The following is a 72,089-nucleotide window of genomic DNA, read 5'->3' on the forward strand; positions in this document are numbered from 1 at the left end:
AGTCTCTTAGACCAGGAGAAAAAGGAATCCTCTGAATGCATCCCAATGAAACTTTTCTCAACATCACATATAAGCAATACCTGACCCAGATTATGCAGGAACAGAAAAACAAAAGTATTCTTGTACTTGAAAAGTCAGTATCCTACAGCCTGTGTTTAAAGGATGGTTGCATCAGTCAGGCTTTCACCTCTGAACTGTTGTGACCGCTGTGATATTAGTTTCTCAGTCTAAAATAGGCTTTAGGTCTTAACACGACAAAAGCAGCTTATTACTTTCTGAATCATATTAAAACCTACATTCCAAACAAAGATTTGTACTCCCACCACACTGGAGCTGGAGTATAACTTTCTATGGCTTTCCTTTTATAGCCAAGTATCAAGTTATGAGTTTCATTTGCCTTCAACATAGGGTTTGTTTACTGTCTGGCCAGATGATAATTTTGCTTTATCTTTAAATCAACGCTCTCTCACACAAGCATTACAAGTGTCATCTAAATGAGTATCATCCTGGAGGGATGAGCAGGAGGCAAGTCTGTGTTAAAGTGGGATCTAGAAGGGGACACCATGGGGACAAGCTGCTGCTCTATGCTCAGCTCAGGCTTGATTTCCAATAAGGGTAGCCTGAGGCTAGGTCTTGAATCAAAGACCACTTGGCAAACCTATGTAAGTGCTCTGGTGGCTAAGAGAAAGAATTTTCTGGCACAGAACTCCTGCACTGTACTGGTAGCTAATATAACACGGTTTATCATTTCCCTCTGCGTACCTGTCCCTAAATAGGGTAACTAGTTTTGTTGCACTTTATGCTGTAGTAAAACATCCTTATTTTCACTTCAGTGTCTTTGTTAAAGATGATTTCTGGGTGCCTGGCAAACTGGAGAGATTTCCTTCCACAGGACAATGATCTTAAACAGGGTCACTGTTCTACCCCATGCTGGCCAGCACTTCAGCGCAAGTTTAGGGCTCCCCAAAACTTAGCTTTCAAAGTTGGAAGGGCCAAGGAGAGAACTGATGAAGCAGAGTGTTGGCAGGGGAGAGGTCTTCTAATCAAGATCATCAATCAGCACATCTGTACCATGCAGTAGGGGAGGGGAGAGCCTGGCTCAAGGTCTCCCCAAACTTGTAACTCTGAAACAGTGTTAAATTGGGTTGTCCCTTAAAAAGGAGCATTGCATTTCTACCTGAGGCGCAGAGAACAGGTATGTATTTTATTTGGAGTTAAAGATATTTTGGCCACAAAAATCACAATTTCAGAGTGATAGTACAATTGGAAAATGGTATTGTAACTTGGCTTACAACTTGTTGTCTCTTAAGATTCATTTAGAATATAATTACTAGGGGAGATTGCACAATTTTTTGGCTTTGACAGAATAACACTAAGCAGGCAACCTCTACCTTACTGTGAAATCCAGGAAAGCAATGGTGAACAAGGGCAGGGAGAAAAGAACTTGATTATCTAAAAAATGTGCATGCTTCAAAATCCACACTTTGTCACAACTCCTACAATTGCTAAGATGCCAGCTTCAGAGACATATGAATATGGTTAGTGTTAAACCCAGGAAAGCTAATAATAGCAACAGTTTAAAAATTGAATTGGAGGGTATTAGGAAAACAGGCACAATAGGATAAATTGTAGAGTCAGAGATCCCTAGCATCTATCTCTTCAGTACTTGAATTGGGTGGACAAAGGCTAAATATACTCAGGTTTTTGGAAGCCTAAAACTGTGTTGTTAACTTGCAGCAATTTCTGTTTTGACTTGGTGATAAAAAGCTGCTGGCTCTCGGCCGTCACCCCACATAGATCTGACTTGCTTTATTTCTAGTAACTGAATATTCCACAGCAGCAGATCTGGTCTTCTGCTCTACTTACTGGTTAAGATGTACTTGGCCAAGATTAAAGAAAATTGGCAGAAGTATGTTTGTGGAGGAGGGACTTAAAAATGAATAAATAAAGATTTCAAAGAATAATCCCATATGCTTTAAGGGAAAGGCTTCCCTCTTGAGTGGTGTGATCAGAAATGTGCAGAGGCTTATGGATGCAATGTGATTTGATGTGTAATTTGATTGTAACATGATTTAGAAGTGCTGACAGAGACCTTGTGACCCCAAAGGATCACCTGAAGAGGTCACCCCTCTATGGACATCACTGAGTCTTGTTGGATATTTTCTCTTCTGTTTTGACAGCTCTTTATTGCAGGACCCTCAAAATAAACTGATATTGCCATTCCTGTGTATTATAGTAGTCTGGTAATTCCTGTGAAAACAATTGGATTATTTCAGTTTGAAACCATTCTCAGTTTTCTGGCTTCAGAATATTAATCTACTTGGAAGAAGAAAATATTGGTCCCCTGGAAACGAGGTGCATGGATACTTATTTTATGTAAGTGAAAGGCATGCAGGTGCTGTAATACTGCATTATTTTTTCTCTAAATACTTACACAAACAAGAAGAGACTGTCTCTGCCCAAGAAGAGTTCAATAATAAAAACCAGCTCTGACTCAGATTATCTTATTTCAGATTCAAGGCTTTTTAAATTTTTAATGAAGCAATTGTATCAGCAGCCAGAGGTACCATTTCAGATCAGATGTGCTAAGTCCTGTACAGTGGCTTGTGGAGCAATAATTTGAGCCAAATTTACTGGGATAACCTGTGCAAAACTTGAAGTTCTTTCTCAGCTGTATTAAGCAGTGTTGCAGACGGGTTACAGTGGAGCTGCTTCAGGCTAAGCTCATTTGTTTGGGTTATCTTTGTGCACTTGGGCAGCCTCCACATCTGCACTGGGGACTAAAGAATTAGTTAATAATATAACCCAGTGAAGTTGTTGCATCAACACTTCAAAGGTGTGGGGATGGGATAGAGAATCCAGTGTTGGCATAGAGGTTATCCCACAGTTTACCCCTCAAAATCCAGGAACATCTGCTGTGGGTAATATAAGGGCTGACTCAGGGCAGAAAATCTCAATTGCTGCTTGCAGGGAGGCATCTGGAAGTGGACAGAGTGCTTTTTGGGTAGGCTGAAAAATGGTCCTGCTGTTTTGTCCTGCAAGGACGCAGGGGTAGGAAATCCCAGGAGTAGCCCTGGGGCTGGGTAGGAAAGGAAGATGGCAACTGGGTAGGAAAGAGCCTAGTGTTTGCTCTTTACTAAATGTTTCTATGAGGAGTTGCTAATCTTTGGGGGAAGGAATGCTGTGCTTTTATTTCTTACGAAACACAAGTGTGATGTGTAGAGTTGAGCAGGGAGGGGAATGCTTCCAGGAAATCAAGTACCAAAAGGCTCACCAGCAGTAGTTTTTCTGTCTTCCTTTCAGATAGGACTTTGATAATCATATTTCCATTTCACTGCTAAATCAAGCACTTGTGAAAACTGAGTCAGCCCCAGAAATCACGAGCAAGTTTAAAAATACACATGCTTTCCCCTTTTTGTTTGACTTTGTTTTTTCAGACCAGAAATCATGCTCATGTGGCTTGTCCTGAATTTTCTCTTGCAAATAAGGGCAAAAAAACCAACAACAACAACAAAAAAAACACAAAACAAACAAACAAAAAAAACCACAAAAAAAAAAACACCCCACACACGAAAAAAACAACCCACAAACAGAAAGCTGGTATTTTCACAGCAAGAGCTGCAACTTTTAAGAAAATATTAAAGACTTAAAAAAGTGCTGGGAAAACATATCAATTGTCTGGCCAAGTTCATAAGTACTACTTCAAGTCTAGAACGGGAAAGCTGTCCAGGTGAGTCAGCATGGGCAGAGACTGCATGGTTCAGGGCAGGACTAGTCTTTCCTAGACTTCTGAGCCTGTGAAATTCCCCAGAAATGTAAAAATCTTGGATCTGAGACACAAAATGTTGGGCTGAAAGAAGGCAATGTATTTTTTTTTTCAGCTACCTTTGAAATGCACGATATGTAGGAGTTGCACTTGCTGGGCTTTTTAAATAGATCTTAAATCTACTTAAAGGCAAGCTGCAAGGAGGTTTAGAAGCTATTTTTAAAATGAGCTTTTTTCTTAGCATCTTAGGAGCTGTTTGCCATCTAGCTGCATATGCTTCCGGGGCATGAGAGAGGCTTTCTGAGGCTGCTGGCACTCTTTGCATCTACCTTGGCTGAGCCATGGGAAAGGCTGTGGTGTTGGATGGGGAGTTAAGCTTCAAGAAGGGAGATCACAAATGCCTCTGGGGTTTCATATACTTAAATACCTCTGCTCCTTTTCTTTTAGTTGTTCATTCGGATACTTCCAACGTTTATACTGTGTTCCAAGGGCCTGGCTTTTAGTCTTAAAGACTTCTGGCCATCATTTATGCCTGTTATACTTGCAGTTAAGAATTACTCTTAAAATTCACGTGCATGGATAATTTATAATTATCTAAATTTGCAGAATTAAATTAATTTTCAAATCGTGACAGTATTTTTGAATGTTTTGTTTGGAAATACTTTGATCTATTTTATTTAAATAGGCAATAATCCCCACTATTTTTCTGTGATCCCTTTGATATCTGGCTAAACTTTCTGGACTTCTGAATCAAAATGTACACTTCTGACTTCTAAAATGCAGCAAGCTACACAAAGTATTTCTTTCTCCCACTTCACTTTTTCCTGTTATCAACCTGGCCTCATGCTGCTAAGTAAATAGGGGTGCAGTCTGCACATTTGTTCTACATCCAGTGTTATGACAACTGGAAAGCTTTGGTCATTATTTTATAAGGTCTTTTTCAGTCTATTTGAAGCCTAATATGGTGTTTCACAGAGGAAATAAAACCCAGAGGATATAACTTTGATCTTTAATTCATATCCCTTTAAAACGGAGAAGGAACATCTTTCCTCTTGAACACAAAAGCCTTTGCTAGCCTGGTAGACTGGATGGTGAGTCAAAGTGGCGGACTGAGTTTTACTGCCTGTGCGAGGCCGGCAGATTGCCACCTCCTGTTTGTGTGTTGGGCACAAAGATGAACAGTAGGAGGTTTCCATCTTTGACTTACAGGCTTATTGTACATAGTATTGTTTTCCTCTGGCCAGGGATTCAGGACTAGCCTCAGGAATGCTCCTGGCTGGAATGGAATGTTAGATGGGCAAAGAGGTAATTTTTCTGAAGTTTCTTATCAGCCTTGCTGTTCTGATGGCAAAACCAAGTATATATTCCATGTGTGGGCAGCATATATACAGTGCACCGAACTCAAGGAAGAAAGGCTTGAAAGAACTTCATAACAGGCAAAAGGAGTAAGGAGGAACAGTTCCCTAGGGCTTCCAACAAGATCTTGTCATATTCTTTTTGTCTACCTTGGGCAAGTGGCATGCATTGTAGGAGGGGAGTCCAAAAATATGGGAGTCTATTTTAAAGCCCTGAGATGGTGTGTCTGGGCCAGGGAAGGTTGTGCTGAAAGGAGATCATGACTGCCACCATGGTGATCAGGGAGCTACTGAAAATCAATATGCACCAGTCTGGAAGTACCCAATAGGATGTGTTAAGTGCAGGGATGAGCTCTGAATCCTGTGGCTTAGATGCTTCACTTATCCTAATTGGCTGGTACCCCTGAGTAATCACAGCTGCAACTATCCTTTCTCTAAAAGCTGCTTTTTCTTCCCTTTTTATGAAAGGTAGGGCAAGGTGCTTGTGGGACAGACATGTGAGAAATCATAATTAATATCTTGGATATGACACCCACCAAGCAGGAAGCTTGTCTTCCCATCCCTGCTCCCAGAGCTGCTTATGTTGCACTAAAATATTAATCAGCTAAAGCACAACCCTAGCTGAGGCTGCAACACAGGTTTTACCCTCAAGCTCGGTGCTTTCATCGCAGTCACTTGCTGTCCTTCCAGGCCTAGTGGTTCTGTGCTTATCACTGCACAGCAATGCAGCTTTCTCTGGAGGGGTGGGGAGCATCTCCCTCTCCCTTCCTGCCCAGTGCTGCTAAACTGAAGCTTGGGGCATGGTGGCTGGAAGTCCTGTCAGGAAAAAAAAAAACCAAAAAACAAAAACAAAAAAAAAACCCACAACCCAAAAAACCAAAAGAGGACCTAGATCTCCTGTTTCCAGGATGAGTGCTGTAGCCATCTAGGTATTTTACAAAAGGCAGCAGCCTCTCTGTTGAAATACATCTGAGGCTTTCTTTACAAGGGCCCAGATCCTTCTGATGGGTGTTAGGTGCTTTTGGGGTGATTTTTTTTGGGGGGGGGGATTGGCCATTTTGTGGTGTCATAGAATAGTTTAGGCTGGAAGGGACCTTTAAGGGCCATGTAGTTCAACCCCTGGGCAATAAGCAGGGACATCTTTAGCTAGATCAGGTTGCTCAGAGCCCTGTCCAACCTGATCTTGAGTGTTTCCACGGATGGGGCTTCTACCACCTCTGTGGCAACCTGTTCCAGTGTTTCATCAGCTTCACTGTAAACAAACTTCTTCCTTATCTAGTTTAAATCTACCCTCTCTTAAAACCATTACCCTTTGTCCTATCACAACAGGTCCTGCTGAAATGTTTGTCCCTATTTTTCTTATAAACTGCCTTCAAGTACTGAAAGGCCGCTATAAGGTCTCCCTGGAGCCTTTTCCTCTCCAGGCTGAACAACCCCAGCTCTCTCAGCCTGTCTTCATCAGAGAGGTGTTCCAGCCCAATGATCATCTTCATGGCCTCCTCTGGACCTGCTTGAGCAGGTGCATGTCTTTCCTGTGCTGAGGACTCCAGAGCTGGCTTTGGCTGCTAAACTTGTGGTGTGCCTTGTTTGCACTGGGTCCTAAATGTTTTCTACTGCTAGGAAGCCTTACAGTACACAATGCCTAAAATCCAATGTTATCACTGCAGGGTTCTTGTTTCCTATTACTGCAGGTGAAGTGGTGGCATCAAAGTCAAGGCATGCAAATGTAACTGCGCTGGACTGAAGTGACTAATGTTGAGTCATAGCCAAGCAAGTTGTACTGAGATCTGGCTTTTAAATAGGTATCTATTGTGGGTGTGCATTTAAAATCCTTTTCTGACTTTCACTGGACTTCTATGATCAGCTTTAACACGCAAATAAGGTACAAATTTGAGGTAGTCCTAGGAGGCACCAGAAGGAATGTGCTGATGGAGATAGAAGTTGTAGCAGTGCTGGGCCATGTTTCCCTGTTCTCCTAAGCTGTGTTTTGGTTTACAGCCTCATGGTTTGCTTTAGTTGCCAAGACCTCTCGTTGACCTGTTGGCTCCAGCTATCCTGACTGAATTATTTAAATCATTAATGTGTGAGTTAAAAAGAAAATACCCTAATCTAAAAATCTGTCACCATTTAAATATTTAATTATATTAATTAAAAAATTATAGGTAGAATAGAAATAACTCTTGCAGTGTACCATACTGAAGTGCTTGTGGGAGGGCAGTACCAACATCTGGCAAATAGTAGACCTACAGAGAAGCTAGTACCACTTGCCAAACTGGTTGGTAATACTTGGTAATGTCCTCTCTGGAGCAATTGCTAGTAGCGTTTCTTGCCAGTGTTCATAAACAGGTTTCATGCCACAAATTGATCACATTTGAATATTTAAAAATCTCATGTTATTTGGGTAAGATTAAATGGAAGTTGTTTGTTATAAATGTGCTGGTGGGGCAAGGCACTTGTATCTCCTGGAAGACAAATCCCTGGGGCTTCTGGGTTGTATTTGCCATCTTGAAAACTATTTTGTGATAAGGAAGTAGTTAGATGACTTCCTAGGTTACTCCAGTTTGGGCAAAGGGATAAGGACTCCAATAAACAAGCTAAAATCACTTAAAATGTGCAAATATTTGTTTATTTCCATTATTTCAGAAAAAGCATTTCAACACTTTTATACTGTATGAAAGACAACTTGCCAATAACAGTTTCTTAGACCCTCAAAGTTATTTCCCACATTAAGGGAAAGACTGGATTTTACTCGCTTTGTAGTGTTTTGCAGCTATGGGCTCCTGTCCAATAGCAAGAGTTCACATTCCCTGTAAGTTAAAAGGTATTTCCTACTTCCTCATGACTCCAGGAAACAAACTTATGGAAGCACTGAAGCTCTTGAATCTTGTGAGAAATGTAGGCACTGGGAATGGGACAGTAACTACACAAAAACAACCATGATGAACCTCACCCTGAAACTTGTATTAAAATCTTTGGGACTTGGAAACAAAGCCTCTCTTCCTGCTGGGGTTTGTTTGCCTTGCAGGTGTGAGCTCTTGCTGCAGTGTTTAGCTCTAGGAGGTCCTTAATACATGCCCTTCTCCCCAGTGCTGCCTGCTCTCATGAAACCTGTGACAAATAACATCCTCAAGGACATTACAGTACTATTGTCAGACTTGCTCAAAATTGGCCAATGCTACTCATTTTTCAGTTGCTATTTTGGTTTGGGTTTACTTTTCTAATTGCTCATTCAATCTAGAAAAGTAGATAAGGCTTTCTGATAAAAACCAGCATGCTCTTTTTAACTGGATACAATCACAAGGTTTTAAATCATTTATGTTAAGAGCTACACTTGGTGAATCTCTATAGAGGGCTCTTGCAATAGCTGAGGCAATCTGCATGAGAAAATAATGGTGCCCAGAAGCAGCAGCACTTGTATGATCTAAGGTATCCTGACTGGACTCCTGGTGCTCATGATGACCCCAAGTTTACTGTAAACTGAACTTCATTTACTTTTCGTTTATTTCAGTTACTCATTCTCTTAAATAAAACAGATAGTATTTCTGAACACTTGATAAATGTACTGATTCCCAATAATATAATTCTTACAGTAATTCTGCTTGCAGGCTTAGGTCACATAGCAAGCTTAGAGCTACTGTAAGCTGGTATACTCTCTTCCCCTAACATTGAACCACCTTAGGACTCCATGTATGCCCAAGGCTAAAGTGAAGTTCATGCTGAAACATCCTAAACTTATTCAAGTGCTTCAGTATAATTTACATGGCAAATCCAGTAAAACATGAATAATATGTAGTTTTTGAAGTTTTGCAGTGTTTTGCAGGAGTCTTGCTAAACTGTAAGACTTGGATTAAAACAAATTAACAAGTTTATTCCTTTTAGTAGCACTCTTCATAAGAGTGTTCTCCTGTGGTTGATCTAACTGCTTTTTGAAGGCTGCAGAGTTGTCCTTAAAAAGGCAATTTAGCTCTTTCGCTATGTCACACCAGTGTATATATATCAATTTCTACTTATTGCTTAAAAAGTCACTTAAATGTGTAAATTAGTCTTAAAATGAGGAAAATAAACATCTTAACTTCTCTTGCTTTGTACAGTAAAAGAGCTGAAGCTTGGTCTCTTGGCCATGCAGTTCAGCACAGCTGGCAGGAGCAGGCACTGGCTCTGGCAGTCCATAAGCTAGAAGTTTTTGGAAGTGAAGAGAATATCCTAGGAAGGTATGGCTATATTCCTGCCAGGGTCTCTTACTCCTTGCTACAAATCCATTGTTGGTCATTGGATTAGATGACCCTGATCGAACCTGAGGCCATACACTCATGTTCAATCAGCTGAATGCAAACTCCAGCAGCTGTTATCACAAGAGTTTCTACAGCTCTGCTTGAAAAACAAGAGTAAAAGCAGACTTTCCAGTGAGGATATGTTATGCTGGTAAGGGTGGTTCTATCATTCAAGCATGTCAAAATATAGGATGTCCTTTCAAAGGATGCTGAGAAATTGGGAGGTGGGAGAAAAACCATGAGAGTGACAGAAGGGCTAGAAAGTAAGATTTATAGTGAGAGTCCTGGAGCTCAGTCTCTTTAGCTTAGCAAAGGTTAGCAGGAACCAAAACTAGAACTGGAAGACCCTAGCAAGCAAGACCATAAGAAATGTCAGCAGCTACAGTAAAAGCTCCATGAATTCCAATTCTGAATACTGCTGATGTGAAATCTGTTGGGCATCTTTAAAGAATGAATGCTTGTCTGCAAGATTAAACTCTAATTTGAACATGAAAAATTCAGTGAAGTCCCATGGCCTATTATGCAGGAGGTCAGATGAGATAATTAAGAAAACTGATGCTACAATGTATGTGGAGGCACAGCTCTGCATGTGTGGACTTGACTGACCATGTGAATATTCCTCGCCTGTTTCACTGGCAGGTGAATTGATTTATTTGAAGCTGCCTTCAGCACTACTGATGGGAGATGGACAAGGAATTGGTACTACTCAGAGCAGCTGAAAGCAGTCTGAGAGGCTACTAGTTTTCCTGTCTCTCAGGTGTTTGTCTGGCTTATCCACACTGCACAGTGGCACAACTCAATTTGCAGTGAAGGCTGGACCTCCCAATAACCTTTTTCTCTGAAAGTTCCTCCTATGCTCTGAGGGAACACTAAAATGACGCCAAGGTGGAGTACAGTGGTTTGAAGATAAACAGGCTGGGGCTTATGATCAGGCGTAAAAATACTGGTACTTGACAGTATTTCACTTATTGGGATAGGGAAGACAATAGGATAGGAGGAAGAAATTGCTGTAGTGTATGTATTGCAAGAAAAATGAGCTCTCAGTAATTACTGCTCAGGTATTACCCTGGAGACTTCTCTGGAAGTGTCAGAGATGGTTAAAAAAAAAAATCAAATAAAGGGTTAGAAACTGGTAGGAAAGGATCTGTGAGCAAACCCAGCAAATGTCATTGTGTCATCAGATAAACTGTGGTGTGCCTGCAGGCTGTGTACAGATCTGCAGATCTCACCATCCCTCTCTTCTGAGGAGAGAGCTGTTGGAAAATGTATGGGGAAGGCTCTTCAGGATTGCTACAGAATTGGTTCCATTTGAGGGAGGTACGAATTGAGATTCTTGGGTTTTCTCTCACAAGCTGAAGAAAGGATGTGGTACAGGCTTAGTCATGGATGGGCTGGAGAGTCAGCAGTGAATGTGTACTCATTATCTGCTCTTCTGATAGAGGGTGGCTTTGAAAAGGAAAGTACTTTCCTAGGGATGTCATAGGGAAGTGGCAGAATTCATTGGTGGAGGGTGCTGTAGAGGCCAGAAGTACAGAAAGGCTAAGGAAAAGGAATAAGAGAACAAGACCAGCTGCAGATGTTGAACATAATGATGTCAGCACAGATGCTTTTTCAGCTCCAGAAGTCCTTGGACTCTTTACTGCCCGAGAGGCACACTAGGGAAAGGGTTACTGTGTATTTGCCATGTTTCTTTAAATTTTTTCCGTAAGGAAGAATCTTAAGAGGCAAGTGATGGAAGGAACAGTTCTCTACAGCTCTTGCTAAGTCCCAGTGAAAAAAAGTCTGTTGGGAGAAGTAAAAAGTGGGGGAAGGTATCACAGTGAAGGGAGCTGGGATGTCGGGAAGCTAACATGAGTATCGGGGCACAGAGGGAGCAGTAGAAGGTAACACCTTGCTCTGAGGTCTAAAGGAAGTATCTGTAGCCCTGATTGAGCATCTGCCACTGCTGGAAAAACAGGATAAGGTGGATGTTGTTTGACCCAGTGTGATTGTCCTCAGGATCTTAACAGCACATATAAGCTCCCAGCATGCCTGGGTGATGTCAGTCATGTGGGATAGCTTCTGCCAGTGGAAGAAGCTAAAGTGAACCACTCTTCTAAAGATACAGTATGAACTATTTCAGGAAAAGGGTGAGATCCAGAAACACTTATCTTTAAATGGGGTACATCTTCCTTAAATATTTCTTCTGCCAAAAAAAAAAATCCTGAACAACTGACATTTAAATGCAATTAATTGTTCTTGAAAATTGATTTGATCTGCATTGTCTCTAATGCTGTATATGCAGCTCACATTCACAGTCTGCACCCAAACTGACATCATCTTCCTTGAGATCCTTCTATTTTAATCAAAAAGTAAAAGGACAGATCCTTGGCTAATATTGATCATTAATTCTATTAATGAACCAGTTGCAGAACTGGCCCAACATGCACAGATCATCATGCTAGTTTTCTAAGTGAATTGTCTGGATTTCTTGCTAAGATTTCTTGCCTTTCTAAATTTCTCCTCCTTTTGAAATTCTTTATTCTCCTTTGGTATTGGCGGCTCCCTGTCTTCTGCCCATGTGGCTGGGTCAGGGTAGTTAGGCCCCATCTTTGCTGCTCTCAAGATCCGTTCTTCTGTAAATTTGCATTATTTTTGTGATGTTTAGAACAAAGGAAGTAGCTGTTAGGAAAGGGAAATGCACCTTTAAATTCTGGTTATACTCCGTTCATGTTGCAGAAAAAGTAGCTGTCTGTTCCTACCCGAAAAGGGGACTTCTCTTTCTAGCAGCAATTCTGCTTTGCCTGGTGACTGAAGTCCCTTTACATACTCAGAAAGGACAAGATTTCCTGCCCAACTGAGTTCTGAACTGGCCTACCCCATCACTTAGCTCCCTCTCATGACAGCAAATGTCAGAATAAATCTCTCTTTCCTTTCACATGAAATAATTTCTGGCATATAAGTTCCAGAAACCAATTGCATAAGTGTCCATGTAAGCCCTCTCTTTTTATTAATCAACCTCTTGTACCTAAAACCTGAATTCGAGTTCTTGAGCTGCAAAACAATAATAATAATAAACCACTTGGAAGCTCACAGCTACTGTCATTGCTGTGAAAGCCACAAAAAGGTCACTGGCTTGCATAGCTGTATTGCTCTTCCAGGAAGCAATGCTTTTGGGGCTGCGTATTTTTAGACATGACCAGAAACAAAACCTTGTGCTATAGAAGAAAACAGGATTGCAGTAATGAGTGACAAAATGGTAGTCAAACTACTGTGCTGCTTTAACTTTGCATTTGTATGCTTATTAAATACAACACAAGTGCTGTGACATGGTTTTAATCAGTGGTAAGATCTAGGTGTATGAATCTGTCCCAGGTTAATTAAATGTTTCTTAAATTCACTGGGCTGGTCTAGCTGCTACAAACCTGCCACAGGTAATGTAGGACTGTGCTAGGCTAATGGAGGTGAGAATCTAATCTAATTGTCTAAACCACACTTTTTCCATCCAGGCCATGTATGTGATGCCAAGGAAGGAACTGTCTAATCCCACCTTTCCATGCAGCTAAGTAAGTGGAATGATTCTTTTACTACCAGCAGCATACTTGCAGGGATATCTGCAAGACTTGTTACAGGCAATGAAGTAGCATTGCAAAGCTATGAGTAATATACAGAAGTAAAGCTGAATGATAATAATAAAAGTTGTCTAAAGAAGGGGATCGCATATATCAGCAAGTGATTAAGGTGGTGGGTTGTTCTTTCAGATGACTTCTGTTTCCATAAGTGTGTGTTGTAGTGCTTCCGTATTTGTGTTCAACGTTGAATGTTTTCCTGTTTGGCTAAAAGGGATTCTTCAAAGTGCCTCACACAGCATTCAAAATCACTAGTGATATTTGAAAAGCTGGGTCCTAGCTTAATGTACAATGATCTGATGGGATTTTTTTTAAAAGAAAACACAAAACTCTGTAAATTGTTAGAATGACAAGATACTGCAAGCAGCCAGCTAGTGCCCCCCCCCCCCCAAACAAAAAAAAAAAAAAAAAAGCCAATTCCTTCAAATCAAAATGTGATGCCACATCCATCCAGGAGCTGGAGCAGGGTTTCTACAGAAATAGTCCAAAAGGTTAGAGCATCACATGTTGCTTTTTAGTGCCAGTTCAACAGAATACCTGCCCAGTGTGTAAGTGTAGACATATTCATGGGACGGGTAGCATCTATTTTAGTGATTGCACATCTTACTCATGTAGTTGACCATGAGGAGGTCTTCAGAGACAGAGTTTGTAAAAGAATTATCTTTCCAAAGCAGGACAGGAAACATCCTTTATTTCTGAAAGGTAGCTAGGACTGCAGAGGTGCAGGCTGCATCCTACTGCTCTGAAAACAGTATATGCTGGAGTTAATAGTGTGGCTCAAAGGTGTGATAAGAACTTGTGACTTGTTACAGCAGCTCTTGTCAAAATAGATTACTTGTCTCTTTCATATTGGTACACCTTCTGTAGGCAGTGAATGAGCAAAATTCACTTGAACTGCTGTAGGGAACAATAGACCTCAGTGTTAAAGGCTGCATCCAGATTTATTCAGGCATAAACAGAGCAGAGCTCCACCTCCAGAGCTTTAAAAGCTGTTACTCATTCAGGTTTCTACCAGTCCTTCACATAATGCGGTGATATGGAGCCCCTAATCCCATCCTCCATTTCCAAGAAGGCTGCATATGTTTTCATCATGATCCAGAGGGAGCCTTTCCACCTTGGAAAGCATGGTTTGGTTCCCACGCTCCTCGGTCCAGAGGAGGGTTTGTGCAGAAGCCTGGTGTCTAATGTGTCACTGCTGGGGATGAGCTGTGGCATTTCATGAAAAGGTTCTGAGGCTGTCAAAGACCTGAGGCTTTCTGCACTCAGAACATGATCGCAGAAAGTCTTTGTGCTTCTAGGTATTACTGATTGAAGTAACTTCTGTCCCTTTACACCCCAGGCTTTCGTTCATGCCGGTTCATTTTGAGATGGTATGGGCAAATCAATTCAAGTTTGTCACTTCTCAAGACACTTCTGATGATGGAATAAATAGATCAGAAATGAAAGGCTATGACTGTTGAAATACTTTGCTTCTCAGGAAGCCTTCCCTTAAGACTTTGAGAAGAGAGGGTCTGTCCTGGCTCACAAATAGCACTTTTCTTTCAACCCCGTATCTATAGTAGCTGACAGATATAACCTAGCTACCTTAAGTCTACGCTTGTGTGGTATCTGGGAATTGTGCATTACCTTCTTATGCATCCTGTCAGTTATGCTGATGTGAATTACTTTTAATCAAAAATGGTTTTAGCCTTTGAAACATTTCAGGATCTCCAGAAGAATGCGGAGAGACTCAAGCACCATTGTTATAATACTTTTAGTGTGTCCTGATACAGGTGGGTTTTGTGGACTATGAAAGAGGGTTTGAAGAAAGTACTATAAGCATACTAGAAACTATTGCCCAAATCTGGAATGGACTCATCTTAAGGTATGGGCAAAACTTATTGGCTGTTTTTCTATGAGCCAGCGCTGTGACTGAGTATCCTTAACCTTGTGCCCCAAATATTGGACTCTTATGCCTGAATGAAGTCTATGCTTAAACTAGATTACACTATAGGACAATCCATCTCCTTAGCCCTCTACAGACATCCTGAGATCTGCTCTACCTGCGCTCTAAACAATCTGGACATATCAAACTGATGCAAAGTCTCTATGGTCCTAAAGGCTCTTTGCAGTGCCTTGACAGAGCTTGTGTAGTTCTGGCTTGGAGCTGGGGTGGAGTGAGGATAGGTCTGGGCAGCCCTGCTCCTCTGCTGAGCACCCTGCCAGAGTTGAGGAAGGGCAAACTTGAGCAGGAGAATCCAAATCTGCGCTCCCTTTTCCACACAAATACTCTACATGCTGTGGGTTTTCAAAGCAGCTGCTGACATCCTCAGCTGTTCAGCGTGCATATGAAATGCTGGACGTGGGGGGTCTCTATCAGTGTCCCCAAACTTTCTAAAGCCAAATGTGTGGTAGACTGTACTCTCAAGTATGCTAGTCCCCTTTGAAAGGGGGAAGGACAAGAGCAAAGCAAATTCTGGGTTTGTTTCCTGAAGAGTTAAGATAAGGGCTGAAGAAGCTGAGATTAAGTCTTGGGGGATGACAGGAAGGGAGATTTGTGGAAAATAGCTTTAAAATACAGCTTGGGATTTTTTTTTCTAGCTGATAATCACAGAAGCTACTGGAAGTTTTTAAAATTGACTGTCTGTATAAATGAGCTGAGTGGTTATAGTGTAGGTTGTGACAAACGTATTAAAGTCTTATGAGCCATTATTGTTACGTGTCGGTACTGTGACTGGCAGAAACAAATTGCATTTCCATCAAATGAAGCCACAGAAGGGACAAAAATATCTTGTTATGCCTTGGATAATCTAGTAAGACAGCAAACTAACAAATATTGATGGGAGTCTAGTACACATCCTTCACTAGCAGAGTTAAAGAATTGTAATTATAAATTGATTTCCATGAACAGTAGTTAGGACATCTCGAATTCCTAAAGAGGCTTCCCTATTAATTATAACCTGAAAAACAAATGCAAACCTGAAATAGGTTTTTTTTCCCAATGTTATCCATTCCTATGTTATTTTCAAGTCCTAGCTGCTGCAGCAGTGCTGTTCTTCAGTGCATCTATATTGAGCTAAATCCCACTCACCTTAATCACATCAGCAGTACCACTGATGTCCATGAAAGATTTGCCCCACTAAACTGGTATAGGATTTGCTTTGATTTCAATAATTTTATGATCTCTTGCAATGCTATATTGCAAGCTAGAATGAACAACAAATCTCCAAATTTTGAGATGCAGAAAAAACATGCTGAAGGAAGACAAGAAGAAAAGAAGAAATGTATGTCTGGCTTTTGTCTGTCTCAAAGAATAGCAGTATTTTCAAAACTTTTCAGCTGTCTGACTTAAAATGCTATCTGAGGAAAATGAAATCTCTCTCAGGGGAATGAGAGAACTAGAACTTCTGGGCTCATGTTCCAACTTCTCTGCCAGCTTTCTGCATGACCTTGGCTACAGTATGTGCCTCAGCACAGTCACTTACAGGAAGGATACTTAAACTGTCTGAGATGCTAACCAAACTTTACATTACCATTGCCTGCCCTCACTTCACAGCTATCCGTTATCTTAAGGCTCTGTGGCTGGCTAGCACACTATTCTCAATTTCTGTTCCAGCTTATCCAGCTTGAATGAACTTGTACAAATTGGTATCTTTGTATAAAAATGCTCACTTACTCTGCCCTAAAGAGCTACTGAAATATTAAAATCCTAACAGTACACTTTTGGGGAGTTTAGTTTAGGATAGTATGTATCAAAGCAATAGGAAAGTTTTGGACACAAGATATTTGGGCCATGAATTTTGTGAGAGGAAAAGGGCTAAAGACTTAGGAGAGTGTCAGGAAGGCTGAAGTGGTTAGAAATTCTTCTGCATCAGCACAGGGCAGGCAGGATTGTCACAAAGTTACCTGGTTTGCAGGACGGCAGAGCATGATGCTGAGGGGAGACTGTTTCCTACAGTCAGACTTGTGTGGTATGCAGAGCTCAAGGCATCTGCCTACATACTATTCTAATGCCATTCTGACAGGAACACATGAGTTCTTGATGTGATTGACTGTCTTCTTAAAGTCCAACCTAAGCCCCAGTCGATTAGCTGACAGGATAATAACAGCAGGTGTCCCCTGTTCTTCTTTCACCCCCAACCCTCATCCTGAAATATCAGTCTAATGGCCAAGAGATAGGACTATTACATTCTACAATTGTGTTAGGAGGTTATTTCCCCACTTGGTTCCTATTGAGACCTACTTATCCATATTCACTGGAAGCTGACAAATTGTGACAAAGATTTTTTTCTTGAATCCCTCTAAGAGAGGTATCTCCTAATTAAAGGATAGATTGAAGAAATTGTGTAAGGACATGATTTTTTTCCTTTGTTTTTCCTTGTAATACTCCTCTTGCGCTTCCTTTTCTTTTCCTGAATCTGTGACACCTGCAGAGATAACATACTTCAAGTGACCTAACACCTCGAGGAGGGGAAGCTTGAAGCTCTTTTGTTATTCTAGCTTCATAAAGATGGAATTGTAGAAGAGACATCTGTAGAGATGTTTTGAAGTAGCCAAGGAAAGAAAATGCTGTTGCAAAAGTGGACCAGAGATGGTGCAAATGCAAAGCTAATGGGAAAGGGATTGCAGGGCTTTTCCATGTGAGGGTGTTCACTTTGAGACATTGTAGAGAGGCAATTCTTGCTAAGTATGCGCTTTAAGAAAACCAGTATTTTAAGTATTTTCAGGCAAGCCCACTGAATTGCTGGTTGCTTGTAGAAATCCTTGCATTCTGGAAGTTCTTCGATTCAAGGGTTTATTTGTGGCATATTTATACTTACCTGTGACACAAATGTAAGTATAAAGGAATTTGCGACAGGTACATAATTTCAACTGCCTTACCAGGGAGCTTGTTGTTAGCGGTGGCACTCACAGCTCCACTCTTCTGCCGTACGCTTCCATCTTACCTATGCTCCTGAAATACTCCAATGGATTTTAAAGCGTAACTAGCTATTTGCGGGATATACTGTTCCTGTCCCACCAAGATTGACCAAATAGCTGGCTGTTGTGTACCTGGCCATGCCCTTAAGTACTGCAGAGTCAGAAAACATAAGTAGAATGTACTTCGCCTGGGATTCACTGTGACGTGTAGTTGTACGGGCTCTGCTTTCTATAGCATATGTGCAGATGAGTACAATTTGTTTGGAAGTTGGTCCTGACAGAACTCAAGGCCATTTAAAATATGCTTACATCTGAGTATGGACTAATGTGTGTTTTCTGTGTTTGGTTCCTGGACTGATTTTGACCAAGATCTCAGCTTCTGCTCTTGGCTCTCCACTTCACTTGCATGCAGTATTTGAAAGGATGGTACCTTTCAGTGCTAATACACCATCCCCATTTTCCACCTGATTTTCCAGACTTTTTTGATGTTCCAGAACTCTTTCTAATCTCTTGTTTTCATGTGGTATTTTCTTCTACATTAAAACTATGAAACATCCACTTGGGACAATTGAAATGTGATGATGTTTACAGGGAATGGATCTGTGGAGGGAAAGCTTAGGAAGGAAATAGAGTAGATGCAGGACTACATCAAAGCTGTTATTTTGCTCAAATTGAGTGTCAGTGACAGTATTTCATAACAAATTCATGTAAACCACTAAGATACTAGAGGAAATTCTGTGGTGCACACAGCAGTGTGTATCACTGCTGAGTCAGAAGGCTCAATGCTGGTAACATCCATCAGGTATTTCACAGTGTACTTTTATGTTTTGATAGATTGCTTCTTGACCCTGCATAAGGTTGCTATAAAAGCACGCTGGCTTTCCAGGCAGTGAATAGGGTCACTTGAACACTTTATCATGCAGCCTGATCAGTGGCTGTTGCTGCTCTGTAGCTATGATTGTCAAAGCCTTTTCCCAAGACTATGAACACTGTATTGCTTTCTAATTAACCTTTCCTTGCTGAGGTAAATTGATTGGTTCTTGAATCAGTAATAACAAGGATTGCTTAAAAAAAAAACTATGTTCTTGTTTGGCAAAGGGTTGCTCTGAACTTTGGACAATAACATCCTCTTCTTGTTATAACACGTCTTCTATTTCCTCAGCTATCTTGCTGTCACTGACTTTGCATGACAGCCATATCTCAACGACAGATCTTTTTACAAAGAGAGCAACTGCTAGCTTGCTTCAATTTGAGCTTTCTAGAACAGATCAACTGCAAGAGTTGTATGTATATGAAAGTAGGAAATGGCAGCGGTATCCTCGACTGTGATCTAGAATTTGTCAGTAAATGAAATGTCAAGACAGACAGAGAATTCAAGCCTATTGAAATAGATCAAAATTTGAGTTGTAGCCATGATGTGAGATAATCAAGGAAATAATATAAAGAAAAGAGGATCAATAATCAGGAAAGGATCCATAATCAATAAAATATCAATGTTGTACACTTTACTTTAACAGCATATGTTTAGATCTAGTACTTCTGGCCTGGCTATTTGCCTACACTTAAAGGCTTTTTAAAATAAAAATTAAGCCATTGAACAATAAGCTTATCCAAAACTTCAGTATTTTCTTTAGGACTGAAGAAATCTTTCAAATTACTTAAATATAAAGAAATACTTCCAACTTCCCTACTGTATTACCACATCTCTTCATAATGGATTAAGAGTTGTGAAACAACTGTTGAAGTAATCGGATGGCATAGTCCAAAATATACACCATAAGCCAAAATAAGACACTTGTCAAGCCAAGACGAAGTTAGCCTTGTGAAAGCTAGTCTTGAATCTGAAGTTTGTTCACTTCCATATCTTTATTTTGTGATACACTTCAAAAAAACATTTTGAGAAAGGATTAGGAAAATTGTACTTCAGAAAACACTTCCAAATATCTCTTGTGGTTTAATCATAAAATAGGACACTTCCTGATTAGGAAAGTATTATGAGACCTAGCAGATTGGGTAGTAATGACAACAATGGATTACACAGAATGACTTTGTTTAGGAAGAACATGTACATAAAATAATTCCTGTACAGTAAACAGCACTTCAAGTATTTTAAGTATCTGTAGATGTATTCTGTAATATACTAAGTTAAGAAAGATTTTAATCTATATGCACACAGGCAAACTGAAATGTTGCTACATGGATAAGTTAGGTTTCTACTCAGAATGTGATGTATTAAACTGAGCAGGATTGTACTGACAAGGTTTTCTTCCTCTCACACTCCTCATTGTCTCCTAGAAACATCTCAGCTACTGTGACCTGTTCTGCTAATGTTTTGTGATGTGTCCTAGACAGCCCCCAAATCCAAATGATTCCTGGCAGTTTGATTCTATGAAACCTTTGCTGTAAAGCTTTCCCTGTAGAAATTCTATAGGATCCTGTCTGAGACAGGAATTTGGCAGAGGAAAGGCAGGCAAGAATCTGATGCTTTTTTTAGCTATTCTGTTTATAGAAACTTTCTTCTGTATACTTTTAGAGGTATATCAGGAAAGCAACCTTGGATCTCCCTTGTGTGTTCTCCGTGAAACATAGAAGAATGTCTAAAGGAAGAAGCGAATTATGTCCACACAGGAGGGATGCATACACTTGCAGAGACTGGACTGAGGGGGAATAAGTACACCTGTGTACAGACTTCAGGATTTTTACACAATCTATGAAATTGCATCACTGGGTAATGAAGTGCAGTGCTGCACTGCATGTGGCGTTTACCCTGTTTGCTCTGTTTCTTTTGCCTGTCTGCTCCTGACAATAGTACCTGGCTAGCTGGCCTTTAGTCTGATCTTCTCTGGCTGTACTTTCCATATGGCTGATAATCACAAATAACCACTGAGCAGAAGTATCAGCATCCTGACAAACAAAAAAAACCAAAAAAGCCAAAGTGCAGAGGGAATGAATGCTCTGCTGCTGGTATGTTGCTGTTGTGCCTCTGAAGGATGCCTATCTGAGCATGGTAATAAACGCATCCAACCGAAGTAAAAATTCTACCATTATGTAGCTTGACTGGCTTAGTGAGGTTGGACTGGTTGTCCGCTATAAAACCACTGGAAACTTTCAGAATCAAGATCTCTACATCAGTGACTCTCCTGCTCATATCAGGGTTTGAGGTTTTTTTGAGATTTGTAGATCTTTATCAATTGAAAGAGCTCAAATACTACAATAAAAAATGAGAATTGGATAGCTCAGTCTCTATCCCTCACTTCTCCCTGAAGAATTTCTGTTCTTGTCCTCTAATACAGCTGGGCATATCTGGGATAACTCCAATAAACCAAGAGGGTTTAAGATAGTGAAATCAGAATTACCTAGTTAACTGACAAGAGGTCTGCCACTGGAGAACTGAGATATTCTGTAATGCTTATTTTCCAGTTAAAATTCTGCAGCTTGTACCTGTCATTTGTTTTGTTCTTCAAGATACTTGAAAATATTATGAGGTCATGAAGCATTTTTCTTCCTGTGGTATTTCATAAACTTTTACCTTAAGAACACTGGAAACTAAAAGTCTTCAGTATATAGTAATTTGTTTCTGTATTATGTCAATACTGATTTAATCACAAAGAATTAGACTCAAAGTTTGGCTTCAGTCTGCAAATTTGGTAATTTTCAGACCTTGAAAAGCAAGGTCTGTCCCACAAAACTAATCACACTGTTTACCTTGTTAATACCCTTTAAAAAAAGGTAAATTTCCTGTGCTGTTGTGTGCTTCAGCCTGTGTCCTGTCTGTCCAAACACTTCCATGATCCTCACTGCTCATAACATGCATCTGACCTGACATTCTCACAATCCTTTGTTTTATTGCTTAGTGACATTTCCCTGGGTAAAGCAATATATTCATTTTTACACATAAAGAACAGACACAGCAGGTAGACCGAAGTATTTACCCAAGGCTATATGGGAAGTCTGACAGAGCCAGAATTGGACTCCAAGTATCTGGAGTTGAATCATGACCACCAGACATCCATTGTCATCTGTGTGCAGTATCTTCTCATGTATTCCAACAGTGGGTGACACAATCACTTTTCCTATGGGATGAAAATATAGTGCTGTAGAAAGAGAATAATTTTGTTGCTGATGCTGGGTACTGGCCAAAATCATTATGGGATTCTTTTGCAATAATTCTTCTTTCCCTTCATATATTCTTGATTGTATTTAGTTTGCTTGCTTTGGCCTGTGTTAGGTGTCATAACTAATTATTTTGGATAAAAGCTGAAAATTATCAGAAATGCTTTGATCAAATGAGAAATTTGAGAAAAGGATAATTCGATGCACAATATATTTTGTATAAAGCATCAGATTTATACAAATAGTGAGAAGTTTAACTCAATTTTCTTTCCACAGCATGGAACCTGATACTGCACAGGCTATTTTAAAATAATACAATTTTAAACAGTCTAAGAGTACAGTAAAACTAAAAATATCACCACCCTATTTAAAGTAGCTATATGAAAAAATAACTCCTGTCCTAAGGCACTATTACCCAGAAGTGCCTGAACATCAGGCAGGGTGTCTCAGCTAGCTCTAGGACTAAAAGGGATGTTGCATTATGAATTTTATTTTTGGTAGTGTGCTATTTTTTGCAGGAGTCATTTTCCAAGAGAAATGTTGCGGCTTTCTGTAGGTCAGTCAGATTTAGGATTTGATCAGTCCGACAAAAAAATAATCTGCTGATGGGATACAATTTGCCAGGAAAAGTGTTCCTGTGAGTTGCCCCAGGCTTCCTGGGCGTGGCCACTTGCACTAGCAGCAAGGAATGTGAGAGTTGGTAAGCTGAGGAAAACTTGTGTGGAAGGGTTGTGCTCTAGGCCAGTTGACTGCAGGTGAATTGTTGTGGGATAAATTCTTGCAGTACTAAACCACAGCTGAGAACACGTGTGCCACCCTACACCCTGGAGAGTTTTGATACGGGAGAAAGGTGAGCAAGTCCTTGAAGTCCACAATGAACTCTGGTCTACAGAGATGCTATCCAGACAGCTCTGGCTAGCTGTGGTGGAAACTATATTTGCATGCTCTCTTTAAATACTTTGATTACATACACAACACTAATCCATCTATGGCCAGATGTGTACAAGCTGTATCGAAAATCATTGGATTATAGTGAAGCCAGACATCCTCCTTTCAGCTACTTCCTTATCCCTGCTCTGACATACAAAGTCTGGGAGATAATCACACGGAAATTATTTTTTGGTAGACTTTTAAAAAAGCTTTAAAAAACATTTAAGAAATATTAGTTATGCTATAGCTTTTCTCAAATATTAAAACTGAAACCAGCAATAGTTTACTACTTTGCTGGGAAGCGCAGGAGCACTAGACTGGGTGCTTATGTAGGAATTGAGAGTCTATTCCTCTATCTCAAAGAAGGTAATGCTGAGCTTGGATAGTGATGCTTTTTCATAATAATTAGGGACAGATTGAATGAGTAATGAACTACTCCTATATAAAGCAGTGTGATATATCTTTATTTAGCCCTACGGGGATAATGTTTATTTTGACTGCAGGTTAAAACGCTTTTAAGACTGGAAGATATCAAAGGCAGAAGAACGTGTTAATGAATGTACTCAAGCTCTGTGTGTTCAGGGCCTCTTACAACATTCTTCCTGTTCATGTGTCAATCGATCTCTAGTATCCCTTCTGGATCTAGTCTCCTTTTCCCACCAGATGCCATTTTCACCTTGGATTCAGACCCTGCTCCTGGCACTTGCTCTTGTCCCATCTGTAAAAACCCTTAAGTTGGCAGGAAAATGTCTTACAGAAAGAATTGTTGCAATGCAATTTCCTTCTTGCACAACAGTGAACTGTGATGGGGGAGATGGGACTGCAGTATAGACCGTTCCTTCCCTTTATGCAACAAAAGGAAGAGGAAATCCAGGGACAGGAGAACCTGGGAACAGTGCCTTTACAAGTGCACAGCATGAAAGGCCACTACTTTATAATGCCTGGTGACTCTTCACAGGTGTCTTGGTAGTTTGTAGGTACACCACTTGTGCTGACTTACAGGCTCAGAAATCAATCCTAGATGCTTGCCCTGTACACATGGCTCACAGGGGACTTCAGCTGCTGCCATATGACTTTTCCATAATTCTGTCCTTGTTTCTGTTTCAAACTGTGTGGTTCAGCTCTAGGATGTAACATGTGCAACTCCTACTTAACAGAACAGTGTGTAGTCAGTCACATCTGCTAATAGTGTCAAAACAGTTTTTATTGCTTTTTACTCCTGTTAGCTTTGCAGAGACGATACAGCTGAATTGCAAGGCTGGTGCATTGTTAACAGCTCATTTGTGGAGTTCCCCATAGAGAATAGGCTCTGCTAGTTCTGTGCAAGCCAGATGTGCACTCTCGCTGACTCTCTGATGCTGGGCTGGATGTACAGCTCTGGCCAAGGAGCAGCTTCTCTTAAAATTTACATCAGGTGTGAACTGGAGTCATGAACATGGACTTTCTCAGTGCTGTGCTTCAGAGAACAGATAGGATTAAAGATGCCCAGCACAAATACAGAAGGAAATCCCAGGTGTAACTCAAGTTCTGTGGCCAAGGCCTCAATTTTGCTGCTACTTCACATGTATTCATGAAAGGACAGGATTTGCACTGCATTTGTGTACATGCAGTAGACCTGATATTGCTCTCATATTGATATATTTTCATGGTACATAACATAAAAGTTTATTTTATGTATGGGAATAACTTTGCTGTTTCCTAGTCAATAGCTTTTACTAAGACAGCTAATGTCTAACGATAATGTCTTTTTAAGACAAACTGCTGAAAGCAAAGGAATTAGTTGTACTTCTCACTGAGCATAAAAGCATTGCTTGTGATTTTTTTTTTCAGGCTGACCTTTAAATTTAAAACTGCTGAAATGTTTACTGGGGCTAATGAACATCCCGGGTGTAATTCATGCAACTTACAAGAAAAGAGAGCTATGCTTAACAACTTCAAGGACTTCTCTGCAGCAAGAATTCCCTGTATATATGTGTTGGTTGTAACTAGAGATCAGAAATCGTGTGAGTATTGAAAGGCAGGAAAAGGTGCTCTGTAAACCTAGTGGATGCTAAAAAGCCCCTGCAAGATGGTATATCTAACTTTTGTAAAGCTGGCCCTCAGTCTTCCTACCTGAGAGCTGTCATAGTCATGTCACTTGTAGTTTTGTAGCAAATTATGTATATACAGTAGTAGTTTCGTGGTATCCAGCATGCACAGTGATGTGCTGACATAATTTAAAGTTTGTCTATATGACTCTCGGTGTCAGTCTGGAGGCTGAGAACTAAAAGGAATTGCTATGGCTGCAGAGACCTTGGAGCCGAAATGCCAATAGAAAAAGCAGCAGCTACAAGCAAAGCTTTCATGATGAGGTAGAAGAGCTGTCAGAGCAAGGACATGGGCAAGAGCAGAGCAGGAGGAGTAGGCAGAGCTCAAACAGTGGTGCAGGGCTCAACCAGGAGAGCAGGTAGCACTTGTGGCTAGCAGCAGCTAATGCTGGGGGGGCTGGCAACAGCTTGGATAAAGCCTTGTTATCCTGCTGTTCAGGTGACAAAGCCCTGGGATCTGCTGACTGCAAACTGAAAAGGGAGTGATAGTGCAGAAGAAGGGGAAACAGCCAGATGGCTACACCAGGGTGCTAGGGAGGAAGGTTGTAAACAATTACAATGCAGCTTCGGGAGAGGCGTTGTATTGTACTGCTTTTGTCTTCCTGATGTCCTTCTCTCCCATTCAGTAAAGTAATGATTTATTAAGCAAATGGATATATTTTTAAGTGCGGGAAAAACAGGCGTTTGAGCATCAGAAACCTTAGTTTAATTTTGCCAGTTTTGGGGTGGAGTCTAGCTGGTGTGCTGTTATTGGCTGCTGAAGTTTAAACCTGGTGTGGTTGATATCAATCAAAGGCTGTCAGAAATGTTGCAGAGGGCCACATATAAACTCAGGATATCTGTCCTGAGTGATTAAGACATTTTATGGTAGGTTCTCTTCGCTGCAATTGGAAGGGATACGCTATTTAAGTACATATCTGCTTCTTTTTCATTTTATTAGTAGGATAGATTGACAGATGAGGGAAGACAGTGGCAACTGAACTCATGCCAGACTTACCTCCACAGTATTTGCATGGGGAGGTGGATATGACATTGCAGAACTACTCAGGGTGGCTGTGGATCTGTACTTACTATAGCTGTGTTCATATTATTGTGATTATACATATTTGTAAAAATAACAATGGTATTCACACCACACAAAATGGAGTGTGTGTAGTGTTGCTCGTTTGGACTCTTGGGAAGCATTGCCTGCAAAAAAACCCCCTGAAAATATCAGAACAAAACAACAGATAGTTATGAAGCACTGTGACAATCAAACAAGAAGAGCAGAAAAAAATGTTTAGAAGAGACATATGGCTTAACATGCTGGCCCATTTTAGGTTGATCTTTTTCCAATCCTTCTGCTCTCTCAACATAACCTCTCTCTCAGTCCCTCCCTATTCCATAAACCCATCTGCCTTCATCTGTTAATTCAGTCCTCTGTTACTATTGAATTGTTTATCAGCCAAATGAGTGTGGATGATGAGCTCCTCTATTCCCTCCAACCTAGTTAAAACAGGCCTGCTACTCAGTGGTGGGCCAGTGTTGAGAAAAATGTAAATTACTAATGATTTGTCTGGAAATCCTTGAGAGGGGGGCCAGAACAACTGAGCATTTGGCATCTTCAGAAAAATTTCCAAAGCCTGGATGCAGGCAGCCACAATCTCATCTCACCCTATCGAGTGTGCAGTGATTTTTAGCTTAGTATGCTTTCACAAGGTAAGAGGAATACCCCTGCTTGCCTTGGGCTTGATCCTCTTCCAGTTCAGTCTGGGAGAGATCTGTTGAGAAGTGTGAACCGATCCACCAGCCTACTTGCCCCATAAAGGGGAAATTTCAACTTTTTTTCCCCCCTCTTGCTGTCCAAGTAATTTCAGCTCTCTCTCCAACATACCAGCGGGAGGTTTTGGTCTGACTCCAGTTCAGCTACTAGAAAATTAATCCAGCAAAACAGTGGGTACCAAAAGACCAGGTGAAAGCCTTATCAGGAAAGGGTGAGACCACCAGATCAGGAATCAGGTGTAGAGCAACACCAGAAGCACCCCCTTTGAGTAGGGATTCATTCACCCCTTTTGAATACCCACTTTTATTGAGAGAAGAAAAACCTTACTCTGGCTCTTTTCTAGCACAATGTTAAAGCATGTGTCTAAGCACCTGAGTAGTTTTCTGGTCAGTAATATAGCAGTGCTGCCTGTGTGAAAGATAAACTTGGTCAGTCTTTACCAGAATTATTCCTATTTGGGGACTACCTTGAAAACCTATTCTTGTAACTGGAGACTTTCTCACTCTGCCCCTTCAGAGAAAGCCTCCAGTTGAGATTAAAACTAAATATATGTTAATTAAGCCAAATCATTCTGGTGCTGTAACTCTCTAGGGGGTCTCCTGGTCTCTCCTGGCTTCAGTGTTGCAGTTATGCTGTAGACCCTTGACTTTTTTTGTAGATAATGAGATGCTTGCCCCCTCTTCTAGCATGGATTCCTAAGGAAGTAAGACTCGCATAATTACTTTGTGTCTGACCATGCAATCCATGTAATCTTTAAACTGGCCAGGACATCTCATGCATATTAGATGGGGGAGTCTCAAATATGTCAAGTTCTTAGACGTTTTGTGACAGCCAGGTGGAGAAGAGATTCTGACAAGGTATATTCCCCCCCCTACTTTGCTGGTGTGGGAGGAAAAGCTGTGATGCGACCTCACCATTCATGGGACGTATCAAAGGAGCTACAGGGACACTCATCTAAATCATTGCATTGCTGACAGAACAACTTGTTGGCATATGGGCTCAGTCTTTGCATCATTGAACACCCTTTAGGAATTGGTTTTTTTTTTAAGTGGAAGCCTAGTAATAAAAATAGTTGGTCTCTTAGGATTATCATAGGCTTTATGCAGGAAAAAATATGCAGTATGTTTGCCCATGTAGAATAATGTTTCATAATTACTGTGTATCTCTTCTGCTAGGGATGCTAATCTTTAACATTCTATTTTGAAGCTGGCTAACATTTGCTCCAGAAAGAAAATCAAGGTAGAGGAAAATGAACTTACAGGGATAAATGTCAAACCACTGTATATTTACATGTAAAACAATTAGATGAAACTGCAAAAATCAGGCCATGCAAATGATTGCAGCTGAAGGGCTGGAATTCTTTTGATCAAGTTGGGTAAATGCTCCAGTAATTCAGTACTTAGGTAAAGAAACTCCTCTGTACACCCAGGTTTGAAACAGGGATTGAGTTTGGGCTGTTGTATAGCATGCTGCCTGCTCCTGCAAGGAAGAGGGTTGGTAGCTATAGGGGTTGCAGTTCTGCTAGGGCAGAAACTGCTCTTGGACATGTCCCATGTAATTTCCTAGCAATTATAATCCTTGGTCATATCTTCTAGGAGGGCGTCTGTCATGGCCTCCCCAAATGTTCAGATCTGGGCTGCCAGGAAGGAAGGATATAGTGTCTAAGAAAAAGGCAGTTTGTGCCAAAGAGCTGCTTAAAGAAAGCTCTTGGATAGCGCCTGAAGTCCTAGCACCTACATTAGACAAGTACCTACTGCTATGCATGAGCATAACATTCAGCTGATATATGAGCAATCCCATCTGTGAAAGGCAAAATATAGCAAAAGGCATTAGACAACATCAGCCAAGTGCCTTTTTAAAGACAATTTGTGTGTCAGAGTTGGTAACAGAGTTCTGAGTCCCAACAGAGCGAATAATCCAAAATGAGAAGCCACATGAGCCAGGCATGAGACTACTATGTGGCCATAAATGAGTCTAGCATCTAGAAATGCTGTCCTACATCTGTGTGGTGGTCTCCTTATTGGGCAAAATTTGTGTTTATTTGTAAAATTTAGTGAATACTATATTGCAGGAAAGAGAAGTACTTACATGTCATCTAACTCAGCTGGAGAGAAACCCAGGGTAAGAGTTTAGCACGTGTTCAAATGTACATCTGAACTGTTAAATGGCCCTTACAACTCAGTGTCTTCTGCCAGTTCTGCCAAGGTGGTGGATTTCCATTCATCAGTCATCCAGTCCTTACGGCCACCCAGGAGTGGCAGGATAATGGCTGTGCTCCTGTGCTTGGCAGATTAAAAGGGCAATATAAAGCTTATGCAGCTTGAAGTTACTCACAGATCTGACTCAGCTTTAAGGCAGGAGCATGCTTCATAAACAGCTTGGAGGCTGACCATTTCTTCTTTCAGAAAAGCTCTTTTGGGGGAAGTTTGATCTTTTTGCCCGGCCCCCTGCAAATGCAAGATATGAGTAAACCCTGTGAGAGCTTTGCTCGGTCCTTCCATCATCATCCAGATGAGTTCAAGTCAGGAGTCTCGTAGAGAAGGACATCAGTCATTTTTTTATTGGCTGTAACACAACCACCATATTTGTCTGGTTTTCCAGATGAAGGTGTACCTGACATTTGTTAAGAATAACTAAAATTTCCAGATTTTTAACGTATTCAATCGAAGCATTTTAAAATAACTACAAACTGTTCAAAACACTATGCTACACAAAGCATAAGCTCCTTTCATATATACTAGGCATGAATGAGCCACCAGAATGACAGATTTTGGAAATGCAATGGAATCTGTCCTGCGCCAGCTCAAGACTGTAGGTCTATGTCCCTCAGAAACACTGGGTAGGAAAAGATATAGTTGCTTCATCTTGGGTGTCCCCCCCCATGCCAAGCTAAATCTTTCTTGCTCCCATTTCCTGCTTTTGCCAGATTACTCTCTGGCTGCCAAACTTCTGCAAAATTCCCTGCAAACCAGATATGCATCTTGGTCACTGGCTGCCTGAATCATCTTCACCTAATGCTGTCTGTAGACCTGTCCCGAGGCATGAGTATGCCTTAGCTTATGGCTGAAAAGATACCAGAAGTTGTTGACAGGCCTGTGGGACAGCAAAATTTGCTGTTTTGCTTAGTCTGTGGGAGGCTGGGGAGTGTATAATAGGTAGGCATATAAAATTGAGAGGTTTGTTTATAATACAAATAAGGATCTGAACTGCCAAAGTTTAGTCTAATTTTAAAGCTCCTTATGCAGCTCTCCTCCTTTTTCAGTAAAATGCAAAGTTACAATGGAAACTACTTTATTTCCAATGTGTAGTATTTCCATGTGTAGAAAATGTGTAGAATTTCCATCTTTTGCGGTACAGAAGGGCAAAATATCCTCTTCAGAGCCTGGTTCATTTTCTGAATCACTTGCCACACTCATCTTCTGTTCAATATTTGAATGAATATCTATGGGAGGTAGGTGTGCAGTTTGCTTCTTGATCTTAATTTTGATCTCCTGGGTTTTACTCAAATCCCAACAGGAGGCAATTTTCAACTTCCTTCTCCTGTAGCAGATTCAGGATGTTCTCTTTGGTCTGAAAGGAAAGCAGGTGTGGTAGCTAGTGAAGAAGAAAGCAGATGCCCCATCCTCCTTAAAGGGGTTCCTCTCCCCAAGTTCACAGAGCTTGGCAAGGCCTTGTGCTTCAAGTCTCATGGTCCTGAAATGTGCTGACGGGGTTTGGTTCCTCCTTGCACACCCATAATGTTAAGCTGTCTTTATAACTCAGAATCAAGCTTGGAGTTTGAGTTGCTGTATTTAGACTTTTTTAGAGCACATGCATTCATTAAATTTCCTGGTTTAGCTAACTTAATGTCTTTGGTAGAATCAATGTATGCATCCAGCTTTGAAGATGAGATGCGTGTCTCAGATTAATACATGATGTAGAATTACACCAGTAACCCAGAGGAGCAGAAGTAGTTGGGGAAAAGCTCAGAGGGGGCAGCAAATCAAGAGTGAGGAGACCTGGGCCAGTTCTCTGCTCCCTTCCAGCAACTTACTGTGTGACCTTTGGGCAAACTACTTCACCTTTCCATTCCTCTGACTCCCTCCCTCTTTATTTTAGTCCTTCTTGTTTAGACTTTCAGAGTGCATGGGCAAAAGCACATGCCTACCATGAGCAGTTTCAGTGTAAGCATAGACACACAGCTTTAAAATGTGGAGGCGAATACCTGGCTGGAGGCCCCCTGTAGGTATTTGTTGGCATGGTCTGCTGCAGTCTATGATCAGTGGGTGGCTTCACTGGGTGAGGAGAGACTGTGCTTGCCCAAACATCGACTGAATTTCTCAAGCACCTGCAGAAGAGTGTGTTGGCACACAGACATGTCCTGAGATGCACCTTAATTTGATAGTGTGGCCTTCATGGCCTGGTATGTCTTTTGGTCTGCCTTGCTCCTGGGGAAGAGCTGGGGTGGCTCTGTGATGGGCCACCCTTTCTTCCCACTCTGACCCCACAGGGAACTAGCCCGCTCACTGGTCTTGCATGCTGGTAATTCTAACTGTAGATGTATTTCTTCTTTCACTAATGTAATAAAATACCAAGCTGTTCTCCTTCCCAAATTCAATTTGATTTTTCTTTTGAGATTTCTGCTGATCCTAGGTTCTAATTTCTCCTGGTTTACTTCTTTTTAAGAAAGGAAATGAGATGTTCAAGTGGAAATTAGAGGCCACAATGTCTCTGAAAATATTTCAGAGTGCATTGATTAGAAAATTAGAATGAAAAATATTTCTTGCACTATAAATCTTTTAATTCCAAAGAAATCTGTATGGGTGGGAGTTGCAAAGATGGTTTTAGAAACAAACTTAGCTTGAATTGTGGTATGTTACTGGACATATTTTTGGTTTTCATCAACATGTCTTTGCTTCAGGATACAACTTAAGATCCAGAAGACCCTTGAAAAACTGTTGCATTTTTAGTAGCATAAGGGAGGAGGCAATCCATTCCAACAGGATGGTTTGGTGAGCAGATATGCCCAAGGATAGGACAACTTCAAGACCTGTGGGAGAAACGGATGTATAGCACCTCTGCCCAGATCCTGAACTGTGTTTTGTAACTTGCTCTTCTCCCAGCTGTGCTGCTGTAGCTTGCTTTGTCGGGGGGTGCAGCTCCCAGAGCGCTCTCCAGGAGAAGAGAGAGGGGAGGAGAGGCTGGAGATGACGGTGTTGCAGGGTGCGTGTTCCCCACGGGAGGAGGTACAGCTGCTGGAGCAGCAGTGCTCCCCGAGCTGGTGTCTCGGTGCGTGGCGGGAACGCCATTAACGATCGCCCCAGAGCCTCTGGCACGGGTGGAGGGTCGGCGGGGAGGGCTGCAGGCCTGAGCTGAACGGGCAAAAAGGAAAACCGGTTAATTTTTCTGCCGCCGTGCCCACGTGTGCAGCAGGGTGGCTCCCCCGTGAGCTGGGGCACCCGCCGGGGAGCGGTGGCGCGTTCTGTGGCGTCCCGGTGAGCTCAGCCGAGTGCCGCGCGTGGCGGGGCTGAGGGCGGCGGCCCGCCCAGCAGGAGCGCGGTGAGGGCGGCGCGGCGGCCCAAGGGCTGAGGGGAACGGGCTGGGGCATGGCTCCCGCCCCGCGGCCGGCGGTCACCGCCCCGTCCCCAGGCGGCCTGGGACGCCGCCGGGCCGGGCGGGGGGCGGCGCGCTGAGGGGCGGGCCGGGCCGGGCCGGGCGGCGCTGCCGGGCGCCCGCCGCGGCGTGTGGGTGGCTCCAGGCGGCCGGTACCCAGCGACAGGCGGCGAAGTGGGAGGAGGCTGGCGGGGCGGAGGAGGAGGAGGGAGCGCGGCGGCGTTGCGGGCGTATCAGGGAGTGCTGGACTATGGTGCGGCTTGGCGGGGGCTGACACGCCGGCACCGCGTCCTCCCTCCCTCCCTCCCTGCCGGCTGACAGGCGGTGAGCCCTGAGCCGCACGCGTGGGATGTGAGACCTGCCCTCGCCGGGGGAGCATGAGCTGTGCCCAGGCCGGCATTGTCCAGGTACGAGGGGCTGCTGCCGCCCGGCCCCGGGTGAGGGTGGTGGGGACGGGGGTGCGCTGCCGCTGCCTCCCAGCGGAGAAGTGCGAGGCGGGATGGGGCTGTCAGCGGCCTCGCCGCCGGGAGAGGCCCTTCCCGGGGCCGGCAGCCCACGCCCGACCGGCGAGGTGCGGTGGCGGGTCGTGGGTGTGCGCTGTCATCCGTGCCCGGCAGCGCGGGTGCCCGCCTTTGTGCCTCGGGGCCGGCCGGGCTGCGCGGGCGTGGGACCCCCTGCGCGCCCGGGAGCGCGGCGGCGGGCGGGGGGCGCTCGGCGGGGCGTGTGGGCCCGGGTGGGTGACGGGCCCGGGTGGGTGACGGGCTCAGCCGCCGGCCTGTCGCCTGAATTCCACTAGCGAGCAAATAGTGTAGAATTATGATGAGCGACGTGCCGGCGGGGACTGACATCATTTGGGGATGTGGATGCGTGCAGGCGATGATGAAGAGTCCCGCGCTGAATTTTCGGTGGTTATGTCCCTTCCCTATAAAAGAAGCAGCCCCGAGATTTGGTTCTTGGCTCCTTGACAATGCACCAAAATTTAAAGCACGGACTGCCTCCCCGCCCCCCCCCCCCCCCCCCCCCCCGTTGCTGTAAGCCAATCTTGTGACTTCATATTTTGGTTATTACCTTGTGTTATTATGTAACTGTATTTTTTCATTAGCAATTAAATAAAATAACTTACTATAAGTATGCTAAGAACATTGCCCCAGCCTGTGGCATTGTCAAATGCTGCTTTTCTCATTTTGCAGCCTGCATAGATAATGGGTTTGTACTGACACAAGCACGTACAATTCATGTTGTTGTCTCTTGCATAGTTTCCCATATTTCTCTGTAGTTGCAGAAGAAATTTCTTGGCCTGGGTCTAGATTTTTGCATCCCGCTGTTTGGAGCTGCAGTAGCGCCTTTTTTTTTTTAGTGCTGCACTCAGCAGAAGTGCGTAGTGAGACTGTACAACAGTCAGGCTGTGCTCCTGTCCATGTATTTACTAGCACTATCGTCTCCTTTTGTGGGGCACTTAGCCCTGTCTGAACACAGCAGCAATTAGGGGCAGGGTGTCGCTGTGCCAGTGATGCCACATAGCAGGTGGTCAGCTGTGCCTTTCTGATTAGTGCTCATACAAGGATTGCAGTTATTACAGTAATTCATTTTAGCTTGGGGATTCATTTTGAAAATTTGGATTTTCCACTAAGAAGGGATTATCATTTCTCTGTGTAGTACGTGTGTTTTATGAAGAAGTGGAGTACAGTATGTATCCTGGCTGCTCTCTCTACTCCTGTCCGTCTCCGAAACACACATCCATTTGGACAACACAGGTGCAATACTGATTTTCACACTGGAACCAGAAGCAGATGTAAAAAGCAGTGCATGCTTAATCAACACACTACACTCATCCTGTTGATGCAGTCTCAGTCTAGTATGGTGGGGGAAAGAGTATCTGTCCTTATGGAGGAAATGCTGGGTCTATTGGCTTGTTTGTTTCAGGAGGGCGAGCAGGGAGTTAGCTCAGAACAAAGAGTGGTTGGTCAGATGGCCAGCGTGTGTGAGGAGCGAGCGGTGTATGAGAAGTCGGTGGTGGATGGCAGGTTATATCACTTGTGATACGTACGCTAATGCGTTGCTGACTTAATGTGACCCGAGCTTTGGACTCCTAACCTTTTTAGTATCACTCAGCTCTTTCTCATCAGCTTACTCATTTGAAACCAGAGCAGGCCAGAGCATGAACTGATGTGCTCAGTGACTTTATCAGGAACTATCAATATCTGAAAGTGGCGGTGATTTATTTGAAAGCAAACTGTGAACATGCACTCAGAACATCCCAAAGAATTCATTCAAAATCCATATGCTCAGTATTTTAAATGCATTCTAATAAACAATGTGGTATTTATTGTTTTCCAATAAATAACTGGCTAAGACTTGTTACTGAAGTGCATCTTTCTGTAGATTTGTTTCATGTACATGGCACACGATCTAGCATTCTTTGCGATTGTGAGATGATCCCTGTGAAGCTTCATGGAGCTTTGCACATGTTATGTCTCATGCTAAATAGCATTCATTCAAGGTAGTGCTAAATCCTTCTCCTTGCCTCCTTTTGAATGGTGGTCTTACAAACAGTGCAATTACTTGAATAAATAGTCCAAGTGGGATTTAGCTTATTAGCTGTTTTTTGAAATACTACGAAAGATGTGGTTGTGGCATAGTAGGGGGGATTCAAGTTGTGAAAATGATGAGGTTGAATAGTTGGTGTAAGGCCAGGAGCTGTTCTTACAAAGAGGCTGCGTTACCCATTTTTTAAAGTTGTTGAAAATCTGTCTTATGGATGCAGGCATTTAGGTTGCCCCTGTGGTTTCAACTCCAGAAGATGTTTTTTTAAAAAAAATCCCACAAGACAGCCTTGCCCTTCCCCTACCAGTTAAACATGTTGCAAAGTTCAAACAGAAGGGCTTTCTGTAACTAAAAAAAGCAATTACTCGAAAGTATCTTAGTTTGTGATGATGGACTTTGCTGGAGAATGTAACTTGGCTTCACAATGACTTTTCTTTCAAAGTGTCTCTGTGTTCCTAAGTCTTACCTGCTTAGTTTCCTGCAAACTTAGGGGTACCCACAAGGTCTGGCTTCAGCATGCATAGATAGATCATAGTCTTTGTGGGCCCCTATAGACAGGGAGGAGAGCTTGAGCCTTATGTAAGTGCTGTGGCTTGCTCTCCCTCCTGTTCTGTAGAAGGGATGCTTGCCAGACTAAGCCAAAGTATGCCTTTGTGAATACTACCCAAAACAGTTTCATTTGGTATCCATATACGTGGCTTCCATGAGTGGGCCATACCTGCAGCTGTCACAGCTTTCCAGCATATGTAAGTAGGAACCATCAGTGCACTAGGAGTTACCAGCACCTCAGATGTTCCCCGGCCTCTGGTGGCACCTGTGCTGCTGGGAATGGTGCTGTAGTGTCGTCTGTTTTCCTCGGATCAGCTGTGGGAGTTGCTGGAGGATGGTCCGGTTTGTACCAGTTTACGTATCTTCCTATTAGCATGAAAAGCAATTGCAACTCCCCCTTTTCATCAGGATGTCTGTTTGTTTACGATCAGTGGCTTTCTTGGTTTTGGCAATAAGGAGATGAGTCAGTTTTGCTTCTGTTCAAGGCTTTTTTTACTCGTTTCTCTTGTAACATTTCATGTGCTGTTGTGACTCTGCAATGGCTGAGTGGCAAACACTGCAGGGGTTTGGTTTAATTCCTTCGAAATACATTTCTATTGGCCTTGGATATCATGAATGTTCTAATAAAGTCTAAACCAGGCTAGATCTTACGTACGTATGCGTTTGTCCTGAAATACAGCAATGCTTTGGTTCCTACTGATAATCTTAAGAGGGTGGGGGCATGCAACACAGGAAAAATAAAAGTACAGCCAGTAGCAAAGGGCAGGCTGAGATGCCACCTACTCCAGTTGATGTTTTCCAGCTGAGATTTGAGGCCAGCTTGGAATTAATTAAGAAGAAATAGCAAGGTTCTTTGATGTAGGGAGCCCAGGGTCATTTCCGTTACAGTTAATGAATGGTGGCTCAGCAGCTGTATAATGGGCTTGTGAGTCAGTCGTGGACTTTTTTGATCAGCTATGCCATGGCTAGGCTATCCCATCATCAGCTCTGAAGTAGGAGGTTTAGGTTCTTCAGGCAGGACTCCTGAGGAGGTGCTGGGACTGTCCCTTGGCAAGATGGTGTTGTCCTGTCAGGTGTTTGTGGGTTCACCAGAATATGGACCAGTAAGACTGATGCAAGTTACAGGCAAAATAGGCTGTTGTCATGGGCAGCAGTCTGCTGGGAGCAAGAGGCTAGCTGCAGCCCCACGATCTGCTCTTGCTTTGGAAAGAGGGAGGAGTTGGGTTGAAGCAGAGCAGCAGCTGAGCCTGGAGCTGGGCTCCCCTGCTGCAGTACCTGTTGCAGCTCCTGTCTGTCCTCTCTCTCGGTGGTGACAGCAACAGAAACCTCAGCTCCCCGGGGCTCTCCTTCCCCAACTCCCTGCTTCATCATCTCAGCCTCCTTTTCTCCATGAGTTAGGAGCAGCCTAAGCTTGATCCAAGCCCCTCATCCTTTTGTCCATAATACTGCCTACAATGCAGATAAACCTCGAGATGGCTTGGGGATTGCGAGGTAGTGATACGGCAAGCTGTTCCTTTTAGACCTTTAAAGGGGGAAACCCTGGTGCTCTTGTTTGAAATATTGAAGTAAATGATCAGCGCCGTGCTCCCCAGGGAACTGCTGTGCTCCATTGTATTGCAAAGTTCTTTGAGGAAGCAGCAGCACAGGCAGCGTTCTCTCACTGCAGAGCAGAAGGTCTGTGGGAGAGAGCGTGTGCACAGCAGGAAGAAAGGCTATTACCGAGACCTTCGCTGAGGCTTCATTTTATGGATTTAGCAAAACAGGCTCGCTCTTTCACACTTCCCAGATATTTTTATATTTCTCTGCAGATGCTTGTAGAACACCAACATTTGTTTGGTTTGAAGCCTGAATTAAAATTCCCAACCAATGTCTAGAGGCGAAAGAGAAAAAACCAAGTTTTTGTCCCAGAATTAAAATCCATTTAAATTTGAGTAGTTAACCCATGAAAGTGATGCAGTATGGAATGTCTCTTGGACTGAATCACTTGTGTTTAAAATGGAACATGCTCTAGAAATAAATGGGTAATTGCTTCAATGTAGTCAATATGGAATTTAAAGATGACTGACAGGGGGATTTGTCATCCATCTCTGTAGCAGGAGTCATCTGGGAAGTCTGTGATGTTAAAGGCATTTGTTTCTGTTAGCACCTTTTAAAGTAGTTTTGTTAATGAGCTCTTGAACACCAGGACTGAAATCTGTCATGCGGTATAATTAATTTTTCCATACCATAGGAAAATGTGTGCCATGTGCACCTTCAATTACCGAATCAGGTTTCTCAGGTCCTGAAATGTGTGGTTCAGCAAGCCTATTGTTTTAGAGAAAGGAGGAGCATGCTGTTGTTCTGGTGCCAACAAAGTGCTTTCACACATCTCCATGTAAAATTTAGGATGGCATCCTGCAAGCTGGGGAAGATCTGATGTTGCACTACCCACTGTATACTTTTTGCAGAGGGGTAGGCTGATGGATACCCCTCCCAAACATGTGTAAGCAGAAGAGGTGGAACAGGAAATTGTCCCCTTTTCCCGAGGGGGAGAGGCGAGCAAGAGAAAGGAAATGCTTGATGAAGTGGTCAAACAAGTTCTTTACTGTATGCTGGTGAAATGCCTGGGTGCTGGTTGTGTGGAGCAGATGGGTCAAGGACTGTTCTCTGGATCTTAAGTGTTGCTGTGACTCCTTTTCCTCCCCGAAACTCTCCTGCCATAGTCTGTCCCTTTGGCAGAACATATGTTGTATCTTGTACAGACTTTGCTAAGCTAGGTAAGAAGCAGTGAAGTTGGGGATAATCCAGCTTTGCTTGTGAGCTGGGTGCCTGCTGTAAGGGACTCACTGAACCATTTGAACTGCAGTTCCTCTTCCAGCTGGACGCAATGAATGTGTGTGGGTCTACCTGCCTGGGTGTCTGTGGGCATGCTTACAAGTGCTTGCAAACTAGTGGGATGGATGGGATCATCTGATGTCCCAAGCTGATCCTTGGGCAGCTAGGTGCTCTCCTCTGAAAGCCCTGTCAAGACTTGGTGTTGTTAAAGTAGGAGATATTGTATTGTGCCTATATTTTAATGCAACCTCAGGAAAATTTAAGCTTAGAATTCACATTCTAATGCAGAACATCCATCAATTTTGGGTTATTTGTCAAGTGTCTTTAATGATGTGTGAAAAAAGAAAAAAGCTATGGGAGAGGCCTTAGGATTTTTTAATATAAAAGTATATACCTTTTGTTCGACATAGTACTTCTTGTGTGCAGCTGCATGGTTGCTTGAAGAAGACAAAGACTACGGATTTACTCTGAAGCAGCATCTTGATTTAAATACAAGGTTTAGTTGCTACATGCTTAACATGAATGGGGGGGGGAGGGGGAAGTGGATGGGATGTTTAATCTTGGAGTCAGAACATGTGTTTCTAAGATGATGCCGTTCAAGATTTGTGAAAGGCCCATTAGCCATTAGGTAGTCTTCTGCCTTGGTTACAGGCCTGTGGAAGCTGTGTAGAGATCAGGAGCGAGATGTTTTAATGAACTTTAAAGTTGCTTAATTTGGCTGCACCATGCTCTCAAACAGTAGTCAATGTGAGGTCAATACCATGATTCAGAAATACTACATACATACCCTGAGTCATAGTAGAGGCCCGATGCTGAGGTAGAGTATTACTGAGTCAAACCCTTTGGTCTAGAAATGTACAATGCTCCTCCTAAAGTTATTGGGAACTTTGCTTGATGTAGAGCTCAGTATTGTAGGGAAGCTGGCTGCTAGCCGAGAAGCACTGACGTTTCTTTTGCAATACTCTAGCAGCAGGCTGATGCAGAAACCATAGGAGTTACTACCCAGACCAGGTATTAAGGGCTAATGAGCTGAACTATTTTCTCCTCCTCTTCTTAGGCTAGAAAATGATTCCAACATAGAAGCACCTGGTCCTGTGGTAGAACTCTTTTCCAAGACCTGTCACTGTGGTGGCTTATAAGAGTTAGGCTGCCTGATTTACCTTCTTTTTGGCTTCTTTTTAATGTTCCTTAAGGATTTTGCTTTGTGTGTGAAAGGGAATTACCCATTTTTTAATATATGAGCAAATCTCCTGTTAAAGAGTAAGATTTCTCAGCTGACTAAAGGCAGAATTTCTTATGTTGGTCAAGAAACTGCATGCTGGTGTAGAACCATTACCTACTCTCAGAATTTGACTTTGTATTATTCCTTTGTGCTCTTCAGAACTGTCACTCTCAAAGCATCCTCTTTGCAGATTTTTCAAAGGCTCTCCCTCTCTGCATGTGAGTTTGTGTTCTCCTTGATAGTCTTCTTTTCCCCTTCAACCTTCCCACTCCCCAAGAACTGGGTGATTGAGAAGTACTGTTCTTCTTGCAAATGTTCTTGGCTACACAGATAGCTGTTCCTAGGCTGTGCGGTGTCTCAGACAATTAAAACATGGGTTAATAACTCAAACTAATTCTCTGTACCCAATAGCATGATGTAGGCTAAAACCTTAGTGTCTGTATTTGAGCAATTATATTAAGGCATTTCTAATTAAAAACATGTATCTCCTAATTGTAAGTGTCTGAATTCTTAACTATGTGTCTTGCATTCAACTGTGTGTAGAGCAGGTGCGGAGATGTTACTTGCTTATGCTAAAGTGCTTAGGTCAGTTTACAAACCTAGGGTTAGATTTTACTGTTGCTGGGGACAGAATGAAAAAGTTTGGGGCATGGGAGCAAAATAATAAGCATTCATGCTGCAGGAAATGCAGTAAAATTGTAGTGAAGGTGTGCTAAAGTGTTCTGGGTGCTTCTGTGTGTTCACCTTGCCAACTGTGCTGCTGAGTTTTGGCTGGAGGCGGATCCTAGAGGAGGGTGGAAGCAGACAGTGTCTTCTAGAAATCTGATCTGAGGATCAGCTGCTCAGTTTGCTAGTTGGAGCCACAAGGTAACTTCTAGGTAAGCCCTATTGTCTTGTTCAGCTTGGAAGATCATTACAAGCCCAAGGAAGTTGCTGCAGAACTTCTACAAAGGGCCAGGCTGCCCTCATGCCCTCTCTCCTTTCCTTTGGTGTCTACCTGGACCTGCCTGTAAAGGTGGCTTTTTGAAGCTTGGAATATGAGTAGTGGCCCACGCCAGGCTCCCTGCAGGGGTGTCTCAACCCTGCACCATCACCATCTTTAAAAAAAAACCAAACAAAAACCCAAACAACAAACAAAAAATCCCCCAAAAAACCCCAACAAAACAAAACCCCAAAACCAAAATGGCTAAGGCTGTAGTTGGAAATAAGTATGAAACAATTTCTGAAAAGACAGTATAGGAAGAAGTTGCTTGATTACAGAAAAAGGATGGATATAGGGTTGTGAGGGAGAGGTTGAATGTTTAAACCTCTACTTGGAGTGGGAATAGAAATGTTTCTGGCAGAGCCTCTGCTTCTGTAAAAAATCTTGATTGCCTAGTTCATATCAGAACGACTTCCTATTGGTTATCAAATGTGGATTTTGTGCATGTGTGTATGAATTACTTGTTGGTAAAATAGAATTCTGAGGTTTGGACTCCAAGTTAAATATATGCCTGGTTTGACCTATTTTTCGCAACCTAATTATGCCAGCTCTGTGTGTACATGCATGATGTTACTTGCTTAGGGAGTTCTCCTGACTTTAGAAAGACAACACACCTTAAGAAAGGAGCTATGCAAGTGGTGGTAGCAGCTCAGGGTTTGCTTGAGGTGAGCTGTCAGGCTAGCTCAGCAAGGGGAAGGTGAGGAATCGGGTGTTTGAGGAGGAGTCTACTGATTTAATACTGTATCATCTAGTAGCTCGGGAGGGGTCACTGTGAATAATATTTGGCTGACTTCTGACCTCTTTGTAATAGCTGAGAGATGGTCAGGAGATCAATCTACTTGACGGCCTTCTAATAACTCACTGGAAAAACCAGTTCATCTCCTTTAGCTACCTGGACCAAAAGGGATATAAAGGCAGTGTTGCTAATCCAATTAATCCATGTGGGACTATGGGATGGGACACCCACATGCTGAAATGAAAAGTGGTAAGAGGGCCTTAGGCAAAATCTAAGCTGCTAAATCTACATGGCATACTGTAATCTTACTAGCTTGTATCCAGGACACTATAGCCATGTTTTGTGCAGCACTGCACCAAAAAGAGAGGCACAACAGATTAGCTTGAGTTGGCTGCGTGTGACTGGTTTATGTGCAGGCAGCAATAGGGTTCCTGCTCTGGAGTCCCCAGGGCCTTTATTTTCAGTGTAATGCAGGTGAAAGCAGCTTGCTGCATCTCTGCCCCCTTGGTGTGCTTGTGCCCTGGGTTTGGTGCAAAGCTAATTAAGAGTGCTTGAAGGGAGGCAGGTCCTCAGAAGCAGATACTCCAGAAACGGTGGTGGTGGGTAGGGCCTGTTGCTCAGGGCTGAGCTGCCCTCTCCAGGAAGGGGCATTATTATTCCTTTTGCTCCTGATCTAGATGAGACCTAGATCTGTGACTTTCCAGGACTGTGCCCTAAGAGGCAGGGAGCTTCTCTAAGTGTGTGTGAGTCTGGGACATGATTTACACCTGTCTGGCCGAAGTCATTATGTTCTACATGGAAGCTTTGAAGATTCATTGAGCCAGAGAGCAAGAGGGAGCATAACTCTGATTTAATGGATGGAGGGGGAGTTTCTGGGTTCCTTTTCCCAAGAGCTGGTTCAGGTGGTTTATATGCAGAGTAGCAAGTGGGATGTCAAGACATGTTCCTGGGATGCACAAGAGCAGAACACTAGGTCCCTGAATCCTGTTATGTTGAAAGCAGGGCTTGATAGCAGTGAATACCATTTTCAACTTTAATGCCTAAATTCTGTGTAAGTTCTATTCTTTTGATCTGGCCCAAAATATCTTTGTTCAGGCCTAGTCTTCTGAACTGTTTTTATTCATGCCTCGGTGATGTGCTCAATGGGAATCTGCATGTTCACTTGGCTTGTTTTATGCCTTAGTTTTGTGAGTTGAATCCTCATAGTTAATGGTGAATATGAAAGCTTTCAGATAAATTCCCATGTAATAGGATACCAAAATAATTCAGTTGAACTTTGATAAGCAACAGATTATATGTGGCAACCAGTTTTTCAAGCCTCAGAGGACCTAGGATCGGAGCTCAAAGTTGTTGGGTTCACCTCTAAATTTAAGAATGAGAAGATAAAGGTGAGAGATTACTGAAAAATGCTTTCCAGCTGTACCACTCAGCCAAAACCATTGTCTTCCCATAACCACTTCCCTTGATCCTGTGTTCATGGTCCCTGATAGGTGGTAGGGCAGGAAGGAGTCTTTACAGCCATAGGAGTCTAGGTGGACTTCATGCAAATTGAAGATTTCTCATCAGAGGAACATAGTTAACTTTGCAGTTCATGATAAATGAATCAAAAAAGTTAGCTCCCTCTCAGATCTTTTGTGGTGTGGTGTTTTTTTTTTTTTCTTACCAGTTTTTAAAGGAAGCAGGGTGTAAAAAACCTTTGTGCTTAGGTCAGCAGACAAAATCTGCATCTGTTGGAGGTAGGATGTCTTCTGTCTAATGAAGAACCATTTTTATGTAATTGGTTTGCAGAAAAAAAAATCCCATTTTAGGCCAGAGGGTTGACATTGAGCAGACTTTCTTAGAGACCACTAGCAGAGTGCAATGTTCCTTCTCTTGCTGGATGTGCTTTGCATCCCTGCAGTGCTGTCTTGCTGGACTTGTCTTTGCAGTCCAGCTTCAGGTGTGGTTCAGGAGTGTGGACCAGCCCTTGACAGCCCCGCAGAATGCTGAGTCACAGGGAAGAGCCAGAGACACAGGTATTACTCAGATCTGTGCAGCACTGGGGGATTATTTGCTGAAAACTAGACCCACCACAAATCACATGTGCTTCTTCGGCTTTTGATCAAGACTGGTGGTATAATTATGGTGTTTGTTTTCAAGTAGTTGTCTGCTTGAGTAAAGAGCTGAATTTGTCGCCATGTGAGCCACCCTGAGGCTGCCAAGCCTCTCTTTAAAAAAAACCAAACAAACAGCAAACCACCATACATTTTTTCCTTGCATATATTTTTTTGGCAATACCTATGTCACTCGTGCAGACATTAGATCACCCTCATTTTGATGACTCCGTTCCTTGGTGTCTCTTACTGGCACCAAAGACAGGTGACCTGGCAGGAGCAATCCAATGCACTGCAAACATGCAGTGTAGTTATCTTCTTGAAGTAGTTCTGGTGCATGCATGTGTAGGAGGAGGGGAGGCATATTAAGTGGTAAAGCTGCATGAAAATTTGCCAGTGGAACAGTTTTCTGTCAAAAAAACGCTGTTTTAAACAGAATGAAAGTGTTCCTCATGAGAATATGTTTGTACTGCAGCTGGCAGCCGTTCAGAGGACCTGGAGCCCTGCAGCCTTGTTTAATGATCAGATCCAGTTGGGAGAGATCAGAGATGGAGGTGTGGCAAGGTGGTGGTGGTTGTTGTTATGCTTCAGCTGTAAGGAAAACTTCAAAATGCTTCAATTTCACACAGTGCAGAAAATGAGACTTGACCTACTCTGCTTCATATGTCTGTTTCTCAAAAACTATCTACTGTCTCCAGCACACATCACCATTATAGTGTTGTACTATTGTATTTGTGGAAGCCCGCGGCTGATCCCATTGCTGTGCTGAGTTCATTTAAATCACTGACCTTGCACTAGGGATCCAGTTGGCCCACTGAGATCTTAAAATAGCTGTGGAAAGATTCACTGTGTATTTACATGGGACAGATCGCACAGATTTTTCAGCTTACAGTTTTGTAACTCTTGCGCACTGGAAAGCAAAAGCACGTCAGTGAGGGGGCACCCTCACATACATGTTTGCTTTTGGTTTGACAAGATCACCTTGAATGGGGTCCCTGCTTCCTTTAATTACATCTTTCAAGTTTAGAAACTGATGATGTTTTAGTAAGGTTCTCTCTGCCCACCCTCCCCCTCCTGAGACTGCTGGGAGCAATTTTTTTCCCCCCTCATCTCTACTTCTATTCACCTCATAAACACCTATTTTATAGCCTTTGGAGGCTAATACATCTGTTTGCTCAGTATCAAGCCTGTAAGATGTTTGGACTTCCAACCTAAGCTGGTGCAAACCAAACACAGTGCTACTGTGTAGGCCTTTCTGGTTTCAGTGGTATTGGGACCTTCTTAATTTTGGTTGCAAAAAGGCCTGTGCTTTGACGCAGCTGGGCAGTCTTACTTAGGGTGCAGCAAAAGCAAAGTCTGCAGCAGATTGTTCAAAAGTGGTCTTCCTCAAGGAGAGAAACATCTCACTTTGGCTTCACTTCTTGTGGCAGTCAAACCAAGTGTTGGTGCAATGGACAGAAAAATGATGGCTTCAATTAAACTCTTACCAATTCAACGGCTTTTTCTTTCTCCTCTTTTCTGGTGATTTGTCTTGCTCCTACAAAGATCTTTTTTCACCTTTTGCCCTGTGGATTACTCTGGTGTGTTGAAGACCATCATCCAGCTGCTTAGTATGTCAAAACATGAATGTGGAAAACGCATTTTTCTTAGTGTGAACACTCAACAATGCATTTGTTTGACAATTGAGCGGTTCCTTGTTCAGAGCATGCTGCACAGCAGTAACATAGCACCTTTGTCATCTCCCAAGTAAGATGAAGAGAAGGTTAATGGATTTTTTTTTTTTTAATCATCTTGAGACTATTTCTCATTCTGTTGAGTTCACCAATTTCTTGTGCTTGTTTGCTAGCACTTGCCTTGCACCCTGTGTATCCAGATACCTTTCAGTCTTCCCTTGGCTCTGCACCTCCTTTGCTGGATGGGGGGCTGGAGGGTGTCCCTGCTGTATCACTGTTTCCTTGCCTCCAGGTATCCACATAGCTGGAGGCAGAACTAGTCTTGAAGTGCTCTATCATCTGGGAAAAACTTAGAGGTGTCAAACTTTGTCTGCCCACGGACAACGCAAAAGTGAAATAGCAGAAACTTTACCACTGTGCTTTCATAGGCAGAAATACATACACAGCCAAGTATATATGAAAAACAATTATTTTGAGAAGTTCTTCCCTTTTCCTTTAAGGTATCCTGCTGTCTATGGATGAAAATAGGAATCTTTGAGAGATTCTTGTCATGATCTGCCAGAAATGCTTAGCCATTTTCAGTTTATGGACCCTAAATCTTCAGACCTTAAATGCTCTTCTAGCATGGACCTGACCCCCCTCATAGAAATGTCATGATATATCTGACATTCAGTTATCTTACCTGCATTCTTCAGGCCTCACAGTTAAGAAAAAAAGCCTTTTTTAATAGTTAAAGGGAATTTTCTGTATTTCAGCCTGTGCCTGTTGCCTCTGGTCCTGTCACTGAACATTGCTGAGAAGAACCTTGCTTAGTCTGCCTCACTCATCCCATAAGCTATTATTGCACATTGATAAGATTCCTCCTGAGCCTTTTCTTCTCCAGGCTAAATAAACCCACTGTGTCCCTCTGTTTTTCTAGCCACTCTTTCCTGCATGTTAGTTGTTTCCTTGGGCCAGGACATGCATTTGTCTGCATGGAGAGCTACATCAGGGAAGTGACCTGGGTTAGAAGTAACCTGTTATTTTATGCCATGTGGTTTTAACCCAGGTGAGATCTACTTGACTGCTCTGTAAAGGTTTACAGCAATGCAGGCAAACACTCAGCAAGGCTAGGAATGAGGAGTGGGAAGAAGGCACAATGTTTCTCCTTGTGAAAGTGTCAGTTTATGCTGGCTTAAAGTGTTTGTGACAGTAGTCACCTGCATGGTCTGTGAACAGATTTGAAGACCTAAGGGTAAAAATCTTTGGTCTGGACTTACCAAGAAACTAAGGCAATGGAGACGGCTTTTTGGCAGGGATTTTGTCTGCCATGGGAAAATCACTTTTCTATATTATTTCTTTACTCACACCCTGGCCATTTTCTGCTCAGAAACTTTCTCAGCTGATTGTATTTCTGTGGGTTTAGTACCCTTCAACAGAGACCTGCTCTGTGAAATCTCCCCTGCTTTCCTTTGAACCTATCTACACTTTTATTGTAATTTGAAAACGCATTTCACAGCTCAACTATCCATCATGTTAAGAGGGACTTCCTTTAGTCTATTGTGAGCCTGACTCCTAGTGCCTCCTCTTGATGCCCCCTCCTTGTAGTGAAAAGGTGCGTGATCCTCTGTTCTCTTTTCCACTTGCGAGTCTGTGAACTTCTATCACATCTTCCCTCAGTTGTCTTTTTATCCTTCCCTGAATCTTCTCTTCACCCCGCCTTCATCTTTGGTACCTGCAATTACCCTTCTTCTCCTAATTCGTTATCATGATACTATGCACTCCTGTTTTTCAAGTACTCCTCTTGTGTTAACTCCTAAAGTAAGTCTTACTTCTAACTCCAACCCCTAATGTGCAATTTTGTGTCTCTAGTTGTAGCTCTTTGCATCCTGTGTAGTTCTATTTCACTGCTATGTCATCTGGATCCTTTGAGCCTTTTCTTTGCTTTCCTTTTTTCCTCCTGCCACCCATATTTAAGTCTTGGACATAGTCTTTGTTTTAGTCTTTGACTTTACCAGACCAAATTCAGCTCTGTTCTCATGTTGGTAATTTTTTTATCCTTTTCTATTGTAGTCTTTTTCATCTTGCTTTCTCTAAATTAAAATTTTGCTGTGAATGCCTTTTTCTTCTCTGTTCCATTTTATTTGGATCCCAGGTCAATTTTTTGTCTATTTATCTTATTTTTGTCTTCATGGATTTGCTGAGTACTATTGATTTGTTAATACATGTTCTTAGGCCTTCTGTCCCTTCTTTTGCTAGATAGCATGACTGAAGTCATGCTCCTGCCATTGGTATGACAACTCTTTTCATGCTGCTTTCTCTAGTCAGTGAGGCAGTGGTAAGAGACTGCCCGAGTAGTTTATTACTTTCCTCCTTCAGATCCTTCTCAAATATTTACTACTACAAAATGGCTATGGCATTAATATCTGTAAACTGCTGTTACGTGTTTTTCTTGTCTATATAAGGTTATTTGGCTTCTGGTGTACAGATACTGCATGACTTGCAGCTCATTGCTATACCTTGCATTTCACAAAATTGTGTCTGATGTTAGCCATTTGTGAGACAATTTTCTGATGTTTCTAACACTTTTGTCTGTTTTATTTAGTAGGTAAGATGATACTTAAATCTTCCAAAATGCAGAAGACCTCAATGACTTTGGCTTGGGATTTTCACACAAGTTGCCTAATTGGGATCGTTATGGCTGTAAGAGGCTGCTTGAAGGCTCCTGTCCTTTTTGGTGGATGTTCTGAGAATCTTTCTCCCCCTGTTATATTACATGTATCTCACCTTACTTTAGCTATCTAGAATTGAGACCTTTTGTGCCAGTGGAATAACTGGGCTCTCTGTAGCAGGGAGAGGGGCTTGGGATGAACCACTCTGTGTTTTAAGGTAAGTTGGACTTTCCTGTTAGGGATACTGCTCTCTCTTGAGCCTCACTGCAAACTTAAGCGAAACAGCTAGAACTGGATTATGAAAATCTCGCCTTATATCTGTTATGGGGTTGTTTATGGTAATAGAGGACTGGAATTACTGGTCAATATTTCTGTGGTGGTTCACATTAGCATTTTCTTGAAGTGTATGTAGCGAACTTTGTTCACATCTTTCTTCCTGGAGAGTTTAGTTTTGCTTCAACAGAGGGGCTGCATATCATTACATTCAGTGGAAGCTGTCACAAGCAGTAATGGTTGATTCATAATCATCAACACACAACTATGTAGAACAATGTACTTTTTGGAAAGTACAAAGGGTAAACATATCAGCCAGAATTTCTGTCTGTAAGTAGTGAAAAATCAGCAGCTGGACTCACTATCAATGTAGGAATTTGCAAGGCTTCTGGTTTGGACACCTGTTAAAGGATCAGGGTTCTTCGAGTTCACAATTTGAAGACTTTCAGTCTGGAGACTTATTTCTAGAAAGGAAAGCTGAGACTTCTTCCTTGACCATGTGACTACAGGTACTATGTATATTAGGAGAAGCACTGGTTTTTATTAAACTCACAAAAGTGCTGGAAGGCAGTTAGATTTGGGGGTCTTTCTCCCCTTTCTCCAAACTCTGCCCTGTAAAGTTGAGATAGCAAGAAACCACCTTTTTCTTGATTTTTTTTTTTTATTATTTTTTTATTTTTTTTTTAAACTCGGCTAGGCTTCGCTCTTTCCTGAGCCTTGTTATATGGACTTTATATAAATTGTTTATTTAACAAACACAAATGTTACTCACTTAAAAAGAAAAATCCTCTCATCTTCACTGAGGGTTAATCAAGGGAGAAGCTTTCTAACCCGTGAAAGCAAGGTGAGACTGCCTCTATTGTGAAACATTAGGTAAAGGAATCAAAGGGAAATAATATCCTGTGATGATACCTTAGGGAAGATTTAATTAAGAAAATGAAATTGCATTAAGAGTGACCCATTGTGGACTGTCAAAAAGCCAACTGATGAGGGAGAAATTTGTTAGCAGTGCCTCCTCCCCATCAGTAGGAGCTTGCGTGGTGTACGAGGCCTCTGAGATATGATGCTCAACAGGGTGGCTTAAGTGATATTTAATTACCTGATTGATTAAGGTTGTCTCTTTTTTTAAATTCAGTACTGCAGGGAGCACATCTAGCCTGTGAAATGGCTTGCAAGTTTGGGGGATCAGGTCTGGTCCTAGCATGTGGCCATGTGTGGGTCTCTTGTTCATGCCTCGTTTAGACTTCATACTAATGAGTCGCCTGCAGTTCAGAGATGCCAACTGTTTCCAGCCTTCACTGGCTAAAAGGGAGCTGCTGTCTGGTGCATGGCATCAGTTGAAGAGTTACTATTCAATAGTCATGCAAAAACCTCGTGTGAAGTTGTGCCTGGAGTGAAGTGGGTGAGTTCACTTAGATTTCAGCAGGTTTATGTAGCTTTAAACTGATGGGATTAATTTTTTTGTGCATGGTGTCCAGAAGCAGTTTTGTACTGACTGAACCCTGGAGGTGCAACGGCAGTTAACAAGTTGGCAGAAGATCAGCTGAGGAGCGGAGACCTATGTGTGATGGCAGATATTAAGAAAGCAGCAAAAGCTGTTTCTCTTGAGCTTATGTTGCCCCAGGACTACTAGAGGCATGAAAAGGAAGCAGCTCACTTCTTCCCTTGGTGTGACGAGGTTTGTAAAGCTCAGAGCTGTGCATTGGGGGCGAGCGCATCCAGGTTCTACTCTTGCCTCTGCAGGTGAGGATTGAATTGTGAAACTCTGTGGAAAAAGCATATGAACTGAGGAGGAGGGAACGTAGGGAACGTAACACTTGATCCTTTACTCCCCTAGGCAATGCTTTTGAAATACGTTTGACTCATGGGGTCTTGAACAAACCAGGGAATGACATTTAACAGATAAAGGCTGCAAAGATGGGTCCGATGTCTGTAATAACACGTGTAATTTTGTAAGTCAGCAGTCATCCCTGTGCTAGGGCTGAGCAGTTTCTCTTGTGCCCTGCATGCTGGCTGGATCCCCAGGGGTCTCTCTCAGCCTTCTCTGGCAATTATGGAGGCATTCGCTTGCTCTCACCATTAGCGTAATGTCTAGCAAGAACATCACTTATCCCTTTGCTCTTGAGTGAGTACTGCTTCCATAATCTCTCTTGCATTAAACTAGTGGTAGACTTGTGTATGTAATTTTTCTTCTCCTCCTTACATGGTGAGAAGGGTACCTGTCATTGCTTTTGTCCCATTTGTCCTTTATTGCAGAGGAAACTAGAAAGAAAATTTGACAAGAAATTAGAGCAACTGTCATATCTTGTTGTGTCCCACAATCTTCTGCAAATCTTACTAAAAGTATGCAAATAATTGAAAATGCCAGCTGAAAAAAGAAAAACACCCCCACATTCAATTACTTTGTCGCCATGTGTAATTCCTCAATTGCAGGAAAGAAGATTCTCATCACAAGCAGTCATTTTACCTGGCTTTTATTTATTTCTCTTTCAGGTAAAAGTGATATTTAAAATAGCTACTTGATAAAATGGAGTAATGACAATTTCTAAGCCATCCCTTGTGAAAGAGGAAGAAAAATTTTGCTCCCGCTGTCTTTTACTGCAAAGTAACAGTGACTTTACAGATCTGCTTCATCTTCTCTGGGTTTAAAACATGATTCCAAGAAATAAGCATATGTCTTTTTCTGCTTTTTTTCTTGGTCAATCCTGTTGTGCTCGTCTGGCCATAATTTTTTGAAATGTAGTGCCTATAGATGAGCCCTGACCAGCCCTGTTCTTGGGGAATAAGTTTTACAGAACACAAAGGACCGCTTGCTATGTCTGTTCTGGGAGGGCGTAGAAATACAGAGCTGGAAGTGACCTTTAGAGGCAGGAGCAATGATACCTGCAGCACTTGCCCGGAGATCCTGTGGCTGCTCTCAAAGGCTGCTCAGGATGGAGAGTCCACAGACTCCCATCAAAGCATGTGCCTATGCTGCTCTCTTTATTGTTGTGAAGTTTTTTATGACGTCTATGCTGACTCTTGCTGTGGTGTAATCAGTCCCATCCACTGTGGGCACAAAAGAAAATATTCTTCTTCGTGGTAGCATCTTGAATACTGAACGGTGTTGCTTGCACTGGTCTTCCCGCTCCATCTCCCATCTTTTTTTTTTCCACACTTTTGCTAGCCAGTCCAAATTATATGTATATCTTCATGGGTTGTGTTTTCCTGAGTTTTGCTCTTTCCTGCAGCTCTTTGCTGGACTTGTTCCAGTTGGCTCATCTTTTTCTTCAAATGCAGTGCCCAGGCGAGTATGTAGTACTGCAGCTGAGGCTTTGATGATGCTCACTAGAGTGGAAGGATAACTGCAAGTGCTATGTGGGCCACTGTTTAACTGTTCCAGCCTGCTTGTTTGTCTTGTGCTCAATAGCTTGACTCTGATTCATGTTCAGATTGTCATCCCTTCTTAAAAATGGATCCTCTCTGAGGACTATTAGCTGGCTAGAACGCCTCCTTGCTGTATTTCTGCAGTTATTTCTACCTGTGTGTACAGCTTTGCGGTTCTTTCCTGGTTTTTTTGGTTTGTTTTTTTTTTTTTTCCAATTTCTCCAGTTTGTCACGGTAATATTGGATTTGAATCCCATCCTTCACATTTGCAGTCTTCCTTGGTTCCACTTGGTCTACAGATTTCATCAAGTTGACCCTTTCCTGTCATCCAGTTAAAGACAGAGCAGGACTAGCCCACAGAATTTGTCCAGGTATATGCTACGTGTCTACAGCTCTCAAAGTTTTCCATCCAGCCTGAATTAACTTAACCTGGATCATGTTTTAGAAACTTTCTTAAGAGAATGTTGTGTGAGACTATCAAAAACCTTATTTAAAGTCAAGATATAAAGTTATTTGTGCTTTTTCCCAAACCACCAAAACTTTTACTTTGCTGCAGAAGGAAATTAAATGGGTTTGAGGTAACTTGTTCTCAATGGATCTGTTTCTTGTTACTTCCCATCCTCAATCTCTTGGTGCTCTTTTTTGGATTTGGCCCACTTGAAGAACTCTTGGGATCTCTCATCAGAGTAAATGCCTGCCAGAGGGATTATAGTCCAGGCTTATTCATCTTTGTCTAGACTTTGCAGTCTCTGGGGCAGGCTCTGCCTTTGCCTCCGTGTTCTGGAGAAGTGTCTGGTAAAACTTGAGCCCTCCTGAAGTATAAATAGTGAGATTGTACAAATTCAATGTCAAGGGAATAAACAAAATCAGGTATTCTTTTTCTCACCCCAGGGACTATTGCAAGATCCAGAAAGTTAATAAACTAGCCAGGTGCATAGTGTGTCAGCTGGTCGTATGATCTGTGAAGCAGTCTCCAGCTAGAAAAAGAATATTTGGTCCTATTACCTGGAATATTTTCTGTGTTATTTAGATTGCACCCAAGTAGAAGAAACACTGTTACTGCAGATAAACGGAATCACTTTTTTCCCCTGATACCTTTTGTGCTTGTGGGATTTAATATATAGCATAAACTTTTTTATTTGTGATATGGTTAAAATATAATTACTGTAGTTTTATGAACTATGTGTATGTGGGGGAAAAAATCTTTATGGATGAGAAGTCTTGAAGTGTTTTCTAGATACTTGTTTATAGTGAGAAAGTAGATGTCTGAAAAACAGAATTAAAGTTGTAACATCTCAGTGAATCAGCTCATCTTAGTGTGAATGTTTTGCAGGGCTTCAGCGTCTCCCTATCAAGGTGGATGTTAGATCCCAGCTGTTTTCAGAGCAGGAGCACTGAAGGATATTAATCAATTTTTAAGGTGTATTTTAAAAAAAAATTTTTTGGAGCTTGATCTATGAATTTATTCTCATCTGAAATATACTTTATGGAATGTTACTCCATCTAAAATATACTTCATTTACTGAAAGCTGTTTTATTGCTGTGTAGTTGTAGAAAACATTTACTGGTCCTCCTCGTTTTGTACAGTGCAGCTTAGCTGCCTCATTCATTTTTTTTTCTTGCTGGAGCCCTGAAAATAGTATTACATGCTTCATAACTTAATTTATCAGATGTAAGGCAGGTTTTCTGCCTGCATGTTAACACTGCAGGTACAGTAGAGTTGATTATGTATCTAGTTTTGTGAAAAGCACATTGAAATCTTGAGGTCTGCATGTTTTCTTGTATACAGAGGGTATTCCAGAGAAAGGTCTCTGCAGCCTGTGTGGAATTATAGCAGGATGGCCTTCAGGCACTTGGATATCTGTACTCTTTTTCTGACAAAGCCTTTGGACTGATGGATCTGCAAAGTTTTTCCCCCTGTAGACTTTTTGTTAAGAGTTTAGCTCTTGATTTTTTTTTTTTTAAGTTGTATCAGCTTGAGGAAGATGACATGTTTCTTCATGTTTTTAGTGTTTGTTTCCACTTTCACAGAAAAATTATCTGGGTCAATTTTAAATCTCTAGTCTTGGTCTTCATGCAAATGCATTTATAGAATACAAAAATCTTTGTGGCTGTGAGTTGTAAAAGGCTGCACATTCAGTGCTGGGTGCAGAGCCATTAAGTGTGGAGAACTGATATGATTAGGAGGTGCAATATATCTTGCATAAAAGACAACAAGTATTTTATTTGACAAGATTTGGCATTAATTCAGGAAGGGATTGCTCTTCATGATGGATCTCTAAACATTCATTTATACGTTTTCTCATTCAGAGCTTTTATTACCAGTGATCCAAGTTGTTTCATGAACAAATGAACTTACTTTGCCCCTGCTCTGGCAAAGATTTAGCCATATCTTTAACTTTGATGCAAGAAGACTATGCATGCTGATTAGAGAGACTCTACTTCAAATTAATTTGAATGGGCTAAAGCAGAGATTGTGTCTATCAGATTTTGCTCGGGAAGCATAAATGCTTAGGCTTTGGCTACTGGGAGGATTTAAGATACCTCATAAGTCCTTAAAGTGATTTAGTGGTAGCTTTTAGTTATAGCTTCTTTTCATTTAAAGGATGCAGGAAAAATAAGTATCAGAGTTTCAAAGCACAGGGAAATGAATGCAAGTTTTTTGTATCCACTGTTCACTTTAGAGATGCTCAGATGTCTTAGATACTTTTTTTAGAATTGAACTTCAGCTGTTTAGTAGCCTGTTTAATCAAGGCCTTAATCTGACCATATATGTATGTCATGGATAATTGTTTAATTCATTTATCTTATTAAACCACATTTTATCCAGGTTTTGCAATTAATAGTTTTTTCCTGCCTTCTGTTCTTTTTGAAATTGTTTAGCTTGGAAAAATTGGGTAAGGTTTTTTTTGGTACCTACATAGTCTAAAATGAATCTTAGATTTTTCACAGATGAACACGTTGTTCATCACTCTTAACTACACTGGTTCGGAGAACATCACTAAAAGAAGGGACATATCAAAGCATTGTGTGAATTATTAGTAACGTTGATGGTTTAATAGGGATCTCTGTTTTTGTCAGTTCTCTTGTTAGGTTTGCTAATATTTCAAAACATTTGGTTTTTCGAGGAAGAATTTCTCCTTGCTGGCTTCAATTCCTCCTTTCTTGAGTCTGTGGTGAAGATGCGAAGCTGGATCTGACATGATCTCCATGGCAGCACACATTAGTTTCCATGGCAACATATTTCACAAACAACCCTACAACTTTACTACAGTGTCAAACAAAAGGAGAAGCGTGACTGTTGGAACAGACTCTGATCAAGGGTAAAATTAAAAAGAGGGGGAAGGGAGGAAACATGGAAGGAGGTCGGGTGAGATAATGACTTCTTGCAATTTGTCCTTTTAAAGCTTTTGCTCCAGGGTAAGCAAACCATTAAAAACCCCTACTAAATCCTCCAGTCTGTAATTACTGTGCTGCCCAGCTGCATTCCTGCACATGAGTAGGTAAGTGTGGTGCTGTCGCAAGTCTTTTGTCTCAAGATACTTCTTTAGCCTGATTTCCGAAGAAAATGAGGCTTATGGAATAACAATCCTCTGTTCTGGTTGTCTCTTTATCTCTCTCCTACCATACATCTCTCTGATAGCTCTTGACCCCATTGATCAGATTATTTGAATTTGACAGAGGGGGCAAAGTTGAGGTAATTAAGTTTCTCCAGGTCTTGTGAAAAGCTAGGTTCTGGCTCCCAGTTCAGTCCCTGGAAGGAGACTGTGGGCACAGAGAACTGGAGAATTACAGGCATCTAAGCTAGGTGGGTAGAATAAGCAATGTATAAAGTCTAGTTCCCTGGATGGTCTGAATTCAGGAAAATGTTTAAGCACATGCTTAGTGTTTCTTTTTCTTGTGAGATGCTTTACTAAACTGCAAAATAAGGAAACTATGAGAGGCTGATACTCTTAGAAACTGTTAAGGTTACTTCTCCTTCAAGATAATAGTATCGGGAATGCACGAGGGAAAATGAAAGGGCTGCAAGATGTGAAGGGGCTTTCAGGTATATGAACATGATCCATACTTCAGGTTTGTACAATGCAAAGATTGCAGGCAGTAGGCTCGTTGCATTGTGCTTGTGTTGCATGTTGTCTGGGCAGGAAGCTAAAATGCAGTTGTTCTTGCTTGCCCCCTGCCATGTACTTCTCCAGGCTACTACTGGCAACCAAATGTGAAAATACAAGGTGGAGTTGGGGGACAGAGGACTTGTAATAAGAGGGCTTGGAAGTGTGGGCAAGGATAAATGATGTATTCTGTGGTTGACTCTTATATGGGCTGTGCATGTCTACCCTGTTTCTGAAAGTTGCTGTTCCACGTGCATGGGAAAGATTGCATCGTTGCATTTATGTCACTGGAAAGGTGGTGGTGTTTTGGTAAAGTCTCTTTCTCAGCTGCATTGGAGATGGGTTTAAAGAAAAGAATGTGAAAGTAGCTTAAACATTTATATTGATTCTGGTTTACAAGGGCAAGGCTACCATGTTACACTTATCACTTCAAAGTGATTCCCATTAAACTTAGTATGGTGTACTCTCTTGCAGCTTTTATGGGAAGATGGGAGAGGTTTTTATTTTCTAGTATTTTTATTTAAAAATATTAAGCTACATTCTAGAGGTGACTGTATAGAGTTAAATGAAGGAGTGAACTCAAGTATCAAATATCTCTTGATTAAAAGAAATACATAACCCACACCAGTATTGCTGTAGGTGATGATTGTGGCAAATGGAAGGCAGCGTCAGGCTGGGGAGCTGCTGCCAGGGGTAGAGGCAGGATCTGGAGATGTGGTTGAGGCTGGAGGCATTGCCCTGCTCAGGGAATGGAATCCAGCTCCAGTGGGCCCTAGAGGGCTGGGTCCTTTAATACATCACTGTTCAGAGGTGACTTACCCCCTGCAGACTTCTGCTTACAGTACAAAGTATTAAAGTGGCAAGATACCTTTTCAAAAGGAAAGGAAAACAGTGGTCTTGCAGAATTGTTTTGGTTTTTTCTGATGGAAAATCAGAACCCTGGTGGAAATAGTCTGTTGAACAGAGATAAATCAAATGGTCAAAGATGTACATAGTCATGATTTATTTGTCTACCTTTCAATTTTACCTGATTACTGTTGGTTTTGAAAGTGACTAGTGATTCTTTTTTTAAGCATCTTGGTTTCCCTGAATCTTCTCAGAAGCTAGTTCTTAGAGGGCCTCCATGTTCTGAAAAATAAGTCCTTGGAAGTTTGTGGTGAAACGAAGATGCGTGCAAACACTACCCATATTAAAAGGCTTGCCTACAGCAACATTAACTGTATAACCAACTATGCTATGCTTCCATTTTTGATTAAAGAACAAACAAAAAGTAATAACTGTGATAAACGACTAAGCTTCCAAAATATGGAATTTTTTTGAAGCTGAGGTGCCATCTCAAAACACTTAGGAGGTTGATGTGGGAATTCAGACATTCTTATTTAACGCCCTTTCATGGTGCTTATGTTGTGCCCCCCCTAGGTATCACAGGGGGCTTAGTCCTTTCCAGACTGGTGACACACAGAACCCATCTTTGCTTGATACCTGCTTAGCTTTCAGTCTCCTTTTCTGCCCTTAGGACTTTCCCAAACCAGTCGGTGTTCCCAGCTTGAATTAGGTGTGCAGGTAGGTGGTCAAGCCCATCTGTCCTTCTGAAGAGTCTTAGCTGGCTTCGTGTCCCAGTCAAGAACAGCTTCTTCAGCTATTGTCTTCCATGTTTTCAAGCCCGTATTCAAAGACCTGTGATCCAGGCAAGGTTTAGTGAGGCAGGGTAAACTAGGCTCACATCTGTTTTTTTCTATGTTTGACCAGGACAGGATTAGTATGTGTGGTTTGCCAGTATTATGATTTCAATATGTATTCTCAATACCTTTCTGAGAGCTGTGGTAATGTCTTGCTTTCCTCTGCTTTGCTTCAGAGTGTTAAAATTACGATGTGGGCTCACTACTGAAGAACTACCAACATATCCATCTGAATGAAAACTGAATCTGTTCTATGGGTTGTAAAAATAAACTTGTTTCATTGAGCTTTCATATATCAAGAGATTTGCAAATGTAAAAATGCGATATAAAGGAAATGGATTTTTAATAATTCCTTAATCTGGTTTTCAGTGGTCAGGATGTTCAGCTGCATTTTCTGTCTTCTCCCTAATCACTTTCATATTAAAGATTAATTGCATATCATAGAGAATCCTTGATTAAGCCAATGAAAAGTGAGAGCATAGATCTGTTTGTTAGAAGCAATGTAAGGAATAATAATAAGCAACTGCTAGGTTTGTTTGTCTACCTTACAGTAGACACATAAAGGACGTGTATTTCTGTGATGCTCTATTTGCTGTTATTAAACAAAAAAGAATCATTTACAGTTTTACTGGGAAGCTTCCTTGTTAACAAAACACAATAAATTACTCTGCTCCATACACCTCCTGTAGTGTAAGTTTAACAGGGAAAGGAGTTAATATTTTACAAGCATGTGTTGCCTCTGACTCCAACAAGGTGATTTATGAGGGTGTTTTTATTTTAGACTTTGTCATTTTGTCTAGGACTTTCTCTTGTGCTACGTGCCTCTACAGTGGTTTTTGGCTTGAGTTCTAGGGTACTGTGTGTGACGTGTACCACATCTGTAAACCTGCAGAATTTGCTTCCCATTGCACAAGTAGCTAAATGTATGTGTGAGATTTTACCCCCAGAGTATGCTGCTCTTGAGCTGTCTCTGCTGGCCTCTGTAGAGAATGAATGTCAAAGGGGTAGGATGTAGCAAGGGCGATGTCAGGAAATATGTCAACAGCATGGACTATATATACGCAAATTAAATTAGTCACTTTGTATTATAAAGTGAAGCAGTTTGAGAGTGAGATTTGTTTGTGAGGCAAAATGGTTGTTAAAGGCACAGCTTTGTTTCTAATAGGTGCTAGTGCTGCAGCTGCTAGATTTCTAGTCAGCAGCAATATTTGGTTGTTACTTGGAGGGAATGATTTCTTTCCGCTAGCATACTAAATGAGTTTGTCCTCAACCCGTGAGTAGGATCACGAGGCTGTAATCATAGTTAGTATTGCTCATAGTCTGTGGCGGTGATTCTGAAAGCTCTTGTAAGTGGATGACTCTCAAGTCTCAGTTTCTCATGGACCATCTTGGATTCTTCTCCAGTTAAGAGAAAACCCCATTAGACTATGAGTGAATTAAAGCCAGTCTCATCCACCCGATGCCAGTCATTGGAGAAATGTAGTTTTGGAACCACTAGCAGAGTGTCATCTTTGTCTTGAATGAACTACAAAATAAAGGCCTCTGGGTTGGCTTTCTTGTTCCAATGGATTTGTTTTTTCCTGCCTAGGGCTTAGAGATTCAACAAGAAAAGAAATATCTGATGTTGAAAAGGAAGCTGAATTACTCCTCCTTCAAAGACCTGTACAGTAAAGTCACTGCAGAATGGGAAGTCATTGTCCTGAGACTCACTTGATACTCATTTTGCCCACCTTCTCATATATGGGCCTTAGACCCATTGTTTTGCATGTGTTGTAGGGAGGATACCTAGATGTGTGTCAGAATATATGAAGGTGGTCAGGTACTAAGAAAACTTCCCAGAGTTGAAGTCCTTTACTTACCCAATAGGTGGGCAGCGAAGCTGAATTCTTGGTTGAGGAGATAAGTTTTCCATAGGGAGTAAATAGCAAGGGACAAGGTGACTGGTTCCAGACCTCTTGAAACAGAAGGCTGTTCCGTAATTAGAGAGATGTGGTCATGGGTGATGAGTCAATACCATTTTTTTCCATTGATTGTCAATTAGCAATTAGGAATAGCTGTTATTAAGTAATCTATATTTGCATGCCGCCTTTTGCTGTCACTGAACTTTATAGATCACTTTATAACACTTTTATTTTTCTGCTTCTTGTTCCTCCCTTTTTTGAACTAACATGAGTAGTACACCAAAGGGAATAGCTAACCTATTTATCTTGCACTTCTCATGAAGTCTCTAGGCAGCATATTCTAATCTCCTTCATCTTCCAAAATGTCCGCACTGTATTCAGAAAGATTAAGGGAAAGAAACTTCAGTCTTGGTAAAAACTTAAACACAGATGTTGGCAATAATAAACCTTCCAATTTAATTTATCTCTACTGAAAAACTTGAACCAAATGGAATTGTGTGGATGGCTGGTCGTCACAGGTCTAGTTTGTGTGTGCATATATAACTGAACTCTGTGAGTTTACATTTTGGGTTTTTTGATGCAGACTAGAGGGATCCCTTGAATTTCAAAGTTTACTTGTTTAACTTTGTTATTCACAAACAGTTGTGGGTCCCAAAACACATTGGATTTACTTTATCTGCTTTGTAAAGGTTTCCAAAATAGATATTGTGATTGTCTCCTCACAAATTTTTTGCCACTACACCCCAAAGACATTGTGTTTTTAATGAATGAGATCTCTGAACAGTGATATTATCATAGAATGTTGTATAGAGAAGATTTTGAAAGTACGGGAAGATTCAGTGTCAAGATTTAGATGAGAGGAAGACTCAGTTTAAGTGACAGCAAGGGTGATGAAAGTTGCGTACACTGCATAGTCATTGCAGGGACCGGTTTGAAGATACAAGAGTTAGGCTTTATCTGACTTCTCCAGGTGCTGTTGGCAGTGTTGTCAGCATGACATAGTTGGTGCTGCAAAAGTCACTGGTGAAATGGCACATGCTGAGGTGGTGAACCTGTTCAAAGTCCCATCTACGGCAGCAGGTACAGGACTGGTGGTACAGTGTGATAGAAAGTGTGTGCTTCAGTCTTGTACCTAAGGGTGGTGGTGTGTTTTTCCTGCCCCTTGTCCACCCTGTGGGTTTTTGGGTGTGGTTTTTTTTCAGCTTGCTTGGGTGTTGCAGGGATTTGAGTTGTTCAAACCCCACTTACACTGCTATGTAAGGAATTGCATAGGTATGGCTGCTGTGTGTATTTCATACTGGTTTCATCTGAGGAGTCCAAGGAACATGATAGATTTATCTTTTCACTTCAGGAGTCTTTTTCCATTTTACTGCAGAAAAGAAATGAGACTTTAATGGGTGGAGAGGTGAATCTGGTCCTCTTCTGGTCCAGAAGACTTACAGATGAGCTCTTCCACTGTGTGTGACTGATAACGTATGGTCCTGTGAAAGGTTTGATTTTGCACAGCCCTCTGGGCAAGAAGAGGTGAATAGGCTAGGGAAGAGATGGGGAAGGACTGGATAGCCCTTCTTAATGTCCAAAAGAGAACATAGATCTGCATGGTAGAGACTATTCCAGTCGGTGCACCTTGCTGCAGCTTTGTGCAAGAATCGCACTGCTGCCCATGCTCTTAAACGAATGACTTGGCTTCCACTCATGCACTTGTCTTTTCTCTGTTTCCCTGGGTAAGGCTCTGGGCAGGTTCTGAGGCAGCTTTTGATCATGAGCTCAGATTTGCTACAGGAAAACTAGGAGGAGCTAAGTTGTCTTCTGACTTTTTGTCCTACATGGGAAGCCTGGGGTCACCGCTCCTGTCCTCCTCAGACAAACTCTGGACTCTTCACCCATGGAAAACATGTTTAAGATTAACCACTGAAACTGGATTTATTATTGTTTGTACAGCTTAAACCCATATTCTGTTGTCTTTGACTTGCTCCTGATGTTCTGGTAGAGCAAAGTGTTTTTGGAACATCTGCTGTGTTTTTTAGCTTCTTCCTTGACTGAGCACCCATCCCTTGGACCAGTCCAGAATGCACAGCTCTTATTGTTCAGGCTCTCTACATCTTTGTGCAGTGCAGGAGTAGGTAGAAAGGAAAAATTGTATTGACTCTGCCTCTTAGTGTTTGACAGCGATTTTTTTTTTTTTAGCCACAGGAATGCACAATGGGAGCTTTACTCTACAACTAAAAACATCCTAAAGAATTTTTACAGGTCTATATTGGGACATGGCCAGAGCAAGAGGATAATCCTTTCTGCAGAGCACCAGACATGACTATCTTTTAAATATATATATATATATATGTATGTATAAGTGAAAAAAAGAATGACATTAAGGTTAAGGGAAGATGTCTGGGGGAAAAAAGATTTGTAATGGCTAAAAGACTTCATACAGATTCTTGTTCTATCCATTCACGAAACATACAAGAGACTATTTAAAAATTAAAAATAGATGAGAGAGAACAAAAGGTAGGGAGGTAAGTCTGCTGTCTTGTGTATGTCTCAGGTATTGCTTATGTGTTACTGGACGGAGGGCAGAAGTAGAAACTTTTACATTTAAGGAAGTCAGCAAATTCAGATATTTGCATTTAGTTTTAAAAGAGCTTATCAAGGTGCTCTGCAGGTCACTAATGTCAGTTTTACTATGTATCAGGGCCCTGGAGAGGTTCAGGACAACTAGAAAAAGGAACTGTTTTGTAGATATCTAAGAAGGCTGAGTGGTACAACCCAGCTACATGTTTGTCTGTTACCTTTTATTTATGCTAAGCAGAAGTGATGGAGTGTCTGTGATGTGATTAATATAGCTTTAAGGAAGGGTAGCATAAGGAAAGCTAGTCCATGTGAGTGACTTGTACGGAAAAAAAAAAAAGAAACAAACCGCACCATCATGTCAGTCACCCTGGCCTCTTTCTTTTTTTCTTTGTGACAATTAAAGCCCAGTTAAGTAAAGTTATACAATTGATTTAATGCACCAAGAATACTATGAGGTGTTTCTCTTGCTGCTGTACAACATTTTGTGAGACACTAGGTTGATACAGAATCAGTGTGGCATGTTAAATAGATAAAAACTATGTAACAGAGGTCTCCAAATGTAATGGTAAATAGGAAAAAACTATTGCTGACCTAAAGGATACCCCCCCTTTCTGTGCTGCATCCTCTTGTTCCCACAGGTCAGGAAAGTTTTTGAAAGCAGAATTTGGAGAAGAGCCACAAGGAGGAGTGATGAACTAGAGATACTGGGCCCCTTTAATCTGTTGATATGTTTATCTTATCAAAGAGCTTAAGTGGTGGCTTAATCATAGTCTTAAGTACATACAGAGGAAACAGAAATTTGAAATCTGAAGGAAAGGTATAATGCCCTGAGGACTGAGACTATAACAGGTATTTTTCATTTATGCTGTAATTAACAATTTAAATAATTCCTCAAGGTTTGCATGGCTTTTGCCACATCTGGAATCTTATTTTTTGAATATTTTTCCAAGATGTGCGCTCAGGGGGGCATACAGGAATTAATTTTAAAAAAACCCCAAGCCCATCATCCCTCTTGGTGAGAGAAGCTAACCCTGTTTCCGCCAGTGAGCCATGGGTTCCTGTCTGAACTGCCTCCCACTAGACCACCCGTTCTCCCTGTACGCTGCGTGCAGTCAGATGTAATGCGGCCGGGAAGATAAGCCCTTTGGGGGAGAATAAAGTCAGGAGATGCTGTTGGGAGGCTCTGTGGCATTGTATGCGGCCTCAGGGCCAGTTTAGGCCCAGTTGAATTTAATGTCAAACCAGTTTAAATTAAGACTTCTCTATTTAGTCCAAGATGCTAACAGATTCAGCTTGGGGAATAGTGAAATATTTAATATCTGAAACTAGTGCTTTCTAAATGCTTCATTCTGTTGAAAATGCTGATATTTTGAATTTTTGCCCTAATTAGAGATGAAAGCAAATGTCAAAACTGGGATGTTCTGAGGAGTGGTAGTTCTGTGGTTTATTAATTTTATGGAAAAGCTCACCTTAACAGCTAGAAAATGGCTCTTTTATAATCCTTATCAAGACAGTTGAGCTTCTCCCTTCTTTAAACACTAGACTGCTGTTGGGCTACTTAAAATTAAGCATATACTTAAGCACACTGCTGAACTGGGCTTGATTTCAGAAAATGAGCTGCTGCCCTATTTGTGTGCATGCAAGTCTTAGGAGGAGTGGCTGAGGGAACTGGGGTTGTTTAGCCTGCAGAAAAGGAGGCTGAGGGGAGACCTTATCATCCTCTACAACTACCTGAAAGGAGGTTGTAGCGAGGTGGCTGTCGGTCTCTTCTCCAAGTAACAAGAGGTAGGATGAGAGGAAATGGCCTCAAGTTGCACCAGGGGAGGTTTAAACTGGACATCAGGAAAAATTCCTTCATGGAAAGTGTTGTCAAGCATTGGAACAGGCTGCCCAGGAAAGTGGTTGAGTCAGCGTCCCTGGAGGTATTTAAAAGATACGTAGACATGGTGCTCTAGGGACATGGTTTAGTGGTGGACTTGGCAGTGCTGGGTTAATGGTTGGACTGGATGATCTTATAGGTCTTTTCCAACCTCTATGATTCTGTGTGTGAGAAGGCTGGGAGGACAGGTGAGGCAGCGGCATGTTAGAAGAGCACAGCACACGTAGGACAGTAAAGTCCCAATGAGTGAGAGAGAACGCTGAAGGCATTGGACTTCTTCAGCGTTGAAGGTAAGAGGGTACAAAGTGGGTGAGTAGGTCAGGAGGCCAGGACAGTCCTTCTGCATCTCTTTTGCTATGTAAGGTTGAGTGAGTCCTGGCTGTTCCTGGGGAGAACAAGGGAGATGCTCTGCCTGTGCTGCCCAGAGGCTGTCGGGTGCCATGTCCTGGGCAGTGCTCAGGGCTGGATCTAGGGCTGTAGCTGAAGATGTCCTTGTCTCTGCAGCCTGGGCTGCATGGCTGAGCTCCCACTGGCGTGTTGTCCTGAACCTGTATCATACATGAGCTGGGCACCAAATGGGAGGTGTATTGTACTAGGATCAGTGGGTTAAAAAGTCATGGGTTAGTGCTGGTGAATTGGCAGTAGCTTACATAATATTCTTCTTGGGCACTTTAATATTTAATGTTTGCTATAGCATAGATGGAGCTTGCAGGCATCTGTACATTAGCTGCATGAATTTTTGAGAGGGGGAAAAGTTTGGGAGGCAAGAATGTCACAGAAGCTTCCTAATTGGCACATACCCCAGCAGAAACCAAAATGCGAAAATTAAGTGACTGCCCTAATTATCAGAGGCTCCTAGGAATACATTGTGCTGGGAGATACTCCTTTTTCATTTCATGCACTGCTTTAAAAATAAGCATTGCGCAGAGCATAACAAGGTTTTTAATTAAAAGGCTGTGCCCACACAGCAACTTCTCACTGGCACTAGCTGGTGAAGGGAGCTGTGAGGGGCGAAAACATTGCTTTGTGTCCACAAAAGATGGAGCTAATAATCCAGTGATAACCAATGGCTCTTAAATGAGTTTGCTACAGTAATGTGAGGTCTGATTTCAACTGGCAGCCGTGTGCATGGTCGGTTTCTTGTAAGGACTCCTTCTGTGTGCTTCTGCCCAGGAATTGTCTTTGCCGTCCTGCTCCCCTGCAGTTATGCAGCAAAAGATGAGCACCTTCCTTTGACCTGAGGGCCAGCCTGCCCTGAACTCTGGTGACTCTATCCCCAGCGTGTACCAGAAGGTAAAAGTTGTAATCATTTAAGCCAGTAAGGCTTGAAAGAAGACAGATAAGTTGTGGTGATGGACAAGTGTGGCAGTGTATTGTGCTGGTGGGCAATGCGACAGCAAAGTAATCAATAGTAGGCAGAAGGGTACACTGAGGAGTGTATGAATTCTGCTGTCAACGTGAAGTTTCTCTCAACTTGCAAAATGTGCCATTTAAAGGCAAGGGTGTGCTATGCATTAAGGCAGAGTATGTAACGTGAATAAATGGATAGCTGTTTTCTTGGCACTGTCATAGAAAAATCTGATTGCAGTGCCCTGTTTTCTAACCCACCTGCTGTTCCTTCTACATTTTTCTTTTACCCCAACTTCTCTCTACCCACATGACTTATCTTTTCCACCTCTGAAATATCTTTGCTCTCCCATATGTCCTCTACAGTACTCCACTTTCTTTGGCAAGTTAGCCAAGAGGACTGTTATGTGGCAGTTGGCTGGCAGGGTCCAGTACTTCAAATCTGTTTGATAGAAACAGAGCTTCATAGGCTGTATGCTATGTAGGTAACTTTTTCAAGGTGTCTTGATATCTCCTCCACTTGTTCCCCAGTGATTGTCTCAGTTAATGGAGCATGATATTAATTTGTCAATGAATTGCATTTTCCTCAATGCAATGTTTTCATTTGGGCAAAAATAGTTGATGTTCTTATGGTCCCCTCAGAATGCAGAACAGATGTCTACGTGTGCACCTATTTGAGACGGGAAAACTGCAAAAGTGGAGTCCTGATGAGTTCTTCAGTATCCAGTATGAAGTATCCTTTTCAAAGTAAGGTTTTTTGAATGGCTGGCTTGACAGCACTGTCACAGTCAGAAATTTTATACATTGACTTCTCTGGGAGGAGAATTCAGTAAAATGCAGAGTGCTTTTTGAAAAATGTTGTGTTTTAATAGGACAACAGCTACATATTTTTGTATATATTCATTTAATGTATGTATGCATAATAGCTGTATACTACAGCTGCTGAAAGGCAAGAATTTGGTCCTCTTTACAGGCAAAGAGATGCCTGGCTATGAAAGCAAAATTAATTCATTGTCTATTTCTTCACTTACCAAAAAATGCTTCAAGGCCTCAAAGCTGGGAAGAACTAGCAAGTTGGGCTCACTTTCATGAGTCCAACCTCTTTAGTTCAAGGTTAGATCAATTGAAAACCCTTTGTATGGGTAAGAGATTTGAGGAAGTTTAATAAGAGATATTGTGATCAGCGTGGTATGTAGTAATTGTTCCTTGTGAAAATGTGAGAGCAGCTGTATTGGATCAGAAGGAAAGGTCCCCCTTGTGCAGTTCCTGTCTCATGAGCCAGGAACGTATGTTTAGTTAATCAAAGGTAGAAACATCACAGGCTTTGTAATGGTCCTTTGCCAGTGCTCTCCCAATGTGCAGTACTCTGGCCTAAGAACTTCAGGTCTACTGTCTAATAACTCTTAAAAGATTTTTATTAACTTTTTCAAATATGGTTGGATTTTCCACTTTCATCCCTCTTAACTCTTTGCCCCTTCTCACCACCAAATTTCTCACAAAAATGGTTTTCAACCTGAGGCATATCTACTCAAACTGCAGTTTCTGGCTGCCAGAGAGATGTGATGGTGTGATATTGCTGTTGTATGCTCTAATTCAAACAGCTATGATTTACTGGTTTTGAAAAAAATGTTATTTCAATTAGTTTGGGATATTGCTTTGGAAGAAAGAAAACAGTAACAGAAAACTTAATATATTCACTCAAGTTTCCCAAATCTTTATAAATAGTATGAACAAAACCATACTAAGTAATCAAAGATACAGTGATCTCCTTAATCTGGTCACAGTACGCTCTGAGTAAGTAATCAACCTGAAACATCTTGCCCTGAGCATGAGTCTCAGACTCTCACTGAGTGTAGATGTCACGTAGAGAGTCTGGTAAATGATAACACTGTGAGGAATACCTCTGTATAATTTGTTCTTTCAGTTTTGCAGCAATCTGACACAGAGCTCTTTCCACCCAAATTTGTGCTTGTCCTTTATCATTTTGAATGGGATAATGCTCAGGGTGCCCAGACTACTTCTCCCTCCCCTCCCTGCGAGAATCTTTTGAGCTGATATGAAGGTAGGAAAAATATATCTTGGCAAGAGGCTGGCAAAGATCCATGGAAGATGAGATAGCTGTGTAAATGTACGACTGCTACCTGGAGGCAAAGAAGAAAGCTGTATTCAGCCTATGAGGTATAACAAATACAGCTGTTAGACATTCATGCCTCTCCTGGTTATCACTAGAAAGTATCTGATTATATTGGAATCGAAATTTCGTCCACTGACTTCTAGATTTAGGTAGGATTGTTCCATCAAGGGTATTTGTTAAATGATAATCTGGGTGTCCAGTTATTTCTTAAGCCAAGCACTTACGAGAAGTTTTATTCTTCAAAGCAGACTAAACATTGTAAAATACTGTTTGTGATAGCGCCCGGATTAAGCACCCAGTTTTTGTGCATTAATATCATAATACTCTGTCCCTTTGTCCCTGTCCTACAAATTTTTCTTCTCTAAGGTCTTTTAGTAAATCTGAATTTCTGCCCTTTTCCCTCCCGTCTTAACAGAAGACAGCTGCCTGAACTGCAGACCACGGGATTTGCCTCCCCATAGGTGTGGCTGCTGTTGTTTTCACTGGAAGATTTGCCTAATGCATGTACAAGCTGCGCTGGGACCCACACTGCTGATTTGGTATACCTTAAACCCAGTTGTCAAATAGTAATAGTCAGAAATGTGGGCTGTCACAATGTATTGTGACCTGGGATACTCTCTAATAAGCTGAAGGGGTGGAAATATAATGTGGCATATGAGTTTATGTAGCAGCCTTCTCGTTGGCTTGAGAGGTCTAGCTGGCTTTTCAGATGTATTTTGAAGAATAGAGCAAAGCTGGCTCTATTGGAACAACCACCTTTCCCCTTGCAGTTGGGAGTGAGGGATTTCGTATGTTTGAAGTTAAAAGGACGTATGGGCTTCCTGTATTCTGACAGTAAAAGGGAGGTTGTGAAGCATTGTGGGACATCACCACGTTTTTCCTGATAAAGAAACTCCACCTGAGGTCTCTTGTTCACAAAGACAGATGTTGTTTGCACAGCATCAAGACTGAGTTAGTCCACTGCAGTGAGACAAGAGCAGACTGTAATATAAGCGTTTTTTCCTCTACAAATCCTAGAAATAACACTGGCTGTGGTAGAGACTACCAGTGTTTAGAAGTACTGTATTTCAGATCGGTGTTCACTGCATTGCCTAGGCTTTTCGTTTTCCCATAATTATTACCCACACAACATTTGGCAACCAAAATTCCTATTTAAATGCTCATTCTGTATATTTTAAAGGTTCTGTTTTCTTTTTAACAAATATTTTATTTTTAAATACAAAATAAAAACATCCAGCAGTGCTTAAAATAGATTTAAAGAAACAACAGGCAAGAGAAGTCTGTCCTGGAGGTGGTTCAAGAGACAAGCTGGAGATCTTTCCAGTATGTTCTCTGCACTGGGAGAAGCGAAGTTTGCAGATGATGTCTTGGCTGACTTAGCTGCTGTTTTTCTGCTAATGTGGAAGTCAGGCACCTGGGAAATAAGGGTTAAAAGAAGTGAAACAACAACCCAAAACAAAAAGGGTAAAAGTTGTGCTGTAAAGTTTGGAATGATCTAGTGACTGCAGTGTGATACTTGATGCCTTAGGAGGGAATTTGAGTCAGTACCACAAGACAAGGGGCAGATTCATTTTCTCAAGAATGTCAGAGGTTGGTTATCAAATTCATTTAAGGCTGTGCAATCAAAGCCTTGTACTTCTTTACCTGACTGCTCACATGTATCTGCCACATGACAAAAAGGCACTGCATTTGGATTCTGCTAGTGAATGTTGAATGTTGGCAAATGTCTCTTATTATTGAGACAATGAAAATAATAAATCATACAATAGATACAAATACATAAAACATCTTGTAAACAATCAGGAAAGCCAGTGATTGTACTCCTAAGTGAGAAAACATGAGTAGCAGATACCAGTATGTAAAACCCGAGTCTCACAACTCGGGTACATGAATGTGCTTGTTCCACAAAATCTCAATGTCAAATGGAAGTAAGTTAAGCTTCAAAAAAGTGATGTTGACTGTTTGGGCTCACTTGACCCCTGTATAATTCAGTGCCACATGGGCCCTACTGAGGGGTGTGTGGAATACTGCAAACCTAGTCAGAGTTGAGATTGTGACCTCAGATTTACCAAGTCCATTTGGGCATGTAGCCATTGCAGAGACTGAACAGGAACTGGCGCCTCCTGTAGTGCTTGTGTTTTGCCCATTGGATTCTCTTCTGGGTGAAAAACAAAGCACTAAACAGTTGTGTTGGTGGAAACAGGCATCCTTCCTGGTGTGAATCCATCGAGGATTTTTATATGGGTTTTATTCTTTTGTGTGCAGCATTACCCCTAACCTGAGGAGCCACACTGTCTATAATCTGTTCAAGTATGGTCTCACGTATGTTTTCATTTGTTCATGTTTATGACAAATTTGAGGTGTTCTGATGACAGCTGGGTTTGTAAGAATAAAGCGGATTCTTGCCTTGTTGAAATGACAGTGATTCTGAGCTGCTTCAGGGCTGCACTTGAGATGGATATTTGCCTTTGATCTGCTTGCATGACATCTGTTGATGCTAGTGCATGTCTGATGCAAACACTGAGGGTAGATGCATCAACATGCCAAATGTTCATAATTAGCCTGTCCAGACAACTGATTTTTTAAAAATATGGCAAATGAACTGAGTAATAAAATAAAACAGAAAAGCAAAAAAAACCACAGTTCAGATTATGCCAGTTCAGATTTCCTTTTTCTCTGAAAAACCCTTTTTATGGTCCAAACTAAAACATATAGCACCATTTTCAGCAGCTGGTTGGAAAACAAAGGGAGGAAATTCCTGTGTTCACAAAATCACCAATGGTCATGCCCCTTCTTGGAGTTTATTGCTTTGTGTTGTCACTTAGGATGTGGAAAACTTGCATTCACTTCCCACATGTCCTGAGGGGTCATATAAATTTGCACATCATACTAGTGACTTTAACCATAAAGCTGAAAACTAGTCTGAATTTGGGAAGTCTTCACAATCCCCTCTGTTTAAATTTTATATAAATAATTAAAATTCCATTGGAGCAGAAACAGAGCAGGAACGATTTTGCTTGGCGAGTGTGCATCCGTATAGGTGATGTTGAGAGCCAGACTCACTCTTTTTTTCTTTCTACTGATATTTAAGTATCTATAGTGGAACAGCTTCATCTAGAGTGGCTGAGAGGGCCTTGTTGTTAACTGTCCTACAGTGTGAAGTTTAGATATTGGTGGCTGAATATCGACTTGAGCAGAGGAGGGAATTGAACTCAAGCCTGAGAAGCAAGTGCCAGAGCTAGAGAGCTGTTGGGCAAACTGAAGACACCCACCACCAGCAGTTTTGTGAGCCAGGGCTTCCTTTTCCAGTAGAGTGCTGCTGAAATGGTGTGGGTCAGATTCACATACTGCTGGGGGATGTATGTTTTGGATGCATTCTTCAGTGAAGCTGCTGTTTGAGTCGAGGCCAACCATCTTAGGTTCATTGCTCTTCCAAGCAAATGTATGTCACATCAGTAATGTGTTAGTGTTTTTAGCAGTGAAAAGGATGTTAATCACTACTCAGATCTCCTAGTCTTGCTTTTTAATAACAAGCCAGCAGACAGTTGGAGCTGTTAAAAGGACGTACCAGTTACAGTAAAATTAGGTGTTTTGGTAGTTGGAAAGGAATTAATGGAGAGGTCTTCCCAAAATGTAATATTTGAAGTTTTAAGATCAGTAGGGATGCTATGTGATCATGCAGTTTGACCTTCTATATAAGTTATAGCTCCTCTAGTTCTTACTCTAGTGTGTTTTTTATCGAGCCTGCTTATTTGTTGTGAACTGGGTTGGTTCATTTTCTAAACATGTTGATTGTTTCTGTCATAACTATCTAATTTCAAAGTTGTGGCGTTTTGGAGGTTTGAGGAAAACTTCCTGGTCAGAGGAAAAAAAAATTCATTCTGATTCTTACGCAGCCAGTGTACTCCATCAAAGCCTTCCTTTGCTGGTAGAGATGTCATTTTGTAATCGTTCTGCTATATTCTTCTGTCTGGATGAGGTGTGTTAAGTAAGAAAAGAAATGAATTAAATATGTACTAAAGGCCTCTGGTTTTGTTCAAAGGGATGCTTTGTCATGGACATCAGGTTTTTTGGATGTTGAGAAGCATATCTGATTCCCCAGATCACACATCAGCATTGTTCATGGAGATCTCTAAGTGATGGGTCTGCTTGTTGTATCAGTTGGCCAAATCAGCTGGTGTAGTTTGAAATAACAGCATTCACTTCAGCAGATCTTTATTAGTCTGTGCCATCTGAGGATTTGGCTTATTTTCCGAATATAGCAGTCTAAGCGCAGCCATTTAGAGCATAGCCTGTAACACAGCATATGAGATGAGACCTGCCTTTGGCCAGGTGAGTTGACAGGATTTTGACCAACTAGGAAGTGTCAGTTTTGCTATAAAAATAAAATGTGGTTGTAAAACATGAGTGGTGTGAGAATTACCAGAAATTACAGCCAAATTCCTGAGCGGTCACTGTTAACATAAGTAGTAATTTTTAGGAAACACGAATCTAGTACTCTTAACAGTTCCCAGTCAAATGCATGTTTTTCAGCTGTGCAGATCTACCTTTTTTGCCAGGTTGAAGTGTGGTATAGCTGAAGCAGGAGCAGGTCTGCACACTGTCCTTTCTCTCTGACAGCAGTTGGGCTGCAGAATGCAGTGGCCTATGGCAACAGAGACCCCATAAGTTGTTATAGGGGCTGGCTTGAGTAAAGAGAAAGGCTTAAGAATTTCTTATTGGGGGAAAGAGTTGAGTTCAACAGTAGGGCAGTTCCATGTCCTACCAGTGAGCTATATAGTCTCACACTATTATGAAAAGGTCCTGGCTCTTCTGTTCTTTGAAGTCTTGAAGTAGATTTCTCAAGGTGTTCAATGGGTAGGAGAGCCAGCTGGAAGGGGAGGAAGGGTGTATGTGCAAGAAAAGTCTCCTGCAGTGCTATTCAGACTGGTTACACTCTGAGCCACAAGTGTCTTTGCTGGCTATGCTTTAAGAACCTCAGGGATTTGTAGTCTGAATTTGATTGCTCAGCTGAGGGCTGGGGTCTTTTCCTTGAAATATTAGGGTAATGAAGTGGCTGTTCAACACCCTCATGCAGATAAGGATTAGGAGAGTATCATGTGAGAGCAACAGCCAAAGATGCCTTTGGAGAGGACAGCACTTGATGCTGTTGTGAAGGGAGAAAAACGTCCCCTCCCTCACTACAG

The sequence above is a fragment of the Leptosomus discolor genome, chromosome 7, assembly GCF_034619465.1.
Source record: "Leptosomus discolor isolate bLepDis1 chromosome 7, bLepDis1.hap2, whole genome shotgun sequence".
Taxonomy (NCBI): domain Eukaryota; kingdom Metazoa; phylum Chordata; class Aves; order Leptosomiformes; family Leptosomidae; genus Leptosomus; species Leptosomus discolor.